Source organism: Nicotiana tabacum, chromosome 4 (assembly GCF_000715075.1).
Source record: "Nicotiana tabacum cultivar K326 chromosome 4, ASM71507v2, whole genome shotgun sequence".
Taxonomy (NCBI): domain Eukaryota; kingdom Viridiplantae; phylum Streptophyta; class Magnoliopsida; order Solanales; family Solanaceae; genus Nicotiana; species Nicotiana tabacum.
The window spans coordinates 68,445,579-68,517,667 of record NC_134083.1 but is presented as its reverse complement, the minus strand read 5'-3'; the positions used below and the strand labels follow the sequence as shown (position 1 = coordinate 68,517,667).

Here is a 72,089-nt window from a genome sequence, read left to right as displayed (position 1 = left end):
AGTACTTCTACCCGGAATATGAGCTGGATCCCCCTATGCGAAAAGTTTCTACCTGGGTTAAGCTACGTAAAGCAACCTGAGCGAATAGTACTTCTACCCGGAATATGAGCTGGATCTCCCTAGGCAAAAAGGTTCTACCTGGGTTAAGCTATGTAACACATCCTGAGCGAAGAGTACTTCTACCCGGAACTATGAGCTGGATCTCCTAGGCGAAACGGTTCTACCTGGGTTAAGCTACGAAAAATAGCCTAGGCGGAGAGTACTTCTACCCGGAACTATGAGCTGGATCCCTCTAGGCAAAAGGTTCTACCTCGGTTAAGCTATGAAAAACAGCCTGGGCTAAGAGTACTTCTACCCGGAACTATGAGTTGGATTCCCCTAGGCGAAAAGGTTCTACCTGGGTTAAGCTACGAAAAACAGCCTGGGCAAAGAGTACTTTTACCTGAAACTATGAACTAGTTCCCCCTAGGCGAAAAGGTTCAACCTGGGTTAAGCTACGAAAAATAGCATGGGCGAAGAGTACTTCTACCCGAAACAATTAGCTGGATCCCCCTAGGCGAAAAGGTTCTACCTGGGTTAAGCTTTGAAAAACAGCCTGGGCGAAGAGTACTTTTACCAGAAACTATGGGCTGGATCCCCCTAGGCGAAAAGGTTCTACCTGGGTTAAGCTACGAAAAATAGCCTGGGCAAAGAATACTTCTACCCGGAACTATGAGCTGGATTCCCATAGGCGAAAAGGTTCTACCTGAGTTAAGCTACGAAAAATAGCTTGGGCGAAGAGTACTTTTACCCGAAATTATGGGCTGGATCCCCCTAGGCGAAAAGGTTCTACCTGGGTTAAGCTACGAAAAATAAACCTGGGCAAAGAGTACTTCTACCCGAAAATATGATTTGGATCTCCCTAAGCGAATATGTTCTACCTGGGTTAAGCTACGAAAATAATCTATAATAGTGATGCATGCTGAAAATAAAAGAAAATAGAGATTTTGCAAAACTCACCTTTGGTGACATTCGCCCTTTAGGAATCGCCATTATGTACTGCTTTGTTCCTGCTGCAAACAAAGAAAAATTGCGAGTTTTAAAAGTGGTGGTCGGTTTGTGCCCTTGATGTCTTTGGCAACTTGGCTTTGTGTCCATCTTCTTTTGATGATGATTTCAACCTGCCACTAGATGTTTCATGAATACCACTTGAAACATTCAAAATACTGATTCATAGTACTTCTGAAGTAAGACATAAAATAATCTCCAATGAAAAAAAACTTGACTTACATACACCCATTGAAACATCTTTCAACACATATAAGTATCTATTTTCTTTTGGTATCTTCCATATTCAACACCAAAGTAAAATTTTCTAAACATAGAAGTAACTTAACTTCTACAAAAATATCTCAAATTAGTAGGAAATGGGTCATATTTTAGAAACAGGTCATAATTCAATAATTTCTTCACCCAAATGACTAAGAGACCCAAAGCAAAATAATATTTTAGAACCAAAAGTACAACATATTTTTTTATCTTCCAATATAAATTGGTGATAGGATAGTCTAACTGTTGTCTCACAAACTCTTCGAATTTTTTTATTATTGTGACAAAGTGAGTTTGTCAAAAAGAAAGTGTAGGTGACTAAATACATGCCTATCAGAATTGTATGACCTAAAAAATATATCTTGGTTTTATACAATTAGATTAGTTGAAAAATATGATTAATCATAGTCAATATTAATATTCAATGACAAACCTAGCACTTTGAGGCCCGTATTTACTATATACTATTATAGAAAATAATCGTGAGACCATAATGGAGCTGTAATGAACAGAAAATGTTAAGAAGAGCAATAAATAGTAATAAATGACTTTCGAGTAGTAAATGAGATAAAGACAACCCGACAAAGATGAGATTTTTGGATGTCTTTCTGACAATGATGGATGATGATGAGCATATATTCCAATCCTTCTTGGATTGGGGAGAGATAAAAAAAAAGGAAGTGTAAAGTTAAACTTTATTTCTATTCAATAAAGTGGGAATCCTGTACAGAGAATGTTGATGAAATTCTTCATAAAATGTCCAATTCCCTTTCTAATTTACATCTCTTCCTATTTGTAAGAGCACATGTGTCACTAAACCTTAGAGAGTGCAACATAAAGGAATATCCATTAGAATATTCTCTAGGGAATCTAAATCCTAAAACTGGTCGTCACTTCGTACCGAAGGCGGATGCTCGTCCTCGTCCTCGTCTTCTGTTAAACCATTTTGACATTCGACAATGATTCATCCTCTACATCTAACCTCGACCTTTTGGAGTCAGGTTGACATGTCACAACCTTCAGGGGCTCTATTGCCATTGACCGGATCAAACACATAAAATGAAGTTTTCGCCCATACAGTTAGTCCTTCCGCTTGTCGAGGTCATCCTCAGGGACGAGCTTGATAAGTGGATAATAACAGTCATGGTTGTCGTCAGAGGCGGATGATGTGGCGTTACGAGAGTGCATATTTCGAACTCTTGTCATCTTAATTTTCTCATGTGCCCTTTGAAGATTACCTGACATGGATGAGATGCGACGTCATTCATCATAATGACGTCTGTTCCCAATGCGCCCGTTTCGACTGTGGCTGCCATTATGACGAGTCGCTTCGAATCCCAAGGTTCTTCCTTTTAAAAAAGGGATGATCACTGTTATTTGAATCTTTCCTTTACTTTCGCCGCAAGAATTTTCTTCACTTTCTCTGAATTTTCCTTCCTTGCCCACCATTCTCGAAAGCTTCCTCCCATTTTCGCAACTCTTTCCTTCCCTAAACTACATACCTCTACAAACATGTCTAGCTCACCTTCTGGCATTCATGATGGAGGTTTTTCTAATGTGAATGAGAAGATTATGGTCACTCCATTGGTTGTTGCGGCCCCTGTCCGCGGGGGAGATGCCACCACCACCATTGAAGTAGAGGCCCTTCCTTCTGTGTCCTAATGTAAAATCGGACCTACGACGGTATCCGGAGGTGATGGCTAAGGTTTTCCGATCTTCTTTAACGGCCAAGCATTTGGCGGAGTTTAAGGCCAAATATGATGTTCCTAATCAAGTGGAGCTCGTACATGCGGACGATGGCGAGGTGTATATTCATCGGCCAGGATATTATGCCCTGTATGCCTACCCATTCACCGTCGGCTTTTCATTTCCTCTTCCCCCTTTGGTGGAGGAATTCTTCCACCATTATCGGGTCTGCCTGGCGCAACTTGCACCCTTGGTGTACAAAGTAATAAAAATGTTGTCCAAGTTCACCGAGTTGGCCAACGTAGATATCACTCTGTGGCATATCACACATCTATTCATGCCCAACTTTTATCTGGGTATGATGTTGAACATTCGCCACTGTGGAAGTAAATCCTTGGTCGTCAAGGCGGACGTAAGGTCATATCCTCGGGGGGCAAGGGGTGGGCCAGAGGATAGAGGTGGAGCAGGAGACAAGGGAGGTAAGGGGAACAATAGAGCCCAGAGGTTGAGAATTGGGTCATGGAATATAGGAACATTAACTGGTAAGTCTATAGAGTTGGAAAAGATGCTCCATAAGAGGAAGGTCAATATAGCGTGTGTCCAGGAGACAATGTGGGTAGGATCGAAGGTGGGGGATGCAGACTGGTATAAGCTTTGGTAATCTGTAGTTCGGAAGGGTAAGAATGGAGTAGGTATTCTGGTGGATAGGGAACTTAGAGAGTCTGTGGTAGAGGTTAGGTGAGTAAATGATAGATTAATGACTATTAAGTTTGTAGTTGGAGAGTGCACCCTAAATATCGTTAGCGCTTACGCGACACATGCGGGCATGAATGAGGAGGTTAAAAGGCACTTCTGGGAGGGGTTGTATGAGATTGTGCGTAATGTTCTGCCTGCTGAGAGGTTATTTATAGAAGGGGATTCCAATGGACATATTGGGTCGTCTACAAGTGGCTATAGCGAGGTGCATGAAGGCTTCAGTTTTGGGGATATGAACGGAGGAGGTACTTCACTGTTGGATTTCGTTAAGGCTTTTGAGTTGGTGATTGCAAACTTAAGTTTTCCGAAGAGGGAGGAGTACTTGGTTACTTTCCAAAGTGCGGTGGCGAAGACTCATATTGACTATCTCCTCCTCAGGAGATGTGACAGAGGGCTGTGTAAGGATTGCAAGGTTATCTCGGGTGAAATCCTCGCGACGCAGCATAGGCTCTTAGTGATAGACACTGGTATTATGTGGACAATCGAGGATCATGTGGGGAGCCTTGACTAAGGATAAAACTCAGGAGTTGGAAGGGAGGTTAGCGGCAATGGGAGCCTGGAGTAGTAGAGGGGACGCGAGCGTTATGTGGGCGAAGACGACAGACTGTATAAGGGAGGCTGCAAGAGAAGTGTTAGGGGTCTCGACGGGCTACTCTAGCAGACACAAAGGTGACTGGTGGTGGAATGAAGTGGTCCAAGGTAAAGTGGAAGCGTAGAAGGCGACATACCTAAAGTTAGTAGGGAGCACAAATGAGGAGAAGAGAAGAGCGAGCAGGGAGAGGTATAAGGTAGGAAGGAGGCTAAGACTGTAACTTTTGGTCGTCTCTAAGAGGAACTGGGGGACAAAGGCGGGGAGAAGAAGTTATTCCGGCTGGCCAAGGTGAGAGAGAGGAAGGCCCGGGATTTGGACCAAATAAGGTCCATCAAAGACGAGGATTATATAGTATTGATGTGTAACGATCCGGCCAGTCGTTTTGAGTATTACAACCCTGTTTCCCCATTTACTGCTCAAATTATACTTTACAGTTGTTGTGTGAATTGCCGGGGCAATTGGTTCGGGTTCGGTGAGGTTTTGGAATGAATTGGAATACTTAGTTCCAAGGTTTAAAGCTTAAGTTAAAATAGTGACCGGATGTTGACTTATGTGTAAATGACATCGGAATTTAATTCTGATGATTCCAATAGCTCTGTATGGTAATTTTGGACTTAGGAGCGTGTCCGAAAAATTATTTGGAGGTCCGTAGTAGGATTAGGCTTGAAATGCCGAAAGATAATTTTTGGGAAGTTTGACCGGGGGTTGACTTTTGATATCGAGGTTGAAATATGATTCTGAAAATTTGAATAGGTCCGTAATGTGAAATGTGACTTGTGTGCAAAATTTGAGGTCAATCACACGTGATTTAATAGGTTTCGGCGTCGTTTGTAGAATTTGAAAATTTAAAAATTTATTAGGCTTGAATCTGTGTGTAGTTCGTATTTTGAGGTTGTTAGGTATGATTTGAGGTCTCGAGTAGGTCCGTGTTATGTTATGGGACTTGTTTATATAGTTAGTTGAGGTCCCAGGGACCTCGGGTGAGTTTGAGATGGTTAACGGATTGAATTTTGGACTTACTACTGGAGTGATCGCACCTGTAAAGAGTTTGATCGCAGGTGCGAAGCCGCATGTGTGTGAAAAAAGCCGCAGAAGCGGCCAAGAGTGGGAATGGGCAGTGCTCGCAGGTGCGAGGAATTTGCCGCATCTGCGAAGCCGCAGGTGCGAAGGTATTGGCGCAGATGCGGACTGGGACTGGCTTGGGGCGAACGCAGGTGCGAAGGGTTTGCGCATCTGCGAGCCCGCAGATGCGAGAAGGGCGCCGCAGATGCGAGGTTTTGAAATATTGGCATGGTCCGCAGGCGCGCAATTTGTTCCGCAAATGCGGATGCGCAGGTGCAAGCCTAAGCACCGCAAGTGCGAAAATGCCTGGGCAGTGTTTAAAACGAGGGTTCCGAGATTTTTTCTCATTTTGGACATTTTGGAGCTCGGTTTGGGCGATTTTGGAGAGGAAATTTTTCACACAACTTGGGGTAAGTGTTCTTAACTCCCTTATGATTATATTCTATGAATTAATCTTCATTTTTGGTGTAAGATTATTGAATCTTCAAGAGAAATAGAAGGAAATTTCTATATTGTCACAAAACGAATTTTTCAAGTTTGAATACCGATTTGGAGTCGGATTTGAGTGAAATTAGTTCTGTTGAACTTGTAATTGGATGGGTTACAGTATTTTGTGAGTTTCGTCGGATTTCGAGACGTGGGCACCACGGATGATTTTGGGGGCGTAATTTTGGATTTTGTGAAAAATATTAGCATTTTGATAGGGAATTAATTCCTATAAATTGTGTGGACTGAATCAAATTAATTGTGACTAGATTCGAGCCGTTCGAAGGTTGATATGTGCAGAATGGAATTTCTGAAGCATTGTTTAACTTGCTCGACATTGGATTCGGCTTGTTCGAGGTAAGTAACTCTTCTAATCTTTGAGTTGAGGGTATGAACCCTAAATATATGTATTTTATGAATTGTTGGGAGGTGACGCACATGCTAGGTGATGGGCGTGTGGGCGTGCACTATAGAAATTGTGACATAATTATTTCTGTGAAATTTTATAGTTAAATAATCTTGGCATTTTCCATGCGGTTTTATGAGTTAAAGAAATTGAGCTGAAAAGCATATTAAAAATCATGTTGAGGCTATGTGCCAGTATTATTGGGACCCACAAAGGTCATATTGCTGTGAATTATTGGTTATATTGAAATTTCATACTCAGTCATATTCATTTCATTGCATATCATATCTCACACTCTATTGTTATTTATTGATACATCATATCATCATTTTTGGGCTATTCTCATGACATTGTGAGCCCATGAGAGAGAGACTGGAGAAATTGATGACTGAGGGAGGCCAAGGGCCTGATTATGAGGATATTTTTGGGATCGGGATGCACGCCGCAGCAGGCCATATTGGCTTTATATATATTATTACTATTATATGGATTGGGGCTGCCCGCCTGCAGCAGGCCGTGAGTTGGCCATGCAGCATGTAAGTTGGCCGTGCGGATCCTTATATTATTATTCTTATATTATTATTGCACGTGAGTTGGCCGTGCAGATTCTTATATTATTATTGCACGTGAGTTGGCCGTGCAGATCCTTATATTATTATTGCACGTGAGTTGGCCGTGCAGTACGTGAGTTGGCCGTGCGGATCCAGATATTTATATTATGGCACGTGAGTTGTCCGTGCAGCACGTGAGTTGTCCGTACTTATAGCGCTTGGGCTGTATGAGCCCCTCATGAGTCTGTACATACCCCTAGTGAGTGCAGTCGACTATAAACAGGAATCGGGCTGCACGCCGCAGCAGGTATTATAGTGCGCTGAGTGATTGAGTGTGCTGAGCACAGTGAGAGAGAATGCGAGACAATGAGAGTGAGTACTCTGAGAGAGTGTGAGTACATGAGTGCAATCTCTGAAATACATTGCATTGACATGCATACATGATATATATGCATAGAGATGTGTTTTTCTCATGTTGTACGGTATCACATTATTCATGATTTCTCACACATGTTGATAGATGGGCATAGTGATGCATTTGTTTTACACTGGTTATCTGGGAAGAAAATGAGATATTTTATTTATTATTGAAAGGATTTTGGAAAAATTACTGTTTTCAAACTTATTCATATTTTTGGTAATTTTGGTAAATGATTTGGGTTTTCATTGATGTACTTGAAAGGCAGAACTATTTTCAGAAGTCGTGATTTAGCTGAGCATTTATTCTTTGAGTTACTTCTGGTATTACTTATTTAATATTGTTATGAACTATTATTGGTTATGGAAGTTGGACTCCGACCTTGGTAGAAGCTCGTCACTACTTTCATCCTACGGCTAGGTTTGTTACTTACTCAGTACATGGGGTTGGTTGTACTGATATTACATTTCTGCACATTGTGTGCAGATGTTGGCTGTTGTTGCAGCTGTGCTCGATGGTTGCGCGATTTGTAGATGTACCTGCATTCCTGTTGTAGCTACCTTTTGTTCATGGTGACCTTAGATTTATAAAAGCTCTGTTTCTGTACTAATTCAAACAGACTATGTATTTATTTCATTTCCGCTTTGTATACTCTATTCTTAGAAGCTCTCGATTTGTACTACCAGTTCTTGGGGAAATGTATTGGTTTTAGTTATTCTCTTTTAAATAATTGCTATTGTAATTGGATAATTGAAAGTTGGCTTACCTAGCGGGTTGGGTTAGGTGCCATCATGACTAGTTAGATTTTAGGTCGTGACAGAGTGGTATCAGAGCTCTAGGTTTATAGGTTCTATAAGTCATGAGCAAGTATCTAGTAGAGTTTTGCGGATCGGTATGATGACGTCCATACTTATCTTCGAGAGGCTATAAGGCATTTAGGATATATACTTCCCATCTTTTTTTCTTTATCGTGCGGAATTGATTCAGCTTGAAATATAATTCTTTGAATTCCTTCCACGCTTTCGTATGTGCGCACATGAGCGCTCGGTATCAGCTGTGCATCGCCGACTTATGATTCCATAAATGAAGTTCGAGATGAGTATTCTATGTTTTGGTGATGGCCAGTCTGGAGGACTTGAGGCCAGGTTTAGACCGCAGCTTAAGCTCGGTAGCTTCAGTTGTAACTTGTACAATTGGACTCATATGTCCGGTGATGACCCTATAGTGAAATTTATGGCTCGATGAGCGGTGAAATGGCGGTATGATAGGTATGATGTGACCGCGGGATGTGTTAAGACGATTTGAACATAACGAGAAGTGTTTCCTTCATATGTAAAAGGAAGGCTATTGGATGCTTGATTTTTGATTTGATGTGACGTACAGTCTCGAGTGTGAATGTTTTGAAAGATCTTTCACGTGTTTAAATTGTGGGACAAATTAAAATCTCAGGTCTGCTTAACGAGTTTGGATTTAGAAAGATTTAGTGATTGCGTAGAAATTGTGGCTGCGAAAAGATATAATAAGATGCCAATTTGAGGCTAGAGAGGTGGGTTATCTCCTGGAGAGTAATCTATGTAGGTGTGTCCCTTGTAATATGGGTGAAGGGTTTCTTTTCTGCCAGTGGGGCATATGTGTGGAGATTTGAATTCGAATTTGGTTGAGAAAGTTGACTTGTGTGTTAAGAGGATGAATGCGAGCTTAGCGGATAATTGAGGTATTTTTATGGTTGGCGTTGCATGAGTTTGAGAAGAAGCTTTGTTGAACTGACTGTGGCATTATGACAGTAATAGAGTATTGGTATTGTGAGTTATGGAATGTTCTAATCTATGGCTTTGAGCCAAGTGGGGCAGCCTGCTATAGACAAATCAATTCATGGGTATGTGTCAAATTTTGTTTGGGTCTAAAGTATACTTGGGAATCAGTGATGAGTGGAGTTCGAAAATGACTCGAATAAGGAAAATTCCTGGTTACGGATTATATTGCACGGATGAGTATATAAAAAATTGTGGGATGAGTGAGTTGTTATTGGTGAATGATGTAGTGCGCACGGAGTATGAATTTGATATGTTGTGTTAAAGTAGAGTTACTTCTTTGAGTGTTGTGGTGCTAATGGAGCATGTGTCTTTTGGCCCATTTGGGCGGTGCAATTAAGATGTGAGCAAAGTGGGTGACTCCCGAGAAAATTCCAGTGGGTTTGAGAATTATATATAGCAATTGAGAATGTTTCTGGACTTATGTATGGATAAAATCTGAGATTTGCGTTTGATGGTGCATGGACTTGCGGAAATTTTATATGACTATGGATTCTACATTTTTGTGTAAGGAAGGTAAGAAGAACATTTTCAAATTCACATAAAGTATTCTCAGAGTGAGTGTTATAGTGTGGTATTTTTGAAGGTGCTTAAGAAGAATACAGTTGTTTATGGGTCATAGGGCGTTGTGGTTCAATGCTAAGGTTTGTAGGGTGAGTTATGGTTAAAGATCATGGTATGTTAGCAAGAAGAAGTATCAATCTGAAGACAAATTCGGAAGGGACTCAGAGAAAATAGGACAACTAGGTAGTAGGTTGGATCAGTATGGTAATGGATATGATCGGTTCTTTGGGTGCTTATGATGTGGGAGTTTTCTACAGGTGCTTTGTGGCAATACACCTGGACTTGGCGACCTGCGTGGCTTGGTCAAGTTAGAGGAATTTAGTTTTAAGGGCTTGATTATGTGCAAATGGATTCCAAAGTATTCTTGATGGTTTCTACCGGTTTGGAGAACGTGTTGTGTATTGTGATTTTTTCCTGGAAAGAAGCAAGAGAAAGGGGTTCTAACTAAAATGGTATGTAAAGTTGATAATAAGATTCTTATGCTTTTCACATAAGGGCAAGATAGATGCGGTGTATTGTGTGGGATTAAGGTTGGCGTGTACAAGGTCATGATTTGGCTTTGAAGGGGAGGTCATAAATTCTTAGAGGGCATGAACGGTTTTCGATGTTTAGATGAATGCTATAACTATTTGGTATTGCGTGAGTAGAGTGTACATTTCAGAAGGCGCAATATGTCTTGAATTATGGATATTTCATAGGTATTGCGGCATTTTCCTGGTTGATCGACTGCTGATGTCCAAATTTTTGCCTTGTGGCATAGAAGAATTTTAGAAATATTTCTCGTGGGATGATCGTGTATGAGAGGTGTGTTAGACATTCAGGCGGTGGAGATGGGACCAGAAATGGTGGTGCGTGTGTTCTATGGATTTGGAGACTAGGAGTTGTCAGGAGCAGATTGTTTCATGGCGGTGGACTGTGAGGTCGTGGCCGAAGCTAGCCAGATGATAGTATGTATTATGATTCAGTCATTATGGATTTTCGGAGGAAAGTTTTATCTATTTGTGGGTAACCCGAGTTGATTTGGGGGTCCATAGGTAGGCCCAATTAAGATGTGTATTCTACACTGAGCCGGAATGGTTGGCTCCATACTGCTATTATTAAGGGATGTGTCATCTGGTTGATGTTGAACTTATTCGTGTTCTTAAATGATCTGTGAGTTACTCCTTTATGCTACGAGGAGTTGTGATTCATTGGTTATGTGCACAGATGGTGCGGTTCTATTTGAGCTTTATAGCGAAATTTGAGTGTGATGAGTACTTGGGTATTGCATGATCGATAGCGTAATGGTTATGTCCTTTAAGGTTTTGTGTGGTATTTTTGTCATTTGCCTCTCTGTCATTATTAATTTGGAGCAGGGTGGCTCGGAGTATATAATATGAACCTCGTGTTAGAATCGGGTGATGCTTCTATGGTGTATGATGAATTTTTATCGTTTCGTTGTGGCAGTACTTGTTAATCTGGTGGGGCAATTCTCTCATTTGAGTCATTTTTTCATGACTGGGTACATTTGAATTGTTGCATATTGTGCACGGATGGCACGGGTTGAGGCTCCGAGTTATATTGGTGCGGTATGTCTGTGGAACAGTTATATTTAGTAATATAAGGTCATTGGACCTAGAATGGGTACTATCAGGTTTAATTTCGGTATATTCGAGAGTATAATATTGAAAGTTGGCTCAGAAAGTGATTATGGTTCCAGTAGGGGCGAGAGATCTCCGTATCTTGTTGATCTGGTAAGTGGTCATGAAATTTCGCGTGCTTCTTTTATTATCAACAGTGTACGAAGTTTTTGGGATGAGGTTTGGTTCGATATGGGTTTAATACTAGTATGCGGTTGGCTTTGGAGTAGTCACTGCGATCAGGAATGGTGCTACGAGCATGCGAGTTGTGTAATATGTTGGTTGGTTATATCCGTGGTTATAGTTATAGCTCGATGCAACTTGTTCGGACTTATACAGTGTGTAAATGTAAGATTTGTATCTTAAAAGAAATTCTAAAGGTTGGAAATTAAACTCAAAGGTTTATGAGCTAAGGTTAGATTAATGATTTTCAGTTGTATTGTGTAGTCAAGCCTATGTGGAATAGGGTGATGTGGGTTCACCCTCGGGTACATGTGTGGTAAGATGGAACAATGATTTTATGGCTTGGAAACAACTCTTGGCACGTTCGAGGACGAACATATGTTTAAGTGGGGGAGAATGTAATGACCCGGCCGGTCGTTTTGAGTATTACAACCCCGTTTCCACATTTACTGCTCAAATTATACTTTACAGTTGTTGTGTGAATTGCCGGGGCAATTGGTTAGGGTCCGGTGAGGTTTTGGAATGAATTGGAATACTTAGTTCCAAGGTTTAAAGCTTAAGTTAAAATAGTGAACGGATATTGACTAATGTGTAAACGACCTCGGAATTTAATTCTGATGATTCCAATAGCTTTGTATGGTGATTTTGGACTTAGGAGCGTGTCCGGAAAATTATTTGGAGGTCCGTAGTGGAATTAGGGTTGAAATACCGAAAGATAAATTTTTGGGAAGTTTGACCGAGAATTGTCTTTTGATATTGAGGTCGAAATCTAATTCTGAAAATTTGAATAGGTCCGCAATGTGAAATGTGACTTGTGTGCAAAATTTGAGGTCAATCGCACGTGATTAGATAGGTTTCGGCGTCATTTGTAGAATTTAGAAATTTGGAAATTTATTAGGCTTGAATCCGTGTGTAGTTTGTATTTTTGAGGTTGTTAGGTATGATTTGAGGTCTCAGGTAGGTTTGTATTATGTAATGGGACTTGTTGATATAGTTGGCTGAGGTCCCGGGGGCCTCGCGTGAGTTTCAGATGGTTAAAGGATTGATTTTTGGACTTAAGGAAATGCTGGAACTGCTGTCTACTGGTGTGATCGCACCTGCAGAGATTTTGATCGCAGGTGCGAAGACGCATGCGCGTGAAATAAGCCGCAGAAGCGGCCAAGAGTGGGACTGGGCAGTGCTCTCAGGTGCAAGGAATTTGCCGCATCTGCGAGGCCGTAGGTGCGAAAGTATTGGCGCAGATGCGGACTGGGGCTGGCCTAGGGCGAACGCAGGTGCGAAGGGTTTGCGCATCTGCGAGCCCGCAAATTCGAGAAGGGCACCGCAGATGCGAGAAGGGCACTGCAGATGAGAGGTTTTGAAAGGTTGGCATTGTCCGTAGGCGCGCAATTTGTTCTGCAAATGCGGATGCGCAGGTGCGAGCCCAGGCACCGCAGGTGCGAAAATGCCTGGGCAGTGTTTAAAACGAGGGTTCCGAGATTTTTTCTCATTTTGGATATTTTGGAGCTCGGTTTGGGCGATTTTGGAGAGAAAATTTTCCACACAACTTGGGGTAAGTGTTCTTAATACCCTTGTGATTATATTCCATGAATTAATCTTCATTTTTAGTGTAAGATTATTGAATCTTCAAGAGAAGTAGAAGGAAATTACTATAATGTCACAAAACGAATTTTTCAAGTTTGAATGCCGATTTGGAGTCGGATTTGAGTGAAATTAGTATGGTTGAACTTGTAATTGGATGGGTTGTCGTATTTTGTAAGTTTTGTCGGATTTCGAGACATGGGCACCACGGGTAATCTTTGGGGCGTAATTTCGGATTTTGTGGAAAATATTAGCATTTTGTATGGAATTAATTATTATAAGTTGTGTGGACTAAATCAAATTAATTGTGACTAGATTCGAGCCGTTCGAAGGTTGATATGTGCAGAATGGAATTTCTGAAGCATTGTTTAACTTGCTCGATATTGGATTCGACTTGTTTGAGGTAAGTAACTCTTCTAATCTTTGAGTTGAGGGTATGAACCCTAAATATATGTATTTTGTGAATTATTGGGAGGTGACGCACATGCTAGGTGACGGGCGTGTGGGCGTGCACTATAGAAATTGTGACATAATTATTTCTGTGGAATTTTGTAGTTAAATAATCTTGGCATTTTTCATGCGGTTTTATGAGTTAAAGAAATTGAGCTGAAAAGCATATTAAAAATCATGTTGAGGCTATGTGCCAGTATTATTGGGACCCACAAAGGTCATATTGCTGTGAATTATTGGTTATATTGAAACTTCATACTCAGTCATATTCATTTCATTGCATATCATATCTCAGTCTCTGTTGTTATTTATTGATACATCATATCATCATTTTTGGGCTATTCTCATGACATTGTGAGCCCATGAGAGAGAGACTGGAGAGATTGATGACTGAGGGAGGCCGAGGGCCTGATTGTGAGGATATTTTTGGGATCGGGCTGCACGCCGCAGCAAGCCATGTTGGATTTATATATATTATATTATTGCACGTATTATTACTATTATATGGATCGGGGCTGCCCGCCTGCAACAGGCCTTATTGGCTTATTATTGCACGTGAGTTGGCCGTGCGGATCCTTATATTATTATTGCATGTGAGTTGGCCGTGCAGATCCTTATATTATTATTGCACGCGAGTTGGTCATCTAACACGTGAGTTGGCCATGCGGATCCTTATATTATTATTGCACGTGAGTTGGTCATGCAGCACGTGAGTTGGCCGTACGGATCCAACTATTTATATTATGGCATGTGAGTTGTCCGTGCAGCATGTGAGTTATCCGTGCTTATAGCGCTTGAGCTGTAGGAGCCCCTCATGAGTCTGTACACACCCCTAGTGAGCGCAGTCGTCTATAAACAGGGATCGGGCTGCACGCCGCAGCAGGTATTGTATGGCGCTGATTGATTAAGTGTGCTGAGCACAGTGAGAGAGAATGCAAGACAATGAGATTGAGTACTCTAAGAGATGTGAGTACATGAGTGCAATCTCTGAGATACATTGCATTGACATGCACACTTGACATATATGCATAGAGATGTGTTTTCCTCATGCTATACGGTATCACATTATTCATGATTTCTCACACATGTTGATAGATGGGCATAGTGATGCATTTGTTTTACACTGGTTATCTGGGAAGAAAATGAGATATTTTATTTATTATTGAAAGGATTTTGGAAAAATTACTGTTTTTAAACTTATTCATATTTTTGGTAACTTCGGTAAACGATTTGGGTTTTCATTGATGTACTTGAAAGGCAGAACTATTTTCAGAAGTCATGATTTAGCTGAGCATTTATTCTTTGAGTTACTTCTGGTATTACTTGTTTAATATTGTTATGAACTATTATTGGTTATGGAAGTTGGACTTCGACCTTAGTAGAAGCTCGTCACTACTTTCAACCTACAGCTAGGTTTGTTACTTACTCAGTACATGGGGTCGGTTGTACTGATACTACACTTCTGCACATTGCGTGCAGATGTTGGCTGTTGTTGTTGCTGTGCTCGATGGTTGCGGGATTTGAAGATGTACCTGCGTTCCTGTTGTAGCTGCCTCTTATTCATGGTAGCCTTAGATTTATAAAAGCTCTGTTTATGTACTATTCAAACAGACTATGTATTTATTTCATTTCCGCTTTGTATACTCTATTCTTAGAAGCTCATGATTTATACTACTAGTTCTTGGGGAAATGTATTCGTTTTAGATATTCTCATTTAAATAATTGCTATTGTAATTGGATAATTGAAAGTTGGCTTACCTAGTGGGTTGGGTTAGGTGCCATTATGACTAGTTGGATTTTGGGTCGTGACATGATGGGTGAGGCCCAGATAAAGAGGATATGGCAGACTTATTTTCATAAACTTTTGAATGAAGAAGGGGATCGGGATGTTGTGCTATGTGATTTGGAGAATTCCGAGAGTCACTATGACTTTGGGTAATGTAGGCGCATTAAGGTTGAGGGGGGTGGGAGCTATGCGTAATATGAGTAGGGCCAGAGCGACCGGTCGAGACAAAATTCCGATAGAATTTTGGAGATGTGTGGGAAGAGCAGGCTTGGAGTGGTTCACTGGGCTATTTAATATTATTTTAGGACGAAGAGGATGCCAGATGAGTGGAGGTGGAGTACGGTGGTTCCGTTGTATAAGAACAAAGGTGGTATCCAGAGTTGTAACAACTATAGGGGTATCAAACTACTAAGTCATACCATAAAAGTTTGAGAGAGGGTGGTAGAAATGAGGGTAAGAAGGACAGTGTCCATATCCAACAACCAGTTCGGGTTCATGCCGGATCGTTCTACTACGGATGCTATCCACCTTATTAGTAGGTTGGTAGAGTAGTACAATGATAGGAAGAAGGATCTGCATATGGTGTTTATTGACCCGGAGAAAGCGTATGATAAGGTTCCTAGAGAAGTTCTCTGGAGATGCTTGGAGACAAAATGTGTGTCGGCTGCCAACATTAGGGCGATTAAGGACATGTATGATGGATCTAAGACTCGGGTTAGGAGAGTAGGAGGCGACTCAGAGCATTTTTCGGTTGTTATGGGGTTACACCAAGGATCTGCGCTCAGTCCATTCTTATTTTCCTTGGTGATGGACGCACTAACACACCGTATTTAAGAGGAGGTGCCATGGTGTATGTTATTCGCTGATGACATAGTTCTGATTGATGAGATGCGAGGTGGTGTTAAATAGAGGCTGGAGGTTTGGAGACAGGACCTTGAGTCTAAGTGTTTTAAGTTGAGCAGGACCAAGACAGAATACCTGGAGTGCAATTTCAGCGTCGAACCGAGGGAAGCGGGCATGGACGTGAGGCTTGAATCATAGGTCATTCCCAGTAGAGGCAGTTTCAAGTACCTTGGATCAGTTATCCAGGGGAATGGGGAGATCGAGGAGGATGTCACACACCGTATTGGGGTGGGTAGATGAAGTGGAGGTTAGCATCTGGAGTCTTGTGTGACAAGAAAGTGCCACTGTTACTCAAATATAAGTTTTATAGAACGGTGGTTAGACCGGCCATGGGATACAGGGCTGAGTGTTGGCCAGTAAAGAACTCGCATATCACAAAAATAAAAGTAGCATAAATGAGGATGTTGAGGTAGATGTGCGGGCACACACGGATGGATAATATTAGGAATGATGATATTTGGGAGAAGGTGGACGTGGCTCCCATTGATGACAAGATGCGGGAAAAGAGACTCAGATGGTTCGAGCATATTTTCAGAGAAAAAGCCCAGATGCACCGGTAAGGAGGTGTGAGCGGCTGGTTTCGGAAGGCACGAGAAGAGGTAGGGGCGGCCTAAGAAGTATTAGGGAGAGGTGATCATGCAGGGCATGTCGCGACTTCAGATTTTCGAGGATATGGCCCTTGATAGGAAGCTGTGGAGGTTGAGTATTAGGGTTGTAGGGCAGGGTCATAACTTTGTGGGGCTAGTCTGATAGGATTTTTGTCTTAGACTGCTAGTGGTTAATATTTTGTTCTCACTACTCTTTCGTTTTATAGTGCATGATTTATTTACTAGTTATTGTTATTGTTTTCATATATTTTCTGTGTTTTATGATGCTATTATTATTCCTTTGGTTTCTGTTGAGGGTACTGATATATTGTCTCTTTTCATCTTCTTGAGCTGAGGGTCTTTCGGAAACAATCTCTCTACTCCCTCGGGGTAGGGGTAAGGTCTGCATACACATTACCCTCCCCAGACCCCACTAGTGGAATTTTACTGGTTCATTGTTGTTGTTGTTATTGTTGTTGTTGTTATTGTTGTTGTTGTTGTATGTTTATAACACTCAGAAGGTCACTCAACCAAAATTGTCAAACTTCCGATGGCCAAAAATCTATTTTACACTCTAAATTATCAATCTTTGTCTCTCTTTTTTAATTTTTAATGTTATGAAATAAGTAAAAAAGTGAAAAAGAATTTTCAATCATATAAATTATTGTATTAATAAAATAATTAAGTCAAAAATTTCCTTAGAATCATTTATTTGTATCATAATTTTGACAATAATAATAAAAACTCAAAAAAATCATTTACACAATTGAGAATAAGAGAGAATAAAGTTTTTAAAACATATATTTCATGCATGTGATATAAAAATAATTATTTAAAATAAAATATACAATTATATATGGTTGAAAACGGTTCTCATTATTCCAAATTAATGGTTAACTATCGACACAAAAATACAATGATCTAAGTTTTGGGGTACAGAAAACTTTTGACAGGACTGTTATATGAGCTGTTACTGAGATCATATGGGTAAATCATCTGAAAAACAACTAAAAGTTTAACAAAAGAAATTATGCACAGGAAGAACCTATGCCCTTCTCAGTTTTTGGCACACAAAGATAAAAGGAGATAAAAAGAGTCCTTTTGGATGGAGGGGCTATGCCTCAGGTATTTAAATTCATAACTAGGTTTTGTACGTGTTTGAGTGTATAAATAAAATTTGGATCTGAACTCACACAAAATCACCATAAAATTTCAACTATTATTTGAATTTGACTCATTCCAAATCTTAAATATTCCCTCTCATATATATCCAAATATCTCCAGACAAAATCACTCTAAATACGTCAAATAACCTATCATATACATGCCCATCTAATTTTCATTTTTGGGTTGGGAGAGAAGAGATTTTAATTTTTGTAACCGCATTTTGATCAGAATATCTAATTAAACTCTGGTATTCAAGATGATTCGTACTACTCAACTGCCAGAAAACACAACACAATTCATAAGTATTAACAGGAGGGTAAATTCTTGAGAAACCAAAACCATTGAGATCTTAAAAGTAACAAGTCCTGTCAATGTGCATGGCTTCCATCGAACAAGTGGAGCGGTCAATATCCATTTTCTAAGGGTCATTAATTCATCTTTAATTTGTACAACTATTGTTAGCTAGATTTCAAGATAGAAAATGCTCTGATGATACTAGATTATATAGGATCGCAACCAGATCAAAGCTTGTTTATCGAGCAAATCAAACTCCAACATATTCAAATGGTTTAGGAAATTAGCTACAATGAATAGAGCTTAAATTCTTGGACAATGTATCTTGTTGAAGAGATGAGCTTGAGTTCCATATATTAAGTTAGAAAGCTCGCTGATCAGCCAGAGAGTATTAAGAGAGGTTAGCAGTTGGTCCCTGTATATGCAAATTGCCGTATCATTCGGTATAGGTGTTGCATATCAATCTTTCGCAAAGGCCAAATACCTAGAGCTAATTAAGTATGAATTTTGTAATGGCAAAATGTGTGGCTAAACACAAAAAAGCTGTGTATCAAAACTTAGTATAACAATTTTGTAATTACAAAATGTGTGGCTAAACACAAAAAAACTGTGTATCAAAACTTTGTATTAGGTTGTTCATGCAGAAGGGTCTTAATTTTCGTATACATTCATGTTTCATTCTTTCCTTAATAACTATAAATAGGAGCCTACGCTTCCTTCCTGGAACAACATACAATAACTCAGCTAATACTTTTCTTTTAAACAACCAGTTATTTAAAGAAGGAATATGGCAGCTATGAAGTTCATTGTTTCCCTTGTTCTGCTAGCAATTGTGCTTCAAAGCCGAGTGATTGAATGTCAGGGACAAATGACTTGCTCTGTATCACTTAATAACCTGAACGTGTGCGCGCCATTTGTGGTGCCAGGGACAACCAACCCGACCCCCAGTGCCGACTGTTGTTCGGCACTCCAGTCAGTGGACCATGAGTGCCTTTGCAACACTCTCCGCATCTCTGCCCGCCTTCCTGCTCAATGCAACCTTCCTCCCCTCTCTTGTGCTGGTCAGTAATATGAAAATGACGATATTAATTTTTTGAGTTTAATATTTATACACCGGCAGTGCGAAAGAAATTTTATACTATCATGCCACTGAAAAATACTACTATCCATTAAAAAGGATATCTTTACACTTTCATGTATATAAGGTAAATCCTAATTTCCTAGGGTGACTTCTGGTAAAGTAACATTCTTACTGCTTACAGTTACTGAATTTTTATTTTTTGTTGCAGCAAACTGAGTCGTCTGATGACGATGCCAATAACCACAGCTATTAGGCGAATAATGTCTAGAGTTCTACGGCAATAAATTATATGCGACCCTCGCTTTCTCTTTTGTTTGCTTTGTTCTTTAGGGAGATGTTTTATGTCCTCTGATCTGCAATTTAGTCATATGATGTAATGTAGGTCAGACAAGAGTACACTGTGTGTTATGTGAAATCAATAAGAGGAAGATGTTCCCATTCTCATACTACGTACAGACTCTTTAAGTTTGATATTTCGAGCTCGTTTCTAAATTTGCGGGGTTAGGAAGGGTTATCCCAATTTCTCATAAAATCTGATATGTCTAACTAATCACAACAAAATTATGCCTTCGCTTTCATATGTTAACTTAAACTAAACATGATTTTACATATGATAGCTTTGTCATGAGAGGCGGATCCACAATTTTAACTTCTAAATTTTAGAACGACGACTTCAAGTACTAATATATAACTGATTCTATATTTAACATTTGTACTAAAGTTTTTAACAAAAATACACTACTTAATCAAAAGCTACTGGATTCGACCGAACCTGCACTCCGGCTTCAAGCTCCTCCCCTGTTTGTCATTTAGAATAAGGAAAAGGGTAATAAAAGGAACCAGGACTCCCCTACTTCCTAGGGCTGCTTAGAGAGCGGATTGTTACGCTTAAAGGTTCGGCTTATCGGTTCTCGGTTTGTAAATGTACTAATTCGCTAGCCAAACCGATAACATATCGGGCAGATTGGTATAGGTTTAGCGATTATCGGGCGATTTACCGGCTAAATCAAATAGACAATGAGTGCACATACCACTTGACATTAAATCACTAAATTTAAATCTTGAATTCAACCCGTTTATATGACGATGTCATGCCCGAATATTCAAACCATTTCGAGAAGTCACTAACTAGAAATTTATGTTTTCTCCGTAGAAGATCTAGTCAGAATGCATATAGCCATATACTAAATTAGTGTTGCGTAGGGCTCTTTTCTTTCTGCTATTGCATTAAGCAATATAGCCATATGCAAGTGCATTTTCACTAACTGGCAGAAGTCACTCGAATTTGAAAGTGCATTTTCAATAGTCTATGATAGAAACTAAGGGTCTACCAAACTATATAGAGAACCAGGTTCTCTATTAGTTTCACATAATACACACACACACACACACATAGCAGTTAGTAAATAACACAATAGAGTTTTACGTGGAAAACTCCCAGCTCATGGGATTAAAAAACCATGACCTACACTCGTAGAATTTCAACTTCACTACTGAGAAAACTTTAGATTACAAACTATTGTAACCTAGGAATTAATTTTTTAATCCCTCACTAACTTGTAATAACTCATATAAGCCCCTTTGTAATAACTCTATTACAAAGCTTACAACTCGACTAACTCTAGCCAAGACACAACCACAAGGTTTATGATTTTACAAAAAATTTCCTACATAATGCTTCTAACTAAGCTAAGTAGGAATTACAAGTAAATCACTTTAACAAAGGTACAACACAACTAAGGATATATAATGACTCAATGCAGGAAACGAGTCCCTCGTTATGTTGTTCTTTGTTCTTGACGCCTTGAATGTCACTTACAAGTTGACAACATACTTGAGAGGAAGCTTGATGAATTCTGGAATGTGCAAGTGTGATGTTTTTCCTTTGCTTCATGTTAATATTACATAAGTGACATCACTTGAATGATGTAAACATGTTTGGTACACGGGCATTCCCCATAAAGTGACTGGTGCACTGTTTTCACTATTGCGTGTGTGCTGAGATACAGTTGCAGCCACTTTACAGCTGTGGGGAGTTGACTGGTACAGCCAGCAAGGGAACTGATATTCATCTGTTGTTTATTTGATTCTGAGTGTTGGAACATGTCCCAGACTTGAAACTTGTTGATCTTGAGCGCTTTGAGGAAGTGGAGCAGGTTCCCCATCTGGTTCTTAACATTAAGTTTATTAGATCATCAAAATATAACAGGACACATAACTTATCAATTTTCTCCTTTTTGATGACGACAAACTTGTAATAAAATTCCCCTTGAGAACCAGAATACCATAAATAGTACCAAAAAAAAGTTTTGTATTCCCCCTGAACCTTGTTTCCCCCCTCTGTTCCCCCTCAATTACTTTTTCCCCTTTTGGCATCATAAAAAGATTAGTAACAAGGAAGAAATAAAAATAAGTCTAGTAAGGTTAACTCATGCCGCATATGTGTACACAAACATGACTAAAAGTAGAGCAGAAGAGCAATGTATGCAAAGCAAAAGGACGGGACATTCATTAACTTTTGGAAATAAACAGGGAGCAGTACCATTTGTTACATAATCATCCACAAAAATAAAACAACAAAAAGAAGTACCAGCCACTAAACATATCCAAACAAAGGAGACCAAAAACAGAGGACAGACAACTTGAACTTGACACTGGGAAGGGAACGATTTTAAGGAGCACTGGAAGGGGGAGGCAGAGATGAAGAAGAAAGAGTTCTAAGGAGGATATCCATTCGAGCATTTATGGACCTTTGCTCAGTAAGTAATCTCTCATTTAGGTCCTCAACCTATTTCCTGAGATCAACATTCTCCTTGGTCAGACGGGCAACCTCTGTGCTTTGTGTGCTTCTGGAACCAGGTGCCTCCTGGGTCAGACTAAGCTGTCCCTTGAGAATAACATTTTGTGCCTTCAACTTCCTTATCTCTTCATTGGAAATATTCTGAGCTTCAATCATTTGAGAGATAGTGGAGTATGAGTCCAATGCTTCAATGAGGAACAAGTCTGCTCGTGATGTAATGGAATATCTTTCTGCACGAGGGAGCAAAACCTTGTTCACCATCTCGAATAAAAATTGGAACAATGGAAGGAGGGCCTTCTTGTGTACTCGTTCCCCCTCCTGTACTGCATCATCCTTCAAAATGATAGTTCTGAAGTTTGATGAACAAGTCCCCTCAATGGAGGATATTCCGTCAGTAGGCACTCCCAAGATGGTTCCCAACACAGCCTCATCCATCACAAAGTCAACACCATTCACCTTCATGCATATGTTGTCATCCTCGACTGTGAAAAAGTCGGCATAGAAACTACGCTCCTCTGCCTCATACACCATAGGACTCTTATTTGTGAACAAATGTGTCCCCTATTGAAAGTCACAGATATCAACCAGTTGGCGTATTCCTATTATGTCAAGAATATCAGGGGCAAATGTTCTGCCTCATAGCACCTTCTGGTTTCTCAGATTTTCCCTTTCTTCATTCTTGGCCACACCTACTTTGGCCTTCTTGGAGGAACCGGGTTCCTTGTTGGCTCCAGCCTTCCGTTTCACTAATTTTCTCACACTTTTCTCTTTCTCTGTAGATATCTCAGACACCTTCTCAGACACAGATTTCTCAAACACTTTCTCACCAGACTCCTCAGCCACTTTCTCTCCAGACTCTCCCACTTCAACATTGCTAACCTCCATCATTCTCGCAGATGACTCTTTCCCATGTTTTGAAACAGTAGGTTTCGTAGAGAACTTACGAATTAAGGGACTGGGTTCCTCCTCCACCTCATCATCAACGTCAATAACGAGTGTTGTAGGCACTACCTCTCAATGTACTAACTTTCCACCCTTCACCAACCTTCTCCTCTTCTTTTATTTCTTACTTTTCTTCAGAGCTGACTCAAGAGCTTCCTTCTTTTGCAGCCTAGTAGTAGGTCTTTTAAGAGTGGGCATTTTTGGAGTTGCCCTTCTACTCCTAGCACTAAAAAAGCTCGCAAGAGCCATATTGTCATAGTCTTCTTCACTACCTTCATTCTCTTCCTCAGACAGAGATCTCATCTCAGGTGTGACAATGGTCAATGGCTCAGCATAGAAATAAGGAGAGGGAGCGGGATCAATACTGACCCAGGGTTCTATTGACGAACAAGGGGTTTCATCCCAAGTAGGAACAGAGGGCTCCTCTTGGGCGGAGGGATCGGGTCCCTCATGTGGTTCCCCAATAGTATTTTCAGGTGCCAGATTTTCGACAGGAACCAGTTCCCTACCCTCTTCCTATAGGCCATCACCTTCCCCTTGAGACCCATTTGTTTCAGACACACCTTCATAACCACCAACCAAACATCCCTCAGTAGCTATTGACAACATATTCTCTAAGGCCTCTTGTTCTTTTAACCCCAAAATAAACTCAGAAGGCACATGAGGAATATTACCTGTATGATCTGCAACATTCAAATCGAGACCTGGGTAGTTATTGCTGATATCACCAGTACGAACCATACCTTGTTGTGCCTCAGAACTCTCTTCCAAACGCAGACTGGAAACTTCCTGATTTTCTTCTCCCTCTATTGTTTCTCTCTCAGCCATTTTTTCTGGCGAGGCAATGGGAGAGGTCATAGCCACAAACCTCTTGGGATTCGAAGTTTTGTGACTCCAATGAGAACCAAAACTTGATTGGGTTGGAGAAAAGGCAGTGGGTGGTTGGGAATCTTACTTAGGGTTTGGACTGGGTGGCGTAGGGTACTTAGACTCTGTTACTGGTGCTTCAAGAGATGAAGACACAGTGTGGACGATACTGGGACATTTTAGGCTTCGAGATTCTTAGACATTATGGAGTGTAGTGAGAGTTTATGAAAGAAGAGAGTGTTTGGTTGTTGAGAGAAAAGGGAAATTTTGGCTTTTGATGTGAACAGTGTGAGAGTGACAGAGTTTGGGTTTATTTAAAGGGGGTGAGGGACCGGTTAGGAACGGGTATTGATTTTCTGGGTAGACGGGTCATTTTATTACGGGTAGGACGCTTGGGTTCTAAAAAGGGAAAAAGGAGAAACTGATATTTTAATGACGTGGCACCTTTTTTAGCCGTTTAAGAAGTTGTGCATGAGAGTACAAAGGAACTACTAATCTGTGTCAAAGGAACCAGGTTCCTTGACAGATTTTATAAATGTAAGCCTCATCCTTTTATCAAAGTGCAATACCATTAACTCCTTGTTTGCTCTGTGATCGCCATGTGTGTCTACCTGTAACGGTATAGAAATGAGTTAGATCTTGCCAGAAAATACTTTTTAGCTGTTTTACCTGTTCATTTCTTTCATAGCCAATCATCAAGGGACTATGTTCTCAGCTTGATTTTATCAACCCAAGTGCCAAACGATTCTTTTCAAAGTGCTCTCTACTCAGTGCTTTGGTGAAGATGTCTGCAATTTGATCTTCTGAGCTGCAAAACTTCATGCAGATAAGCCCTTTTTCAACATTGTCTCTAAAAAAATGATGCCGCACATCAATGTGCTTTGTTCTCTTATGCTGAACTAAGTTCTTTGCCATGTTGAGAGCACTGGTGTTATCACAGAGTAATGGCACACAATCAGAAAATATGCCAAAATCCTCTAACTAGTGCTTGATCCACAACAATTGAGCACCGCAAGAGGCAGCTGCCATATACTCAGCTTCTGCAGTTAAAAGAGCCACTGAGTTTTGTTTTCTTGTACCCCATGAAATTAGACACGACCCAGAAAGTGTGCCATGCCAGAAGTGCTTTTCCTATCTACCAGATAACCAGCATAATCAGCGTCGGCATACGCGATCAAGTCGAAATTGTCTTCTGAGGGGTAGTAGAGAACCAGGTCCTGCGTTCCTTTTAGATATCTCAGGAATCTCTTTGCCAGCAGTTGCCGGATTAGCCTTCAGACTTTCCTTACCCGCCTTTATTGAGAAAGAAGAGATCTAAAGGTTGGACATCCATCGCTGGCAGCCTTCAGATGAGATTCATTTGGATTTGATTGAAACCTGGCACATAGTCCCACACTGAAAACGATATATGGTCTACTTGCTGTGAGATACAAGAGTGACCCAATGATACCTCTGTACATGGTCTCGTTCACAAGGGAACCAGGTTCATCCATGTCCAGACGAGTGGCAGTGTCAATAGGAGTATCAATGATTTTTGAGCTTTCCATTTCAAATCTTTTCAGAAGCTCTTTGATGTACTTCTGCTGACCTATCAATGCGCCCTTAGGAGTTTGCTTGACTTGCAGACCCAAGAGGAAATTCAATTCCCCCATCATGCTCATTTCAAACTCACTTTCCATGAGCTTTGCAAACTCCTCACACAAAGAATCATTTGTTACACCAAAGATGATGTCGTCAACATAAACTTGTACAATGAGCAGGTTCCTCCCCCGTTTCTTCAGAAATAAGGTGTTGTCAATTTTTCCTCTTGTAAGGCCATTTTCTAGGAGAAATTTGGACAACCTTTCATACCATGCATGAGGAGCCTGCTTCAGCCTATATAAGGCCTTGTCGAGTTTAAAACATGCTCAGGATGCGACATTCGAAGCCAGGTGGTTGCTTGACGAAGACTTTTTCTTTTAGAAAGCCATTCAGAAATGCACTTTTGACATCCATTTGGAACAATTTGAATTCCATATGAGATGCAAAGGTAATGAGGATTCTGATGGCCTCCATTCGAGCAACTGGAGCAAAAATTTCATCATAGTCAATTCCTTCTTCTTGATTATAGCCTTGAACTACTAGCCTTGCCTTGTTGTGTTCCCAAACTCATCAAGTTTGTTTCTAAATACCCACCTGGTTCCTATAACAGTTTTGTCAGCAGGTCGAGGAACCATGTGCCATACGCTTGAGACTTGTTGATCTTGAGTACTTTGAGAATATGGAACAGGTTCCCCATCTGGTTCTTAACATTAAGTTTGTTGGATCATCAAAACATAACAGGACACATAACTTATCAGTCTAATACCACTAAGTTAGTATCTGAGATAAAACAATAACAGTTAGTGTCTTAGTGAACCTTCTGATCGTGAATAATAACTGCTACTTTGAGAGCAACCAGAATATTCTGCTAAGTGCTAAGTGTTGACCGCTAAGGGAAATTAGAAATTAGGGATTTAGATTTTAGGTTTACAAACAGTGGAAGTGATATTTAATATAAATAGGGGTAAAAATGCAAATTCTTAATGGTTTAACGGTTTATCCGTAAAGAAAATTGAATAATCCGTCCAAAATCGATAAGCCGCTAATTGTAAAATTTCAATCCGTTCATCAACCGTTAATCCAATAACCTGATAGCAATAAGCTATTAAGTCAATTTTGTGGTTCGATTTTCGGTTACGGTTCAATTTTGAACTGCCCTACTACTTCCCAAAGCAAGGGGAAAAAAGTTTTTAACAAAAAAGAAAAGTGAATGGGTTGCCAACAATTATGAGAACCAAATATAATTAAAGAGTTACTTCTCTTCTGGAAGTTTGTCAGTTAAATCCCTCATATTTGTTCTACTGTATACTGTAGACCCAAAAGAAAAATTAAGAATCAAAATCAACAGAGAGCTTTAGAGTATACAATTTAGAACATCAACCAAATAAGCTAGTTCAAGACCAGGTTGTGATTTGGGGCCAACTTGCCTTCATGGCCCATTGACAACTACAAGACCGGGAGATGTCCAATATGTGAAGATCTTTATGATTGACAACTACAAGTAATTGCAAGTTTGCTTAGCGAAGTGGAACAAATAAGAGTATCATACTGCTAGTCATTTTTTTAATTAAAACTTCTAAAATAGATATTTCAAATCAACTTCGAATGTCACATTAGTTACCATAAATAAATGATAAAATAAACATTATAGTAATGTCAAACATCTTCAGGCATGTCAAAATAAATTGAGAACAAAAGAAATTGAAAATGTCGAATCCGACACGAACAAAACTTAAACATACCAAGGCTCAAAAATAACTACAATACTGAACTAATGACCAGTCCCTCAATTTTGTCTCCCTTATTAAGACCAGAAAAACAAAAAGGAATTATATGCCATCATTAAATTAAAAAAAACGTATGCCATACACGTGGAATTAAAAAAGAAAAACAAAAAGAGAGGAATCAAACAAGGATTCTTTCATTTAGACATTATGATGAGAAAAATATTGTATATTAACACAAAGGTATAGAGAAGGCTGAGATATTGTAATGTGAGGACGGAAGAGTGGGCGCCATTGGAGAAGCACAAGGACCCAATTCTTACCTGTCAAAAGTCGTCCTCTTTTACATTTATAGGGTCCCCAATTTCCAACCACCCTTATAAACCAAGCTCATAGCGCGTCTCGCCCCATACTTCTCTAACCTCGCGTGTTCTTCATTACCACTCTCTCACCAGCAAAATTGCTCTTTTCTCTTCTTGTAATTTATGCTTCTCTTGCAAATTAATTGCAAAATGAATTGCTTATGATACATGGGTAAAGCCAGCAGATGGTTACGTTCGCTTTTGGGCTCCAAGAAATCTCCGTCGTCGGAATCATCGCCGGCGGCGAGGGAGGGAAAGAATAAGAAGTGGGGTCTGGGGAAATCTTCCAATGGTAGTGGGAGAAGCATTGTCGGAGGTGGGGGAACAGAGATTGTTAATTATGGGAATGAAGACCCACCCCCGAGCCCTTACGCGGAAGCGTTGGACGCGAACAAGCACGCGATAGCGGTGGCAGCAGCCACTGCGGCGGTTGCTGAGGCTGCTTTAGCGGCGGCTCAGGCGGCGGCTGAAGTCGTTAGGCTGACAAGCGGTAGTAGGTCCGCAAAGGCTTACGTCAGTAGTAACAGTGACCGCCGCCGTGAATGGGCTGCCGTTAAAATTCAGTCTGAATTTCGAGCTTACCTGGTTAGTAGTTTTCACTTAAATTTTTACTGCATTTATTTTTCTTAGGAATTAATAATTTTAAAATTCTGAATTTAGGAAAATTAGTTGATATTAAGGTTTGATGGTTGGGGACGAGAATGGAGCGAAGACAACTGACAAGTTGCATAGTGACTTCACAATCGCAATGAAATGATAGCATGTGTGGTTTCAAAATTATCCATTCCTTCTTGTCTGTCACGTCACTGTCATTCTTCTTTTAAATCTTCCATTATTCAATTGCTACTCTCTTTTTTTTTTTTGGCTAAACATTTTTGAGTTTCAAAAAAGTATAGAAATTTTCTTCTTTTTAACAGTATCAACACAGAAATAATGCTGTTTATTTTAATGTTTAGAAAAGAAGTTTGATTTGTTTAATTTCTTAAGACTTCTTCATTTTCCTACCTACCTTGACACAATCTATCTACAATAAATAAGACGGGGTACGGACATAACACACCGAAAGGAACGGTGTAGGAAAAGGCAAAACGTGTTTGTTCACTTCCTGAAGTAGGATGCTTAGTGATGCTAGAAATAGCCTTATTTTAATTGTTTTTGTACGTTAACGATATTTTGAAAATATGGGGTGGCCTCATTGAAAAAGATAGTACTAGTAATTACTCTAGAGAATACTGTGGTATGTGCGTTTTGAAATTTTGTTGGCTCCAATCATCTTATGTAGTACTACCAAATATAGGACCTTATTGAACCATTTATTAGAGTTTTCAGATCTGTCTTTTGATTTGTTTTTCTCTAGTGAATTGATTCTTCTAATGTCTTGGTCAACCATAGTACTGGACTAGCTAAATACTAAGGTGACTCATCTTCCTATCCCTTTCTGAAGCGGATATCAGTGTCTTTCACTGCTATAATATTTTTGTCTTCTTCAGGTGTGTTATGAGGTGGTTAAGTGGTGCCAAGATTGACGAAAAGGACTTCCCAACAACTACCCTATTTCTCCCGTGAAGAAAATGAGATGCAGCACTAGGCCGACGCTTTTAGTGGGGCGTGGGTGTTAAAATTAACAAATTACTGATCACTGATGTCCATGGACATATTAGAATCCGACGAGGAATATACTGATGAGTCTTTTGATAATCTTGTTTCTGGAGAGATTTCTATTTAGACAAATCCTACAATTTAGATCAATGGTGCAGTGTACCACTGCACAACTACACTATGTGACTATAGGTGCAGGTTTAATATACATTTTTTTTTTATATTTGAAAATTTTCAGTTATATATGTAGAGTCCGAGAGGTGGAGGACGAATTCAGCTTCAGCTACTGCTGACAATAGACAGCCGCATTGGTGCTAAATGAAAACTTAACATAAAGCCGCCTTTAGACCTGTCTTAAGTGAATTTCATTTTAAATGGTGTCTGTTCTCACTGGATAATACCTACTAGATGAAATTAATATGACAGATGCAGCAAGGTTTAAGAAAAAGATTGATAACCTTTCCGCTGTTTTTCTGTTTGCTCCACATCATTTATCGGCATAGTAGTTTGTATTCAACTATAACTAATCATTTTTGTATCTAGTGCTCAAGTATCATATCAATTTTTGACTCAGGCAACCCATCTGAGATGTGGGATTAAATGAGACTGCAATATCTCTTAGGTGATATAGAATTTAGATTCATGCATGATAGCTAAGATGAATCAACCTTTAACGTTCTGTGGGGCATGTTGCAGGCTAGAAGGGCATTGAGGGCACTGAAAGGACTAGTGAAACTGCAAGCATTAGTCAGAGGTCGTATTGTGAGGAAACAAAGTGCAGATATGCTCCGACGTATGCAAGCCATGGCTCGAATCCAGGCTCGAGCTTCTGCCAACCGGACTATAACTTCAGATCCTCCTTATTCCAGCATCAAAGCTTCACGATTCGAGCATCCTGTAAGTATTATATTTTAGAGATGAGCTCAGTAAAAGCTAGGTTCTTTTGAATGTTTCTTTTGACAAATTAATCTTGTTAATCTCCTTCAATTGATAGGATCTTGAAGTTTACATGGTAGCATGCAGGAATATTCTTAGATTAATACTTTACGTCAAATATTTTGTTCAAAGCAACTATTGACATGGATTAATTTTGAACTTGTACATTGATTGTATTGTATGGTAATCATTTTATCTTCTTCCGCAAATCATTTGCAGGGCATTGCAACTCCGAGAAAATATGATCCCCAACAGTATTCATTCAATTGCAAATATCATGGGCCAAACCTGAAGGTACCACTCTCCAGATTTATATTTTATTTTGTCTTCCTAAGCTTCACACATGGTTGGACCTCGAAAGCATATTCATTCCCAGAGATGTCTGAAGCTCCTAGAAGTAAAAGGGACCTTATACTAACCATTTACGCTGAACTGCTATGCCTACGTTCTCAGTGTGCCATTCTAACAACCAGAGTAGTGGATGTCTTTGCTTATAACTGAACTAAACACAACATGAAAACTCATTTCAGTTAGATGTCCGCCAATTTCAGTCATGCATGCATTGATGCATCCTGAATTTTTTCGTTATTAAATGCAGAAATCTGGTTCTAAATTGAATGCACATGAGAGCTTCGGTCAGGATAGATCGCATTTGGCTTCACAGTGGATACATAACTGGATGGAGGAATGTGCAACAAATGGCTACGGAGACATTTCCCTGCAAAAAGGTGTTGGAGATCAAGATGAGAGCACTGACAAGATACTTGAGATAGACACATGGAAACCTCGTCTAAACCCCAAACCAAGTGAGAAAAACTCTCACAATTCACATTATTTTTCATCTTGGAACGATAATGCACAGGGAACGAGAACTGTCAACTCTATATCAAGGCATTTGGCAAACCATATGAAACCAAATCCTAGTATATCTTCAGGGGAAGTTTCATCTTTAAGGTCACTGGCATTTTGTCAAGAAACTGATCAGTCAGCGGCTTGGACTGTTGAGCGCAGCCCTGGCGTGCACTCCACATTGTCCAGGCCAGGGAGTAGCTGTAGAAGAGGCCCTTCTCCTTCGAGGAGCGAGTGCTCACGAAGCTTGTTCGGGGAGTACCCAGGTCACCCCAACTATATGTCTAATACAGAATCATACCTTGCGAAACTTAGGTCGCATAGCGCACCCAGGCAAAGATTGCAGTTTGAGAAAGTTGGTTCGAGAAAGCAAGTTGATGGACTTGTGGATGCAGATACAAATTCAGAGAAGAGTTGGAGATCACTTGGTAAATTTAGGAGCAAAGCAAAACCAGGATCAGGTCGCTCAGGGACACCTGATCATCAACGTGCTGTCCGTTTCAGCCCCCCCTTCGGCTCGAGACAGTAGAGATGCTTCCTTTGACAATTGCGAAGCAATTTAGTCATGCTGTACAAATTGTAATAGTAAAAATCAGGCTTGGTCTCAATGTAACCAGAGGTAAGTACTTGCCAAGTTGATGCAAGACTTGTGTCTGTAGAGTGAAAAATAACGGGTTTGCAGTTAATTATCTTGTTTGATGCTTGTCTTGGTATGTCTTCTGTTAATTTGTTAATGTTGCTTGTTACAACATTTGATAAAATGTAACATTTTACCGTCACTTGAAAGTTAAGGACTTGTAAAAATGTATGTTAGTTTTACACTATCAATGTGACAGGAGTAACTGTTAAGCATATGAAGCAACAAAAGAATGTTGTTGCTGAGGCACTTTTGACTTCACCGGCGTGACTGGTTTTCCTTCTCAACTCCATATGCATTTTAGTGGAACATATATTACTTTCGAGCTGGAATTCTTTTGTCATATGATGATTTATTGTTAACTCTTAACAAATATCCAGTCAGTTTCAATTTTAAAATCCTAACAGTTACTATAAGACGGCTAGCAATTGATGGTCATAGTAATTTAAGAGATTTTTCTTGTTTTTTTCTTTCTTCCCTTTTTTTTTTTTGCCTATTTATCTGTGTAACGCAGAGAAAAGAAATGTATGGAAAGTCACATTCAGTTTTTGTTTTGCTGTCATTTTTTACATGAACTATGCATTCACGGAGGTATTACCTTTTATGTCTACGCTAAAGTTCTTTACTTTTAAGCTGCCTTTTATTAGGTGACTTTAGACCCCAAATGGTTGCACAATCATTAGTAAAAGTGAAATATTTCTTCCCATATATTTTGGGTCCCATGAGACTGCTCTAAGCCTCAATTAAAGAGGATAGTCCGGTACACAAGCAGGATCCAGGAAAGGTATCCTTAGGAGTGTTATGTAAACAACAAAGATTAGGGCTGCTTATCGGGCGAATTGGGCGGTTAATTACTCTTAACGGTTATCGGTTTTTAAATGTATTAATCCGCTAGTCACCCGATAAGATATCGGGCGGATTGGTATCGGTTTAACTCTTATCGGGCGGTTATTGGGCGGTTTATCGGCCTAATTCAATCTATATTGCGTGTATTAATTGTTTGCTGACCGCCTAACATACAAATTCAAAATAGAAAATTATACATTGAGTCCAGACATACATGTCTTTTAACGCCTACATAAGAATGATGTAGTGTCATGTGTTGTAGAGTGAAAAAAGATGTGGCACAACACTGTTGTTCTTCTATTAAACATAGACAACATGCATTAGTTTTAAAAAACAAAAGCAGAGGTGAACCATAGACATCAACTTAAACAATCTTGTTGTAGGGTGGGAGAATAAGCTAAGCTAAGCCAAGCCTGGGATCTTCTGATGCATAGTACGTAAGGATTCTGATTATTTAGGAATTAGGCGTTAGAACTTAGAGATAGAGTACTGGAAGAAGTGGAAGGGTTTTTGATCTTTAATATATATATATATATATATATATATATATATATATATATATATATATATATATATATATATATTCTTAACGGGTTAACGGATTATCCGTTAAGAAAATTGAATAATCCGCCCCCAAACCGATAAGTCGTTAATACAAAAATTTCAATCCGTTCCCCGTCCGTTAAACCGTTAAACCGATACCAATAAGCCATTAAGCTTCGGTTTCGGTTCGGTTTTCGATTTCGGTTTGGTTTTGAACACCCCTAGCAAAGATCCCGCATTTATGTAGGATCCAGGAAAAATCGTATCATAATATAAATATTAGTGACTATTTTCATAATTTGAACCTGTGATTTATAGATCATACAGAGAAAATTTTACCATTACTCAAAATACTCCCTCCTGTTTGCGCCTCAATTGAAGAATAAAATGCCAAAAATACTAGTCTTTCACATGCTCTTGAATGGGTATTGGCTAAAAAAGGCACTCCTTTGGAACCCAGCAGCCCCACATGAAGCTGATCCCAAAGTTATACAGCTGCACTTTTTACTTTTCTCTTATGTTTTCTTGTGGATTTACCCAAGATGGTGACGTGCTAACAAACAAAATGGAACCCATGGATACTTTGATCGAGGTAAGTAAGGAGTAGCGAAAAAGTTAAACTAGTGGGTTGCTGCCTTTTTACTTTCTCCGTGGGTAAGAGACGAGACAAATTTTTATTCTAAAGAGCAAGTAGATTACTAATTTTTGTCATTTTTCTTTCTTTTGTTTTCAGTTTCATGTAAGGTTTTCTCCTTTTTCTATTTTTTAGTTTTTGTAGAATTTCTTCTCTATAATGCATTGCATAGCCTACTGTGAGTCAATGTTGAGCAATCTACATATTATTTATTTATTCACATCATACTACTCCGCAAAGAAAGTGAACTAATCTTTGTTTAGTTTCCCTTGTAATACAATAGGGGGAGGAAGACATGATAGGTGCTTTAACTCAGCTCGTGTGAAGGTTCATTTCTAGGTAGCAACAATGAGAAAGCAAAGGTAAAGTCCTTTAATAGTATGTGTTACGTGCTACTATCTCCTCCATGGAAAAAAAAGAAAAGAACAACATTTTCAGTACATTAAAAACAAAATACAAACTGTTATATATAGTAAGGTTGCTCTTCTTGATTAGAGTGAAGGTAAGTGTAATTCATTCTTCAGCATCACTTTCCAGAGACCATATTGTTATGAGACACTGCAAAGAGAAAAGAAAAGATTGATCAGACATTGTGATAAAACTATGAAATATTAACCACCAAGGTGTGTGGTGGATGGTTAGAATACCTCCACCTCTTAAGACAAAGTTTTCGGGTTTTCACCCCGGGAGTAGAGAACTTCTTTAACCAGAGCAAATCACGATTAATAGGACCAGTGGACCTTGAATATCGGATGGCTAAACCAACAAACAAAGTATGAAATATTAGGTGATAAGAAACTTATGGTTGTCTTACTTACTATTCACAGTCAGTGTTAGGGTCAATGGTGAAACCAAGAGAAACACCACAGAAACCAGGCAGAGTGGCAATGGCAGTAGCATTTGGGTTGTAAGTAGTAATAAGGTCCATCACGCATCTACAGACGGCCTGGCGCATCTCGGTGGAGCTAGCTATGTTGCTTAGGGTCGTCATAGCGACGCAGCATGGTGCACCTGGAGTTGGATCTGGTGTGCCATAGTTCACAAAGCTGGAGCATGCTGCTACCAGTGCTGTCACTGTGCTACATTCTTCAGCAGCTCCAGTGCCCTGAATTATTATGGCAACCCCCAAAACCATCACCATACACATTACAGATTTCTCTCTTGCCATTTCCTCCAATTTTCTTTACTTTTACCTTCTGAATTTTCCAAGTTACATGGTAACATTTCTTCTACTGGTGTCCCAAATAAATATTAGTCTGGTTGTTGTATAATGGAGAGCGTGTGACCATTTCATCCAGGTTGCATGACTCACTAGTCAGGTCTAACATGCATCCAACACTGGACTCTCAAGGGTTGTTCCATATGTAAGTAAACGTTTAGTCCTGGGCCTAATTAGTACTTCATTTTTCTTCTCTTTGTTCTGTTTATTTCCTTCTTTTCATTTCAAGCCGTAGAATCAACCGCTGATGCTTGTATCAGGGTAGGCTGCCTACGTCACACACCCTTGGGATACGACCTTTCTCCAGACCCTGCGTGAAAGAGTAGCCTTGTGTGTAAGCACAGCAATGAAAAGCGGAATGTTTCGCGCACCAGACTGTCCCTTATTTCCTTCTTTTTATCTCAGCATTACAAAAAAATATAGAAGTAAAGGCAAAAAGTGTTGAAATTGTCAAAAGTCCCACATCGGTGGATGACAATTTTGAATGGGAATTTCACCCTATAAAAGGAGGCCTAATGTTTAGGATTTAAGTACACCTCTCATTTGCCTTTTTTATCTTCTTAAGGCATTTGTATCTTCTCTCTTTAGTATTATTTCACTTGTAATTTTGGAGTGGAATAAAATATTAATTGTGTCCGAGGAAGTAGGCAAAATTGGCCGAATGTCGTAAATTCTGGTATTCTTTTATTGTTGTCTTATTGTCTTGTTTATTATTTAGTGGTTGTCATAATTTTTGGTATAATAGTTGTGACTCATTCACACTATATACATTTGGCTTCCGCAACAATTGGTATCAGAGTCAAGGTACTGTCTAAGTATGCTCTGTGGTTGCAGCATAGTCTGATCTTCCACATCAGAAAAGATCTATCTTGGTAACTGAGTCAAGGTTCTGTCTGAGTATGCTCTGTGGTTGCAGCTTAGTCTGATCTTCCACAACAGAAAGGAAATAATCTTGATTTGTGTCGTCAGCTACTAAATAATATTTGTGTCAAAATGGAAGACAATAAACAAGAAGAATCTACATCAAGTGTCAATAATACGTCATCGTTGGCATCTTCGCTTATGACAAGAATTGTGTCAAATGCGAAATTTGCGGTAGAAATTTTTGATGGATCAGGACATTTTGGGATGTGGCAAGGCGAGGTTCTAGATGTTCTTTTTTAACAAGGGCTAGATCTTGCCATTGAAGAAAAGAAGCTAGGTGTTATTGGAGAAGAAGATTGGAAAATTATCAATCGTGTTGCTTGCGGTACCATTCGATCCTACCTTGCTAGAGAGCAGAAATATCCATACACAAAGAAAACTTCTGCAAGTAAATTATGAAAAGCACTGGAGGATAAATTTTTGAAGAAAAACAGTCAAAATAAATTGTACATGAAGAAGAGACTATTTCGCTTCACCTATGTTCCTGGTACCACAATGAATGAACATATCACCAGTTTCAATAAGTTGGTCACAGATTTGCAAAATATGGATGCAACTTTTGATGATGGTGACTTGGCCTTGATGTTGTTGGGGTCACTTCCTAATGAGTACGAGCACCTTGAAACTACTCTACTCCATGGAAATGACAAAATTTCTCTCAGAGAAGTTTGTTCGGCTTTGTACAGCTATGAACAAAGAAAGGGAGAAAAACAGAAGGGCGGAGAAGGAGAAACACTAATTCTGAGGGGTCGTCCTCAAAATCAAACGAGGACTAAGAAGGGAAGATCCAAATCGAGATCTAGACCCAGCAAAGATGAATGTGCCTTTTGTCGAGAAAAGGGGTACTGGAAGAAAGACTGTCCGAAGTTGAAGAATAAGGCCAGACATAACAGTGGAAAGGCCATTATGGATTCAAATGTAGCTGATTGTGATGATTCAGACTTCTCATTAGTTACAACAGAGTTATCAACATCATCAGACATATGGTTGATGGACTCGGCTTGTAGCTATCATATGTGTCCCAACAAGGACTGGTTCGTGAATTTTCAAGAAGGAGAATATGGAGTCATCCACACAGCGGATAACAGTCCTCTTACCTCATATGGCATTGGTTCAATAAGATTAAGAAGCCATGATGGAATGATCAGAACATTAACAGATGTTCGATATGTACCGGGTTTGAAGAAGAATCTCATCTCTGTGGGAGCCCTAGAATCAAAAGGGTTCAAAATCATTGCAGAAAATAGAGTGATGAGAATATGCTCTGGTGCACTAGTGGTAATGAAGGCCAATCGAAAGAACAATAACATGTACCGCTATCGTGGTAGTACAGTTATTGGGACAACGACAGTGACATCCAGTGATGACAAAGAGGCAGAAGCAACCAGGCTACAGCACATGCGCTTGGGATATGCTGGAGGGAAATCCTTGAAAGCTCTATCTGATCAAGGATTGTTAAAAGGCGTAAAGACTTGCAACTTGGAGTTTTGCGAGCATTGTGTCAAAGGGAAACAGACAAGGGTTAAATTTGGTACAACGATCCATAATACTAAAAGCATTTTGGATTATGTACACTCTGATATTTGGGGTTCTTCCAATACACCTTCATTGGGTGGGAAGCACTATTTTGTAATCTTTGTTGATGATTTTTCCCGAAGAGTGTGGGTGTATACAATAAAGAGGAAAGATGAAGTGTTGGGAATTTTTCTTAAATGGAAGACGATGGTGGAGAATCAAACAGGCAGGAGGATCAAGTTGTATTCGCACAGACAATGGAGGTGAATAAAAAATTGATCATTTCAATAAGGTCTGTGAAAATGATGGCATAGTCCGACACTTCACTGTCAGACATACACCACAACAGAATGGAGTGGCAGAACGTATGAACCGGACTTTACTGGAGAAGGTACGGTGTATGTTGTCCAATGCTGGCTTGGGCAAAAAATTTTGGGCTGAGACAATTACATATGCATGCCACCTCATTAATCGTCTACCATCTGCTGCTATTGATGGCAAGACACCATTTGAAAAATGGTATGAAAAACCTGCTGTAGATTATGACTCTTTGCATGTGTTTGGCTCAATTGCATACTATCATGTGAAAGAGTCAAAATTGGATCCGAGAGCAAAGAAGGCTATATTTATGGGGATTACTTCTGGAGTCAAAGGATGCCGCTTATGGTGTCCAGAGACAAGGAATATTATATTCAGCAGAGATGTTACCTTTGATGAATCTGCCATAACAGATAAGGTGGCAGTTGAAGATGTCAAACAAACTGGTGGTGCATCAAAGCAGGTGGAGTTTGAGGGAAAATTTATTTTTCCTACACAAGAAGTAGAGGAGGAAACTCATGAAGATTACCCTCTGGAAGAAGAGCCAGTAAAGAGGAAGATTCCAACTCAGGAACCTCGACAACAACTTGAATCAATAGCAACCAGCAGGCCAAAAAGGACAATAACGAAACCTGTTCGTCTCATAGAGACGGTTGCTTGTGCAACCTCAATTGTAGCTGATGGTGTTCCTACCACTTATAAAGATACAATCCAAAGTTCAGAAGAAGATAAGTGGAGGATTGCCATGAATGAAGAAATGCAGTCCCTTCATCATAATCATACATGGAAATTGGCCAATCTCCCGAAGGGAAAGAAAATAATTGGGTGCAAATGGGTATTTGCAAAGAAAGAAGGATTTCCTAACCAAGAAGATGTTCGCTACAAAGCAAGATTGGTGGCCAAAGGATATGCTCAGAAGGAGGGAATTGATTACAATGAAGTATTTTCTCCAGTTGTAAAATATTCCTCCATTAGAATTATGTTGGCTTTGGTAGCACAGTTGGATTTGGAACTAGTTCAGATGGATGTAAAAACTGTATTTTTACATGGAAACTTGGAGGAGAAAATCTACATGAATCAGCCAGAAGGATTCAAAGTTATTGGAAAAGAAAATATGGTATGCAAACTTGAAAAATTGTTGTACGGATTGAAACAATCTTCTAGATAATGGTACAAGCGATTTGACAAGTTTATGTTGCGGCAAGGGTACAAGAGAAGCAAATACGATCATTGTATGTATTTGCGCAAACTTAATGATGGTTCCTTTGTATATCTTCTCCTATATGTTGATGATATGTTGATAACTTCCAAGAATTCGGAAGAAATTGATAAGTTGAAGATTCAACTGAAGGAGGAGTTCGAGATGAAGGATCTGGGTGAGGCAAAGAAAATTCTTGGCATGGAGATAATAAGAGATAGACGTTCAAAGAAACTCTGTTTATCTCAGAAAGAATATTTGAAGAGAGTACTACAGCGTTTTGGCATAGATAAGAAGACTAAGCCAATTAGTACGCCACTTGCTCCCCATTTTAAGCTAAGTACTACTATGTCGCCAAAGGATGAAACTGAACAGGAGTATATGTCAAGGGTACCATACGCAAATGTTGTTGGTAGCTTGATGTATGCAATGGTTTGTACGAGACCTGACATTTTATAAGCTGTTGGAGTTATTAGCAGATATATGCATAATCCAGGAAAGGAGCATTGGCAAGCTGTGAAATGGATTCTACGGTATATTCATAGTACTGTAGATGTTGGGTTAATTTTTGAGCAGGAAGGCAATCGGTCTGTAGTTGGATATTGTGACTCAGATTTTGCGGGTGATCTGGACAAACGAAGGTCAACTACTGGTTATGTGTTTACTTTTGCAAATGCACCAGTTAGTTGGGAGTCTACTTTGCAGTCAACAGTTGCTTTGTCTACAACAGAGGCAGAGTACATGGCTATTACAGAGGCTGTGAAGGAGGCAATTTGGCTTCAGGGGTTGCTAAATGAGCTTGATATTGAACAAAAAAATATTATAATTTTTTGTGATAGTCAAAGTGCTATTCAATTAGCGAAGAACCAAGTTTATCATGCAAGGACGAAGCACATTGATGTTCGGTATCATTTCGTACGAGAAATCATAGAAGAAGGTGGAGTCACGGTGAAGAAAATTCATACTACGGAGAACCCTGCTGATATGCTGACAAAAGTGGTAACTGCGGTCAAGTTTCAACATTGTTTGGATTTGATCAACATTGTTGAACACTAAAGATTGAAGATGAAGACACAACCAAAATTTGTTATTGAGAGAAAATTGAAGATGTGGAATTTTGCCAAGGTGGAGATTTGTTGAAATTGTCAAAAGTCCCATATCGGTGGATGACAATTTTGAATGGGAATTTCACCCTATAAAAGGAGGCCTAATGTTTACGATTTAAGTACACCTCTCATTTGCCTTTTTTATCTTCTTAAGGCATTTGTATCTTCTCTCTTTAGTATTATTTCACTTGTAATTTTGGAGTGGAATAAAATATTGATTGTGTCCGAGGAAGTAGGCAAAATTGGACGAACCTCGTAAATTCTGGTGTTCTTTTATTGTTGTCTTATTGTCTTGTTTATTATTTAGTGGTTGTCATAATTTTTGGTATAATAGTTGTGACTCATTCACACTATATACATTTGGCTTCCGCAACAAAAAGAAGGCAAATATGCTTCAAAAGCCGTCTAATTTTATCCAAGGCAAAATTATCAACAAGAATTATCTAATGAGAATCTGTCTATTTAGTAGGGGGGAAACCGTAATAATGACACGAACTAAATCTAGATATCTAGTGCTAAAAACTAAAAAGAGGAAAACATGCTAAAAGAAATAATGATCTAATGACTGCTTCACAGGCCAAAGTGGAAAATTCTTCAAGCCAAACTTTGCAACCATCTCTAATTTCCGTCACACTTCCATTTAGAGGTGGGAACACAGCTTAGGTAGTGACACCAGTGACAATGATCATATCCATTAGCCCCTCGGAATAGCATCACAAGCCCGACAATAAACCTGCATTTTGAAGCACAAACAGATAATCTGATCAGGGGCATCCGATATTTCTTTCAGATGAAAAAGAAGTATGACAAATAGTAACTGTATATACTCATAATACTACTTGTAGAGCCAAAGTAGAATGTTAAGACTAACCCTGCTACCAGCAGCATCAGAGAAAGCAGCCCCAATACGTATTGGTAACCCTTGTATTTGGAATTCACACGAACACCAGCTGGACGATTCTGACGTTCCATCCACCCTAGTTGAGGATGTGGAAGCAGAATAAAACCAAGGAGAAATCCAGTCAAGAATCCACCAATGTGAGCAAAATTATCCACATGAGGCAAGATTCCAACTGCTAGGTTGATCACAACTATCACCAAAAGCGTCAACAGTGCACAAACCTATGGAAACATCAAAAGGACGATAAGCAGAAATGGTGCAACGTTCTTATTCCACCCTATAGTTTCTAATAGGGACATTATCTGAACCTTTTTTCAAATTAAATTGGCTTAGAAAATGATTCCTGTAACCATTGTTTTGGAAACCAATGACTAGAATTACAAACCTTGTTCGTGTAAATTGACCAGTTCGTGATAAGCTCCGAAAGCATAGCGCCAAGTAGGCCAAAGAGTGCCCCTGAAGCACCAACAGAGATGCTCCTCTGAATAAACAAGGAAGAAAGTATGCTCCCACCAACACCTGAAAATAAGTATATAATTCCAATGCGCACTGCAAAAGAAAAGACCAGTTTTAACTGAGTATATAATTGCATTCAGGAGGCAAGTGAAAGAATTCAGTATAAAAACGAAAAATATGAGAGGGAAAATCCAAAACTGAGAAGAGCATAACATATAACATACCAAAGCCACATTGTTGTTCAAGGCGTATGCCAATAATTACAAGACTCAACATATTTGCAATCAGATGAATAACACCAGCATGTAACCAGATACATGTGATAAGCCTCCATCCTTGATGCTGATGGACCACTTTCTTCCACTCAAGAGCGCCCAGCCTCTGTAACCTTCAGCAAGAACAAAACATATATTTTACCAAAGGCATTTCTCCATCCTAATATAGCAATTTATATTTTGGGTAGAAACACTTTAAACTCTGTATATCCGATAATTTCTTAAACACAAAGGAGAAAAAGAATCACTTCCAAAAGCACCAACTCAAGAAACCAGAATTAACATAGATGTAGAAAGTAAAACCTTAAATAGCTAGAAACACTGATGCCTTGTCAAAGTTTGCTCTATTCAATAAGGGAGAAGTCTTTGCATGCACCAACTTGAGGCATGCAAATAAAGAGTAGGGATAACTCCCTCCAGGTGCACTCAAATTGGAGGAAGGACCCCATAATAAGTTTCTTCAAGAATTGCTGGATGTTAGTTAACTCTCTGATTCCGCTATGTGCAAAGCACATGAGTAGGTTGACAATCAGTGTAAAAATTCTCAAACTGTGATCAGGGGAGGATTTAGGGGGACGGAAGGGGTTCACCCGAAATCCCCTTCGCCAAAAAATTACACTCTATATATAAAGCAAAATCTATTTTTTACCTTTATATATTATGTTTTGAATTCCTTTGACACAACCCAAAAGCATAGCTTAGTGGTCAAGGGGGTTCAAAACCTTGATGAGATAATTGGTTCAATTCCCACTAGCTACAATCTCTTTTAATTTTTTAACTTTTTTTTTAACCCCCTTAATGGAAATCTTGCCTCCGTCATGATTCCAATCCTCTGTATCTATTAGCTGACCAGTTTAGGATAAATGTATAGCTGACTTAATATATCAGTCCATCTTTGGGCTGATTGAACTCAAAGTCGTAACAAGTGGAAATAACTAAATGAAAGTATTACCACAATGAAAAACATATTCGCCCCATTAGCATGCATATAACGGAGCAACCAGCCCCCTTCAACATCTCTCATAATGTGTTCTACGCTCTTAATCAATCAAACCAAAGTCCATAAAAATAACAAATAAATTTCCTGGTCCATGAAGATGTAATTAAATTTATATGGGCCATGTAGAGGAACTGGTGCATGTGACATGGCCAATGTTAAACAGCAGGAATCTGCTCACTAGTCACGTCAAACAGCAAAGAAACACAAATTTCACATGCCTAATTCAAAGCCAGAAAAGTCCCACACAGCAGGTACTTCAACCAGGTAATGGGAAGCTTAAACAAAAACTGCACAAATATTCAAGAAATAATTCATATTGAAGCCAACCCTTAAGCAATCCTGTAAATTCTAGGGTCGAAAACACAAGAAACAGTTACTGAAAAGAAAATCCTATAAACAGACCAAATACAGCTAGGAATTGTATCTCCACCTGCTTAATCCTATAGTAAACAAGTTAAAGACACAAACTTTAACCAAAAAAAAGTCTCAAATTATCTCAAGAATACATAAATTTACAGAAATTGCAACATGGGGTATTAAAAGAAAATTAAAATTGATGCTTACGTTGAAGAAGAAGGACCAAAGAGAGGATTTTCTCTTAACGGCTGGAAAGAGAACCTTCCAAGAAACCTAGCGACACAGCCCGAATTATCATGCTTAGGGCAATTGTTAAAATACATGACAACAACGAACATAACAACGTTAGCCACCACAAACAAAGGGATCAACCAAGAAATCCATGTTGTATCTCTGTGATCTTCAACTGCATACGCGGAAGCATAATTCCTTTCCCTGTCTTTTTCTCCCCTACTTTCTATATCTCCTCCTCTCATCTCTCTGTCGTTTTCTTGTTTTCTTTTCCGAACTTTTAACTCAAAACTACTGTTATATATTTAAATACCTAACAAAAGGATATGTTAGCGTTAGAATTTGATGGAGTAAGTAATGGGGTTTAATGGGGGGAAGAACGTGGGTTGTGTAAAGAGAGAGAGAGAAACAGGGGAGTAGTTGTTAATATTGTTGTTTCTGCTGATGAAGTGAAGATCGTGGGAAAAAGCAAGAGAGTGACCCACGGATAATGGGATTATGACTTGATTTTAGTCAGTTTAGTGCGTTTCAGTTTTGTGGTTTTGTTAATATATCTTGCTTAATAGAGTGTTATTAAGCAAATTAATAATGGGTGGACCATTAGAATTTATAGGAGATTAGAGAACAAAAAGAGTTTTTGTTTAACCCAAAAAGCTACGGAGACTACTTTGGGAAGATTTCTGAAACCGGTAATATATGGGTTTTGGGCTTTTGATTAGACTTGCTTTTATTGGAAATATTCGCATTTTTGTAACTTTTTATATTATTAATATGTGAAAATAGCATCCGTTTTTGGACTAATAATTAAAAAATAATCAGTGTTTGTAAAATTATTGAAACAAAATCAATATTTTGCTGTAACACGAAAAGTTCCAACATAATATACTGGAGATTGGTACACCCTGTGTATGAACTTCCAATATATTATACTGGAAGTTCACATGTAAAAAATTTGAACTCCAATATATTATGTTAGAATATTTTCTGAATTTTGAACATTGTTTTCGTTCAGATTTATCTTTACATGAAAAGTGACTAAATTTCGATTAATTTTGAAATTGTGGCTATTTTTAAATTTCACTATTAATCGTGGTTACTAAAAATAATTGTCTCAAACTATTTTTCTCTTTAGATGTTCAAGACAAAGTTATATATCTTTTTCTCTTTTTATCCTTAGTAATAATTATTCTTGGGGACTATAAACTCCTAACTTTATTCAAATACCAATGAACAAAGATTAAATATTAATATATAAATAAGGATAAAGTAGTTAAAATCTCATTCTAATTAATTTTTTATAAGGAAAATGTATAAGAGAATCAATGACAGATAATATTAGACGGATGGAGTAAAACCTTATTTTTTTTTTAAGTAACTAGATAAGCCGTTATCAAAATTGAGAAGGACAACTGGCGAGGAAATTCAGGAAACATAGTAACAAAATACATGGTGCATGACGTGATTGTTTATCGGGATATTGGTCACGGTAATCATTCGCAGCTCAAAACAAGTTTTAATTGGCCTGGTATGATTCTTTTTTCTTCTTCTTTTTAATAATTTAATTTAGTCATAATAAAAAGAAAGGTTCTTGTAATAATTCAAAATTTGTAAGTACAAGCATGGAAGAGCGAAGCGTTATAGTTTTATTCATAATAATTGATTTATGTTTTAATATTTCTAGCTTAATAAAGATTTACATTTGAAAACACATTCAAAACTCTAACCGCGGAGGCATTCTTCCCCTTGCCTTGGCCTACAAATAAAAAAATGTGCATTATAGCCTATGCATGCGAGCAGCTTCACCACTTGAAATATTTATTGCACGGTCTCTGTAAGTTAGACCAGTTAGGCTGCAACACTAAGCCACAAGAAAATCTTCCAAGTCTTGTCATGTCAAATAGAAGATGGAGATGAATAGAAGAGACAAAAAAAGGAAGCTTGTAGATGCCCAAAGAAAGAAGCATATCCTTATACTATAAGATATAGGAGTATCATATTTTATTTATCATCCGTGGCTTCCAGGATAGCATTTCAAGTTACGTGTCCCAATTGCAAGGAAACAGTGAGAGGGGGTTAAGCACAACTTACAGCTATTTGTAACACGTGAACGCCTTAAAACAAACTAACTTGATTCCTTTTGCACCTTTGTTAGTTGTTATTAGAGTTTTTTGGCAAAAATAACCTTGAATTATAGCCCAAACCTAAAGTACATCCCTGTGATGTTTTAGTGAAAAAAAATATCCTTAAACTATTTAAACTATTGCAAGAATCATTCTTTCCTTAATTTTTGTCAAGAAAACTAAGGGATAAGCAAAAGAGCATGCCAAACACGTGAGTTTTCCCCTAAAATTTTCAAGAATGCCCCTCCTGTCCATCGTCTTCCACCTTCACAAAAAAAGATCAAGGCATCAAAAAATAAAGTTTCTTTCCATATGAACTTCAGAGAATTATCTAGGGCATATTCCCGAGCAAAAAGAGAAGCAAGGGCTATTGTTTCACGCCTCACAAACAAGGTAAAGAATCAATAGTCAAAAAGTTAGAGATTTTTCAATTCTATTGAGATTTTTGCTATATCTCAAACTGAATTAGTTGGTTAATGTATTTGCTTTTTACCGTACGTCTTCTCACTTTAATTTGACAAAGATTACTGCATGTGTAAAGGACAATTAGAAGTAACCAAGTCCCTTACTTGTTTGTTGAAATGTCAGAAAGATATACTAAATTTTTTTTCCTCGTTCTGGTTTGAATAAACCCAATGTTGCACTCATTTTGCCCCCAAAAGAAAATATTGGAGAAGAGGATATTAGTTTAGAAGTTCTTCATCTAGAATTAGAATTGTTAGTTTCAGAAGTCTACATTCGATAACTACATTTTCTGCCGCAAAAGAAAATATTTTTCTAGTTACAAGTTTACATCAAAGACCATTTCATTCGGAAAGATATTTAAATTTTTTCTCTTTGTTGCAGCAACGGTGGAATAGCATAATGTAAGATCCTTCATGTGATTCAAAATCTCTCAGGAAAAGTGGTTGATCGCGAAGTATAATTTAAAGATCGTTGCAACAATGAGAAGCAAATTGGAGAAATTGGATGTCGCGGTTAAACAAGAGCAACGAATAGTCTTAAAATTCGAGAGAAAAATTGAGAAATGAAAGAGAAAAAATTGAGGCAAAATCTGATTGTAATACTCGTTTATTTGCAGTTTTATATTAAATTTGTTATGTATGTACAAGTTCAATAAAAAGTAGTCTCGTTGCCTAAGAGTATCATTTTGTTTCTTCTGACAAGTGCACTAATACCACTAATTCTGTTATAAGAAAAATCAAATTATGATGGATGTCTATCTTCCTCCATGATCTTTCTCTCAAATGCTTAATGACATATTGAATGACACATTTCTTCAGTTTTCATGCCTATATAAAGGCATTGTAATAGATGGAAAGAACATACAATTTAAAAAGAAATAAATTCTCTTCCTTCCCTCTATCTCCATTTCTTGTTCATATTTTACTAAATTGCTTTTATTTCATAACATGTTATCAATACGAGACTCTACCGTCTCAATAAGCTCTTTGAGAAGACTAAGGTATAATTTTTCTCCTCTTTTAATTATGACTGATATTATGAAAAGAAAGTTCGTTGCCCTTGAAATTTCGGGCAAGAACTATATGACATGGGTGTTGGATACTGAAATCTATTTAGATGCAATGGGTCTTTGAGACGCCATTAAAGATAGAAATAAAGTATTTATCAGTTAACTTTTCATTTTCGTTAATAGTTAAAACCAATGAAAAACTAGCAACAAGGGACACCTTTACACCCTTTACTACTTGATACCTTTAGACCATCACACTAGCACCAGCAAGAGGCAATAATGAGAGGGGAAAAACAACAAACAACAGCAAAAAAAAAACAACAAAAATTTTCAGCAAAAAGATTCAGCTGAAGGATCAATATTTTTGGAGAATAATATATCATTTTCGTCCAAGGTATAATCAGAATCTTCAAAATTATCATCATGAGAATCATCACTGTTTGCTCTCCTACATCAATTGTTGGCAAATAATTCATTTCTGTTTCCTCGTAATATTGATTTTCATCATCATAGAAATTCAAATGTTCAAAATATATCTCAACTACTCTATCCTTTGGAATGCAACTAGCAACTCTAGCAGCTTCACTGTTGCTCTCGACTAACCGAATCTTATAAAGGTTTAAACTATACTTGTGCCAAAACACCACTGACTCCTTGTCATAGCCACATTGCTCGGCCATATTCTTAAAATCTGATAGTTGTATCGTTTTCCCATTTACATAGTCAAAGTATTTCACTTTTTTACCTATGTAGCCTCTTGTTGGTGTATGCACAAACGATCCACCATGGTGTACTTTGATTGTAAAAAGTGAGGCCTCAGAGATAGGATCTGCACATAAATATGAATATATAAATCCAACAAAGAAAAATTAAAATACCAGAATTCTATATCAAACAAAAAAGTTATTAGAACTTTGCAAAATCTATAGTAATTGCATAAATTATTGTGAAAGTTATTGTGTATAATACTAGATAATCATCACTAGCAGATAATATGTTCAATAACATAGACTTAGGTCTTGAATATTAACAATATAATAGTTGGGTGTGGATGATCGGCCACTTAGACATCGAGCCAACATTCTTTCTATTGTTTCTTTTACTTCAACTCACAATATCTGATGCTTTAAAGAGTGAAGAAATTCCGTTTGAGAAATAGCAAAAATCGTTATAGAATTGGAACAGCTCTAACTTTTTTGACTATTGATTCTTTACCTTATTTGTGAGGCGTGAAACAATAGCCCTTGCTTCTCTTTTTGCTCAGGAGTTTGCCCTAGATAATTTTTTGCATTTCATAGGGAAATAAACTTTTATTTTTGAAGCCTTAATCTTTTTTTGTGAAGGTGGAATATGATTGGGCGGGAGGAGCACTCTTGGAAATTTTAGGAGTAAACCCACGTGCTTGATATGCTCTTTTGCTTAGCCGTTAGTTTTTTTCTCTTTTGCTTAGCCGTTAGTTTTTAACGGAATGATGATTCTTGCAATAGCTTAAATAGTACAAGGATATTTTTTGTTCACTAAAGTATTACAAGGATGTATCTTAGGTTTGGGCCATAGTTCAAGGATGTTTTTTGCCAAAAACTCTTGTTATTGCTACCATTTTCTTAGTTCTTTTTGTGGAGAAGCTGATCGATGACTATCAAATACGCCACCTCCTTAATTTTCTTAATTAAAAAAAACGAGTGCCTCGGAGGGAGTTTGTTCTGGCAGCAGAATCACTGCTGGAAAATGTCAATATTTCGACCACTATTTCCGTCGAAAATCGGTCGGAAATTAATTATTTCTGATGGATTTTCGACGAAAATGAAGTGGTCGGAATATAGATGGTTGCAAAAAAATTTCGACCAAAACGATCGGAAATTTGCAACCGAAACAATCGCAAAGAAGAAAAACTGAGTGACCGTAATAAATTCAACTTTTGCGACTGATTTGACGGTAACTTTATGAACGAATCTGTCGCAGATTTAAATTGAATATTAATATTTTTAATTGTTTCCAACCGATTTGGTCGGTACATTTAATAATTAATTTAAATAATTTCATCATTTCTGACCAAATAGGTCGGAAAGATTAAAATTAAATTAATAAATATTTAAATTTTCCGACCAATTCAGTCGTAAATCTGAAAATTCCCAGTTAAGTTTTCCGACCAAAGTAGTCGTAAAATCTGAAAATTTTCAGCAGAATACTGCTGCATTTTAAGCTACACCACCTGCAATTCAAAATCAATCATTCAACGTAACATGTGTCACAATTGCTCAAGCAATTGAACACAAAACATCAAATACCAAACTACGAAACTATACAACACTTTCAAACAAGTGTAAACACATCTATTAAAATATATTAAAATATAAAAACTTCAACCGAATGATATTCAAGTCTAAAACACATAATCCAAATGTAAAACGAACCAAGCCAAAATAAATAAAGTCTAAATATCATATTACATTCAAAATTACTACCGATCCTTATCTATTTCAGTCTCCTCATTGTTAGATTCTTCCATTGTACATTATTTTCCATGGTTTGCCATGAATGTCCTCATCATACTTATTGTTTCTTGAGCATTATTCTATTATTGAGATAATTCATTGATTTGTGTTCGCATTGTCACAATTACTTCGGGTGAAGCAGAAGCACCACTAAATAATGAGACTGGACGATTGGACGACGACTGCACTCCAAGTTCGTAGACTCTACCTTTATTTATTTTCATGAGAAATTGTCACGACCCAATTTTCTTTATAGGCCGTGAGGGCGCCAAACGTCGCCGCTAGGTAACCCAACGTTGAACTAAACCATATTATTTCTCTTTTAATATATTTTTCAAGTAATTAATTTTTATTTAATAATAAATTAAGGAGTGAGAAATTTAATAATTGAAATGAATACAACTGAATAGCAATCATGATGATATAAGTACTCCAAAATCATAACGTCTACTAGTGTGTGTGCCAAGACCTGGTGTCACAAGTGTATGAGCAACTAATAGAATATACAAAACTCTAACTATTGTCCGAAATAAAGTAGACAGAATATAAATACAAAAGAGAGACTCTAGGGGCTGCAGAATGGCTCAGGAAGCAGCTCACCACTAGACCTCGGGATATCTGGGATGCGCGCCGGTGAGACTGCCAGATGCACCTGCCTCAGATCCTGCACGGTTAGTGCAGAAGTGTAGCGTGAGTACATAAATAATATGTACCTAGTAAGTATCAAGTATAACCTCGAAGAAGTAGTGACGAGGGGTCGACGTCGACACTTACTAAGGGCTAATAGTAAAGAAATACAGAATTCTAAATAAGCACGGGTTATGTAAATAATGACAATAACTCAATAACAAACAGAAAGTAAATAATCTTTTCACACATGGTAAGTTACAAATAAATTTCCATCTTATATAATTTTTCCTCTCAAGGCGGGGAAGGATATCAAATATATGATTACACTTCGAGTGTTATCACGCACGATTATGCCGAGATCGTACGGCTCGATCCAGAATAATGTGTACATTGACGTTGTCGAGCGGCACGAACCATAGATGCATCTATCTACTGTCGAGGCGTTCGGCCCTCTCCACAAAAAGAGAGGATACTTTATAAACAACAGGTTTAAGAGCTAATACAAGGCTAATGTACAACGAAACATAATTTTTATTAACAGTCAAGTAACCCGCCAGAACTCAAATGAGTGATATCCGGTCCTTTATAATACCTCTAACAAGTTCCAATATAATTAGGCACTTTAATTAATAAGTAGGGTGCAAATATTACAAATATTTCATGATTCGGGTCCTAAACTACCCGGACATAAGCATGATTAATAGCTACACACGGGCTCTCGTCACCTCATACGTACGTAGCCCCAATAATTAGAAGCAAATATCAATTTAAAGCACCTATGTGGTAAATTACCTCTTACAAGGTTAGGCAAGAGACTTACCTTGTCTCAAAGCTCGCTTTCCGACCTCAAATTGGAAGATTCTAAATATTCACCCTAGGGCCCACGTGCCCGGATTCTGAAAAGTTTTGAAGAAAGTTGTTACCCATAACCTCATGAGCTAAAATATATAATTTTCACTCAATTCCATAACCATTTTCGTGGATAAATCCCATTTTTATCAAAACCTAGGATTATTCATCTAAACCCATAATTTTCACAAATGTTTATGTTAAAATCTACCCATTATCTATGTATTTAACTCACATTGGATAGAAATTACTTACCTCAGGTAGCTAGGTGGAAACCCCTCTCCAAAAGCCCCAAAATCGCCCAAGAAAATGAAAGAAATGAGTCAAAACAATGGTCTAAGCCCGTCTTAAACGACCTCACTGCCTTCAGTGATTTTGCTTCTGCGGACGGTCAACCGCATCTGCAAAATCGCTTCTGCGGAAGCCACGTCGCATCAGCGGTCAGGCTTGGCCAGCCTTCAAGCGCATCTGCGATCGCTTCCTCACAGAAGCGTGTCCGCTTCTGCGGAAATGTCACCGCTTTTGCTATCTACAGGCCCATGTCCCAGGCCGCTTCTGCGGTAGAAATCTCGCACCTGCGACTCCGTAAATGCGGCTCTTTCCTCGCATCTGCGACCACGAGTCAGCCCACTCCCTTGCGCTTCTGCGGCCCTAGGCTCGCTTCTACGAGCTCGCATCTGTAGCCAAAAGCTCACAGATGCGGGCACACCAGAACTGGTGCACCAGCAGCCCTTTTGGGCTCTAAATCGATCCGAGCATCATCCAGATTGCACCCGAGGGCCCCGAGGCCTCCTCCAAACATACCAACAAGCTCGTAAACATAAAACGGACTCATTCGCACCCTCAAAATGCGGAAAACAACATTAGAACTAATAATCGCAACCCAAAAGCAATAGAATCAACTTATGAACTTCAAGTTCTTCTAACTCGCTCCGAACGCGTCGAATCATACCTAAACTACTCGGAATGACACCAAATTTTGCGTGCAAGTCTTAGATCACCATACGGAACTAGTCCCTTATCGAAATCCCAAACAAACCTTGATAATACCAAAACCTACTTCAAACCTAATTTAAAGAACTTTTAAACCTTCAATAAGAAAACTTTCAACCTTAAGCGTTGAAACGCTCCCGGGTCATGCAAAACCCAATCCGAACATACGCCCAAGTCCAAAATCATCATACAAACCTATTGGAACCGCCAAATCTTGGTTCCGAGGTTGTTTACTCAAAATGTTGACCAAAGTCAAACTTAGCCTTTTAAAAGCCAACTAAGGAACTAAGCATTCCGATTTCACCCCGAACCCTTCCAAATCCCGAACTAACCATACCCGCAAGTCATAAAGCAGTTAAAGCACATACGAGGAGTCTTATTTAGGGGAACGATGATCTAGAAAGAAAAATGACTGGTCGGATCGTTACATTCTCCACCTCTTAAACAAACGCTCGACCTTGAACGAGTCTAGAATCATACCTAGAGTGCTGAATAAGTGTGGATATCTGCTTTGCATGTCCTCCTCGGCCTCCCAAGTTGCCTCCTCGACTGGTTGGCCCCTCCACTGAACTTTTACCGCAGAAATCTTCTTGGACCTCAACTGGCAAACCTTTCTATCAATAATGGCAACTGGCTCCTCCTCATAACCCATGCTCTCATCTAACTGAGCCGTGTTATAGTCTTAACACATGCGACCTGTCGGCATGATACCTCCGGAGCATAGACACGTGAAAAAACGGATGAATTCCGGATAGATTAGGAGGTAAAGCAAGCTCATAAGCAACCCCCCCAACTCGCCTCAACACCTCAAATGTACCTATAAACCTTGGGCTCAACTTGCCCTTCTTTCTGAATCTCAAGATCCCCTTCATCGGCGAGACCTTCAAGAGAACTTTCTCGCCTACCATAAATGATAAATCACGCGCCTTCTGATCCGTGTAACTCTTCTGTCTGGACTGTGCTGTGCGAAGTCGCTCCTGAATCAACTTTACCTTTTCCAAGGCATCCTTCACCAAATCAGTACCATATAACTTAGCCTCGCCGGGCTCAAACCATATGATGGGAGAACGACATCGCCGATCATATAAAGCCTCAAATGGAGCCATCTCAATGATGGACTGATAACTTTTGTTGTAAGCAAACTCGGCCAAAGGCAAGAATCGATCCCACTGCCCTATGAAGTCAATCACACATGCTCTGAGCATATCCTCCAAGATCTGAACTATCCGCTCCGACTACCCGTCGGTCTGCGGATGAAAGGCTGTGCTGAGCTCTACCCAGGTGCCCAACTCACTCTGTACCGCTCTCCAGAAATGTGAAGTAAATTGAGGGCCTCTATCTGATATAATGGAGACAGGCAGACCATGCAACCGAACAATCTCCTGAATATAAATCTGGGCCAAAATCTCTAAAGAATATGTGGTCACAACCAGAATAAAGTGTGCCGACTTGATCAACCTGTCGACAATGACCCAAACTGCATCAAAATTCCGTGTGGTCTACGGCAACCCAACTACGAAGTCCATAGTAATGCGCTCATATTTCCACTCGGGTCTAGTCATCTCCTAAAGTAGACCACCTGGCCTCTGATGCTCATACTTAACTTGCTGGCAATTATGGCACCTCGCTACATACTCAACTATATCCTTCTTCATCCACCGCCACCAATAATGCTGCCCCAGGTCGCGATACATCTTTGTAGCACCTGGATGAATAGAATACCGAGAACTCTGTGCCTATTCTAGGATCTTCTCCATCAAGCCATCAATATTAGGAACACATAGGCGACCCTGGAGTCGCAGAACACCATCCTCACCGAGAGTAACCTCCTAGGCACTACCCTGTAGTACCGTCTCTCTAAGAACCAACAAGTGCAAATCATCAAACTGGCGAGCCTTGATCTGCTTGAATAGTGAAGACTGAGCGACGACGCATGCAAGAACTTGGCTGGGCTCTGAGATATCCAACCTCACAAGTCTGTTAGCCAAGGACTGAATAGCTAAAGCCAATGGCCTCTCCTCCGCTGAAATGAATGCCAAACTACCCATACTCTCCGCCTTTCTGCTCAAGGCATCTGCAACTACATTCGTCTTGCCCGGATGATAAAGGATGGTAATATCTTAATCTTTTAGTAACTCGAGCCACCTGCGCTGCCTCAAATTGAGATCCCTCTACTTGAACAAATCCTGCAAGCTGCGATGATCGGTGTAAAACTCACAGGACACCCCATAAAGATAGTGCATCCAGATCTTAAGTGCATGAACAATCACAACCAACTCCAAATCGTGTACATGGTAATTCTTCTCATGGGGCTTCAGCTGACGCGAAGCATATGCAATAACTCGCCCCTCCTGCATCAATACACAATCCAAACCAATACGCAAAACATCACAATACACAATATACAACCCTGAACCGGAAGGCAACACTAACACCGGTGCTGAAGTCAATGCGGTCTTGAGCTTCAGAAAGCTCACCTCACAATCATCGGATCATCGGAACGGAGCACCCTTCTGGATCAATCTAGTCAAAGGTGATGTAATAAATGAGAAGCCCTCCACAAACCGAAAATAATAACCTGCTAACCCCAAGAAGCTCCTGATCTCAGTCGCTGTGGTAGGACGAGGCCAACTCTGAACTGCCTCGATCTTCTTGGGGTCTACCTTAATACCCTCGGCTGATACAATATGCCCTATGAATGCCACAGAATCCAACCAAAACTCACACTTGGAGAACTTAGCATATAGCTTCTGTTCCTGCAAGGTCTGAAGCACCACTCTCAAATACTGCTTGTGCTCTTCCATGCTACGTGAGTAGATCAAAATGTCATCAATGAAGACAATGACAAACGAATCAATATAAGGCCTGAACACTCGGTTTATCAAATCCATAAACGCCGCCGGGGTGTTAGTCAAGCCAAAGGACATCACTAGAAACTCATAATGGCTATATCTAGTCCGGAAAGCCGTCTTCGGGACATCGGAATCCCGAATCTTCAGCTGATGGTACCCTGATCTCAAGTCAATCTTAGAGAACACCCTAGCACCCTGCAACTGCTCAAACAAATTATCAATACATGGCAACAGGTACTTGTTCTTAATGGTAACTTTGTTCAACTAGCCCGTAATCAATGCACATCCGCATAGTCCTATCTTTATTCTTCATAAATAACACCGGTGCACCCCAAGGCGACAAACTCGGTCTGACAAATCCCTTTGCTAGCAACTCCTTATGCTGTTCCTTCAACTCTTTCGGAGCCATGCGGTATGGTGGAATAGATATAGGCTGGGTACCTAGAGCTAAATCAATACAGAAATCAATATCACAATCTAGTGGCATGCCTGGGAGATCAGAAGGGAACACATCGGAGAACTCTCTGACTACGGGAACTGAATCGGTCACCGGAGTCTCTGTAGTAGTATCCCGAACATAAGCTAGATAAGCCAAACAACCCTTCTCGACCATGTGTCAAGCCTTTAGAAAAGAAATAACCCGACTAGATGCACTGCCAGACGAACCCCTCCACTCCAGTCTAGGCAACTCTGGCATTGCTAAGGTAACAGTCTTGGCATGGCAATCAAGGATGGCGTGATATGGAGACAACCAATCCATACCCATGATGACCTCAAAGTCGGTCATATCAAGCAACAAAAGATCTGCTTTAGTCTCATAACCACAGAATATAACAATGCAGGACCGATAGATCCGATCCACAATAATAGAAATGCCCACTGGTGTGGATACATAAACATGAGTACCCAAGGACTCACAAGGAACACCCAAGTAATGAGCAAACAAAGATGTAACATATGAATATGTATACCCTGGATCAAATAGTACCGAAACATCCCTACCGCAAACAGAAATAGTACATGTAATCATGTCATCTGAGGCCACTGCATCTGGTCTGGCTGGAAAGGCATATAATCTGGCTAGAGCACCTCCTAGCTGGCCTCCACCTCTAGGACGGCCCCTACCCACCTGCCCTCCGCCTCTGGGTGGCCGGATGACTGGTGGGGAAACTTGTGCTGGAATCATAGGCTGTTGACCCTGCTGCACTGCCTTGCCCCCGAAGCCTGGGGAAGAACCTCCACACGTGACTAAGGTCCCCGCACTCAAAACAAGCTCTCGGTACGGTGGACTACTGACCTAAAGTATGACCTTGATGACCGGGATATCCACTAGAGGATCCCTGAATTGCTGGCGGGCGGTAAGAACTCTATGGCATGGCGCTAAAATAAGGTTGCACTGGAACACCCAGAGGAGGCGGTGGTGCTAAATATGTGGGCCTGCTGGACTGACTCCTCACGAACTGACCCCTGCCCCCAGCCGGGGCACTACTGGACTCTCCAGAATATCGAAACTGCTTATCCCTCATCGCCTGCTCTCGGCTCCACTGACGGACACGCTCGATCCTTCGAGCTATCTCCATAACTAGCCCTTAAGAAGTCCCCATCTCCACCTCCCGAGCCATGTTGGCCTGGATACCAGAGTGCAACCCGGCAACAAACCTCTGCACTCTCTCTGTATCGGTCAGAAGTATCATAAGTGCATGGCGGGATAACTCAAAGAATCTCGCCTCATAGTCGGTCACCGATATCTGGCCCTGCTGGAGCTGCTCGAACTGAAATCGCAACTCTTCCCTATAAGAGGGTGGAATATATCTGTCCAAGAAGAGGCGCGTAAACTGATCCCAAGTCATGGGAGGAGAACCGACTGGTCTGCAAGAAGATAAGACTGCCACCATCTACGGGCCCTGCCCTCTAGCTGAAAGGTAGTAAAATCCACCCCATGGGACTCCAATATCCTCATGTTGTGCAGTATGTCCTTACACTGATCAATAAAGTCCTGGGGTCCTCATACCGCTCACCCCCAAAGATAGGAGAATATAGCCTAGTCCATCTGTCCAATAGCTTCTGCAGATCGCCGTCCATTGTTGGTCTCAGCTCATGTATAGCTGCTGCAACTGGCTGAGCTCTACCCATGAGTAGTGCGCCCGGGGTTTGATACACGACAACTACATGCCCTGAAGCCTAAGCGGCAGGAGTCTGTGCTCCCCCTCCCACCTGAGATGTGGCTGAGTTTGGTGGAAATAAACCAGCCTGGGTCATAGAATCCATGAACCGCAGCATACGGCCCATGACCTCCCGGAATCCCGGTGCGGACATGAAATCCACCGGGCTGGCTCTTCTACAGGTATCTCGCCCTGCTCCTTAATAATAGGATCCTCTACTGGATCCACTGGTGGCATAGCTGGAGCAACTCTGGGATGTCCTCGTCCCCTACCATGGGCTGGAGCCCTCTCTTGGCCTCTGCCTTGGCCTCTAGTAACATGGGGATCAGCTCCTCTATGGTCTGGAACATCCGCGTTCTCAATATCTGTGAGAGAATAAATGAAAGACACTTAGTACCACATCAACTGCACGATAGGAGATTAAGAAAGAGTAGTTTCCTAACACAGTATAGCCTCTCAAAGATAAGTATGGATGTCTCCGCACTGATTCGCAAGACTCTATTAGGCATGCTCTTAACTTGTGAGACCTACGTGAACCTAGTGCTCTAATACCATGTTATCACGACCCAATTTCCTTTATAGGCCGTGATGGCACCCAACGTCGTCGCTAGGCAAGCCAACAATGAACTAAACCATGTTATTTCTCATTTAATAAGTTTTTCAAGTAATTAAATTCTATCTAATAATAAATTAAGGAGTGAAAAATTTAATAACTGAAATGAAGACAACTGAATGGCAATCATGATGACATAAATACATCAAAATCATAAAGTCTACTAGTGTGTGTGCCAAGACTCGGTGTCACAAGTGTATGAGCAACTAGTAGAACATACAAAACTCTAACTACTGTCACAAGATATAACTACTCTAGCAAAAATGAGAATGGCGGTCCACGTCAAAGTTACGCGGTCGCAGAAGTCTCTCACGCAGATGCGGTGGAAATTACGCGGTCTGCGAAACAAGGTTCAACCCAGGTCCAGATGTGAATAAACGCGGACCGCGATCAGAATTATGCTGCCGCGAAAGCAATTGTGCGGCCGCGGTCAGAATTACGCGGTCGTGAAACTTCTGCAGGGGTATTTTTGTCCCGAAGTTTCAGCTTAGTATAAATAGATCTTGTTGTCAATTTTAGGTTATGTTATGTTTTTCCTGAGTACGTGAGACGGCTAGGTTTTCCTTTTTGGGAAATTTTGTGCAAGATTTACCTTATAACATTAGATTTTCATCTTTTAATTTAGTATTATGGATTATATCTTCTCTTTATCTTTGATTTCTGCTATTATTATGAGTATCTAGACCCATAGCTAGGGTTGTGACTCAACCCTAGTGTGGGTATATAATGGGTACTGAATTTTAGGGCTTGAATATTTATGGGTTAGTGATATTTAGCCTAGTTCTTGCTAGAATTATAGAATTAGTGGTTGCAAACACTGATTCATGCCTCTATGATTTGGTCTCTTCTTGAGAAAGAGGGATTAAGTCTGGGAAAACTAGGCTAACAAGGAATTGGGGTGAACTCAAGAAATTGATTGCCCCAATTAAAGGGTTAAACCTAGAGATAGTAATATCCGACTTGAGCTAATATCACATAACTTGCATGAATACCCATTTGGACTTGAGAAAGCCAACTTGGGGGCAAAATCACTCAAACTATCGAGAGGTATAGAGTGAGTACTTGGGTGTGATAGCTATATTACGATCCCAAATTAATCAAGCTTGCCCTAGATTCTTACTACCCGTTAGATATTCACCTAGGCAAAAGTCACTATCCTAGTCCTTTTAAACACTTGAAAACCAACATTAAAAATATTTTACTTAGCTTTAATCTTAGCATACAATAGAAATAAAAATAGAAGTAGAATCAACACCTTCATGTTTGGAAGTGCAATTAGGAACAAAACACGCATCTAGACTTAGATATAAACCTAATTCCAAATCAATTAACTCCCTGTGGATTCGATCCTGACCTTGTTGGTTAAAACTGCATCGACCATCCTCGCTATTCAATAGTAGTGCAAGCTTGGACCCGATCAATATTTGGTGCCGATGACGGGGAGTTAGACGGTCTTAGCTATATATCTAACTATTTGTGTGTTTTGTTTTTCTTTCCTTCCGTTTTTCTAATTTTTGTGTGTCAATTGCTTTTACGTACCAAATGGCTCTCAACGAGGTCCTCAGATATATTCCTCAGGGGGAAGAGGTAGATGAAAATGAAGTGGATGAGGTACATCTTGAATCTCAAGTACAAAGAAGAGGCCGCCCGTCTCATAACAATGGTCCAAACCCCCCCACCTCCTCCAAGGGTAGCATACCGAGTGTTGCCTAATGAAGGTTACATAAGTACAATTGTCCCGCCCCGGATTCGGGCGGGCAATTTTCAAATAACCAATGTCATGCTTACTCTATTGGAACAAAGGGGTTTCTTCACCGGAGCTCCACATCAGAACGCATATAAGCATCTCAAAGGTTTTGTAGACACATGCTGGGGGAGCAAGCAGACAAATGTATCTGAAGACGCTTTGAGGTTGAGGCTTTTCCCTTTCTCACTTAGAGGGAAGGCGTTGGATTGGCCATAGAGGCTACCCAACCATTCTTTCACCACTTGGGATGAGTTGGCCGAGAAGTTCATAGCAAAGTTCTTTTCTCCGAGACATATGGCAGCATTGAGAGATGAAATCCTTGCTTTTAAACAAGAACCAAATAAACCGTTACATGAGATTTGGGAACGGTACCAGACAATGATCAAAGAATTCCCAAAAAACGATATGACTGAAGCAATGATCTAGCAAACCTTTTATAGGGGTATCAACACAACTAACCAGTGTGTGGTGAATCAGCTCGCATGGGGTAACTTCATGAACACTCCATATTCAGAAGCATGCGAAATATTAGATGAGATGGCGGACACCTCTTCAGCTTGGGAAAGTCGGGCCAACGTTCCTCAGGGTGACCCTAATGTTATCCACCTTCACAAGGAACTCCATGATCACGGACAAGCCATAGCAGAGTTGACAACTACCATGAATCAGTTAGCTAAGGCACAACTTCAGCAGGTTCAGGGGCCAAAGCAATTAAATGCCATGGAAGGAATGAGTAATGGTTAACAAGAGGAGACAAAGAGGTCAACAAGTTCAACACAATCAGGATCAATTTGAGCAAAGTGGTAGTGGGTACAACCAAGATGACTCTTATGACGATCAAAGAAAAGAGGTTCAATATGTGAACAATTACCAAGGTCAACAGAGCAATGCTCCAAATCAACAACAGTGGAGATCACACGGAAACAATCAAAATTGGGGCAACCAAGGCCAAGAGAATTGGAATAGTGACAACCTTCTTAAGGGATCGAGTCCGTTTTCTTTTTGTTTTGGTGTATATAGTAGTAGTAATGAATAAAAGTGTTTCAAGCAGGCTTCAATTGGTACTAACACATTTACCTTCGACCTCATGGTTAGAGACAAGTTGATTGGCAAAGATTGGCTCTAAATGTGACCTTTAGACTCTTGCATTGGCTAAAACAATCATCGAGTGGTTTCCTTGAGCCATTTGTGATTTTTAATCTTAGCTATGGTTGTTGTGGGCCCTCGTCTCTATTCTCTTTAACAATCTAGCGGCTTGAGAGGTGAGGCATTGAATTGCAAGTCCAAATCCCGTGCCAGTAAGTCTAGAACTTGCCCTGAATGTTTGTCTAGGCAAAATTCTAAGTGTAGCTCGACTTGAGAAATAATTGTAGGCTCTCCTTGGTCCAAGTTGAACTTTGAAAGCTTCCGTAGCCTACCAATATGCTATCCCTAGTCAACTCCTTTGAGCCTAAGCCTTTTTTATTCAATAGCCACATTACAAGCCTTTATCCGTTCTATAATGACCCTCTCTTGGTACCCAATTTTTCCTTAGCATTCATGATGAACAATTGGCAAAAGCATAAGTTTGGGGGAGAGACGAGTAATTTGAAAGTGATAAAAGGTTCAAAGAAGAAAAAGAATTGTTGAAAATGAAAGGCAAAGAAAAGGAAGAAAAGCCAAAAAGAAATTCGTCAAAAAGAAAGAGAAGGTTGAAGGGATTCAAAGAACATAATGATGAAAGGCAAGGAATGATGAGAAAAGGAGAAAAATGATTGTCATAAGTAAGAAAGAGTGACGGTTTGTCTCTCTAGTTCCCCTAAGGAAGAAGAAAAATGACTCAAAGAGTCAAGAAAGTATGATCCGAAATGAGAAAATGGAGTGCTTAAGGAAAGATGAAACCATCATAGTTCATTATGTCCTACCTTAATCCAAAAGCCTTCATTACATCCCTGCTAAAGACCTATATGATTTCACGTTGAGTGAGCTTACATTAGTGGTGATTTACATAAGGGGCAAGCTTATGGTACTTAGAGCCGGACTTGTGGCATTCTTTTGAGAGTGATGAGCGCACTTCTTCACAATCCTTGTTTTGAGGGTTACATTCTAAAAAGCGAGATTTGCTCATGGAGAGTAGAGGAAGAGGAGTTTGGGATCCATAATGACCTATGTGATAGAGAGAGCTTCCTTGATGAATTGACTCAACTCTTGATGCTCTAGTGTCACATTAGAACTATGAAACTCAAAAGGGCATAACACGACGTTGTTGATAATTCATTTGTGTTGAGAGTAATTGTTAGTCCCAACTGATGCTTGATGAAGTCACCTTAGGCCTCCTGAAATATCCTTTTCTTTTTCTTGTGGAGGTGGGAATTACCATATTTGCTTGAGGACAAGCAAAAGCTTAAGTTTGGGGGAGTTGATAAGTAGGGATTTTAGCCTATTAATTACTCTCTTTTACTTGTGTTTTGTGCCAAAAATGCATGAAGGTATTCCCGAAAACTAACTTAATATGCTTGCTTGTAGGGATTGTTCAAAATGAGCCAAAGGAGCGATAATCAACTCATAAAGTAGTCAAAACTTGAACAAAAACCAAGACTGGGACAAGAGGTGTGGAACGCGGACCGCGACAAAAAAGTGCGGCCGCAAAAGTATCAACGCGGATGCGGCCATTATTTTGCGGTCTGTGATATGAAGAATCAAAGAGATGTTTTTTTGGGCACAAACATGAACGCGAACCGTGACAAGAAGATGCGTCCGTGAAAGTACCAACACGACCGCGATGGAAATTCCGCAGACCGCGGTTGCTAAGGTTCAAAGAGTGCACAATTCAAGCAAAAATGAGAATGGCGGTCCGCGTCAAAGTTACACGGTCGCGGAAGTCTCTCACACGGACGTAGTGGAAATTACGCGGTCCGCAAAACAAGGTTCAACCCAGGTCCAGATGTGAAGAAACTCGGACCGCTATCAGAATTACGCGACCGCGAAAGCAATTGTGCGGCCGCGGTCAGAATTATGCTGCCGCGAAACTTTCGCAGGGGTATTTTTGTCCGGAAATTTCAGCTTAGTATAAATAGATCTTGTTGTCAATTTTAGGTTATGTTATGTTTTTGCTGAGTAAGTGAGACGGCTAGGTTTTCCTTTTTGGGAAATTTTGTACAAGATTTACCTTATAACATTAGATTTTCATCTTTTAATTTAGTATTATGGATTATATCTTCTCTTTATCTTTGATTTCTACTATTATTATGAGTAGCTAGACCCATAGCTAGGGTTGTGACTCAACCCTAGTGTGGGTATTTAATGGGTCTTGAATTTTAGGGCTTGAATGTTTATGGGTTAGTGATATTTAGCCTAGTTCTTGCTAGAATTATAGAATTAGTGGTTGCAAACACTGATTCAAGCCTTTATGATTTGGTCTCTTCTTGAGAAAGAGGGATTAAGTCTAGGAAAACTAGGCTACCAAGGAATTGGGGTGAACTCAAGAAATTAATAGCCCCAATTAAAGGGTTAAACCTAGAGATAGTAATACCCGATTTGAGCTAATATCACATGACTTGCATGAATACCCATTTAGACTTGAGAAAGCCAACTTGGGCAAAATCACTCAAACTATCGAGAGGTATAGAGTGAGTACTTGGGTGTGATAGCTATATTACGATCCCAAATTAATCAAGCTTGCCCTAGATTCTTACTACCCGTTAGATGTCCACCTAGGCGAAAGTCACTACCCTAGTCCTTTTAAACACTTGAAAACCAACATTAAAAATATTGTACTTAGCTTTAATCTTAGCATACAATAGAAATAAAAATAGAAGTAGAATCGACACCTTCATGTTTGGAAGTGCAATTAGGAACAAAACACGCATCTAGACTTAGATATAAACCTAATTCCAAAACAATTAACTCCCTTTGGATTCGATCCCGACCTTGTTGGGAAAAACTGCATCGACCATCCTCGCTATTCAATAGTAGTGCAGGCTTGGACCCGATCAGAGGGGTCGACATCGACACTTACTATGGGATAATAGTAAAGAAATACAGAATTCTAAATGAGCACGGGTTATGTAAATAATGACAATAACTCAATAACAAGCATAAAGTAAATAATCCTTTCACACATGGTAAGTTCCAAATAAATTTCCATCCTATAGAATTTTGCCTCTCAAGCCGGGGAAGGATATCAAATATATGATTACACTTCGAGTGTTGTCAAGCACGACTATGCCAAGGTCGTACGACCCGATCCAGAATAATGTGTACAATGCCGAGGGTCGAGCGACACGAACCATAGATGCATCTATCTACTGCCGAAGCATTCAGCCCGCTCCATAAGAAGAGAGGATACTTTATAAATAACCGGTTTAAGAGCTAATACAAGGCTAATGTACAACGAAACACAATTTTCATTAACGGTCAAGTAACCCTCCAGAACTCAAGTGAGTGAAATTCGGTTTTTTAAAATTCCTCTAACAAGTTCCAATATAATTTAGGCTCTTTAATTAACAAGTAGGGTGCAAACATTACAAATATTTCATGATTCGGGTCCTAAACTACCCGGACATAAGCATGATTAGTAGCTACGCACGGACTCTCATCACCTCATGCATACGTAGCCCCCATAATTAGAAGCAAATAGAAATTTAAAGCACCTATGGGGTAAATTCCCTCTTACAAGGTTAGGCAAGAGACCTACCTTGTCTCAAAGCTCGCTTTCCGGCCTCAAATTCGCTCTAAAGCCCCAACTCGGAGCCGAAAAATCCGGAACTAATCAAATGTTATTTAAATTAATCAATATATGCTCCATAGTTCATAATTTAACTATTAGAGTAATTATCCAAGCTAAATTGGAAGATTCTAAAAATTCACCCCGGACCCATGTGCCCGGATTCCGAAATATTTTCAAAGAAAGTTGTTACCCATAACCTCACGAGCTCAATTATATAATTTTCACTCAATTCCATAACCATTTTCGTGGGTAAATCCCATTTTTATCAAAACCTAGGGTTATTCATCTAAACCCATAATTTTCACAAATTTTCATGTTAAAATCTATCCATTATCTATGTATTTAACTCACATTAGATAGAAATTACTTACCTCAGGTGGCTAGGTGGAAACCCCTCTCCAAAAGCCCCAAAATTTCCCAAGAAAATGAAAGAAATGAGTCAAAACAATGGTCTAAGCCCGTCTTAAACGACCTCATTGCCTTCAGTGAATTCGCTTCTGCGGACGGTCAACCGCATCTGCGGTACCGCTTCTACAAAAGCCAGGTCACATATGCGGTCAGGCCTGGCTAGCCTTTAAGTGCACCTGCAGTCACTTCCTCGCAGAAGCGTGTCCGTTTCTGTGGAAATGTCACAGCTTCTGCGATCTACATGCCCATGTCCCAGGTTGCTTATGTAGAAGAAATCTCGCACCTGCGACTCCGCAGATGCGGCCCTTTCCTCGCATCTGTGACCATGAGTCAGCCCCCCTCCCTTGCACTTCTACGGCCCTGGGCTCGCTTCTGCGAGCTCTCATCTGCGGCCAAAAGCTCGCAGATGCGGGCACACTAGAACTGGTGCACCAACAGCCATTTTGGGCTCTAAATCGATCCGAGCATCGTATGGATTGCACCCGAGGCCTCGTCCAAACATACCAACATGCTCGTAAACACAAAACGGACTCGCTCGCACCATCGAAATACAGAAAACAATATTAGAACTAAGAATGGCAACCCAAAACCAATAGGATCAACATATGAACTTCAAGTTTTTCCAACTCGCTCCGAACGCTCTGAATCATACCTAAACCACTCGGAATGACACCAAATTTTGCGTGCAAGTCTTAAATCACCATACGAAACTATTTCCCGGCTCGAAATCCCAAACGGACCTTGATAACACAAAAACCTACTCCAAACCAAATTTAAAGAACTTTTAAACCTTCAATAAGTAAACTTTCAACCTTAAGCGTCGAAACGCTCCCGGGTCATCCAAAACCCGATCAGAACATACGCCCAAGTCCAAAATCATCATACAAACCTATTGAAACCATCATATCTAGGTTCCGAGATCGTTTACTCAAAATATTGACCAAAGTCAAACTTAGCCTTTTAAAAGCCAACTAAGGAACTAAGTGTTCCGATTTCAACCTGAACCCTTCTAAATCCCGAACTAATCATCCCCGCAAGTCATAAAATAGTAAAAACACATACGGGGAGTCTTATTTAGGGGAATGAGGATCTCGAAAGTAAAACGACCGGTCGGGTCGTTACAAAAATAAATAAAAAATGAGCAAGAAAAGAAACATACAACTTGTGCAAAATAATATTAAATCAAAGTCATATCTAAAAAATTACTAAAATATTTTATACTTTATTTACTCCACCGGATGCCTGTGTCCATATCGAAGTCATATCTTCGGGCGTCGGCTGCGAATCGGGCTGAGTTGGTTGCCACTCCTCCATTCTTCTGTGATACCCTTCGTGAAATGTTGTTGACAAACATTATATAAACGAATTAATCTTAACCAGAATAAAGGTAGTATTGTTAGAATCTTACATATGTCTCCGATGCACGCGGTTCGACCCATGCTTCTCTTGTACCATCCTTCTTCTTCTTCTTCTTCTTCTTCTTATGTGTCTCCTCAAAGACAGTAGCATGAGACACGTCTCCCCCATGTGCCTTTTCCTTTCAAAATAAAAATATGAGTTTATTACTTGAATCTCATATAAGTAAATCTAAGTAAAATATTATAAATAAATTACCAATCACAATCGATGGGCCGTAAAACTGATTGAACCTCCGGTGTGCAACGAGCCACCCTTACTGGAGGCTCTGTTTGCCTTCGCCTTTTCACTCCCCTGCTTCCATTCTTCGGTATTTGACGAGCGCAAAACACAATACGAAATTAATGCACGCTAGCCAAATAGTATAGAAATATTATCATCTCCACAGGGATTGAATTTAAACAATGTTCAAATAACTTATGGTTTTCTGCTATTCAGGATGATCAACACTTGAGTTGGAGTGATTACTACAACAATTAACTACTAAATTAAGACTAATAATAATTAGACCTGATCACAGAGAATGAGAGTTGAACTAAAACGGTTTGTAAACAATATGAGAAATAAGGGCCATGACATGATAGGTGTAAGATAGTTATTCGGGATTTAACTCTGTTTAAATTCACTTCTAATATTCTAATAATTCTCACGAATTCACTCGATAATTATCTTAAACGTAAGGTCAAGATTCCTCTCTCGACTAAATCTGAACTCTACAAAATAAACTAATATGAAGTACTGTGAAGATATGCAAGAACACGTTAATGGACTAGTCTTTAGGAAAACGTCTCTCAAATATTATCCTAACTTGGTTTAATCAATAATTCAAAAAACTCTGTCGATTACTTAAAAGAATCACTAAATTAAACCAAACCAAATAATGCAAAGATAATCACTAAAATATTCCTCTTTCGATTAAATAAACCGTTGAATAATTTCACAATCAATTCAAGCTCCATAAACGAATTCATATAATTAAACAATAGTTAAAATCCACAAACAACACTCAAAACACCATATCCCTCAAAACCCTAGGGAAGAACTACTCCATAGATATGGAGAAAGTCATCAAAAATAAGTTTAAGAACAAAGAAAATATCAAAGATAACTTTACAATACAAACTCTCATTTTGCACCGATTGTTGGCAAGAGAATTGATGAAATCTTATGTCTTCAAGCCATGGTAGCTCTCTAAAACTCTCCTAGGTCGAAGCCCCCTTCAAAAACATGTTTCCAATATATTTATATCAGGTAGGAACGATCCGGGATGAAACTACCCTCTCTGAACCAAACTGGTATAACTGGGCAAAAACAAGCCACTAGCGCCTGGCGCCCCGCGCCGCCTCATGTGACGCGTACGTGGGGAAGTTCAGAATCTTGGTTCAATTAATTTATGCTGCTGTTTTTATTACCGCGTCGCATTGTGAGGCGTTAGATCAATTGTAATTCTTCTTCTGCCTCTCTCGTTTGTCTCATATGATAAAACTACTTCATTGGATAATTTGGCAGGCATAAACAAGGCATTTAATTGCATTTTCTTTCCAAAGGCATGATCTGCCTAACGTCATCTTTAGGCCATTGGCCTTTGAACATTTTGCTTCATTTTTTCCCACACATAATCGTTCCTCGATCCTCGAACTCGATTTCGGCTTAACTTTGAAACCTCTACTCAGACTTCAATGTTCTATTTTATCCATTTTTACTCCGAAGGTGTGTCCTAGCTCGAATCTCAACCTACACAATAAACATACATAATCCATAGTTTAGCTCAAATACAATTAAAGTGTAGCAAATAATAGGTATAAAGTAGCCAAAAACTTGTATTTCTAGCCTACCATCAACACCTCACACTTAAACCATTACTCGTCCTCGAGCAATCAAACTACACTTCAAATAGAGATGACATTTTCAAGTAACTCTCCTAACTCATCATGTCAAAAATATTTGCAAATTAAGTACCATGCCGTAACATCCGAGCCTCAAGACTCGACTCAAAAGAACTACTATTTTTTTAAACTTGCACAATTACTCTTACACATATGCCAAAGATATTACGTTTTCTTCGCAAGTCATGTGCCCTCACACAAATAATAGAGAGTAATTTCACACATAATAAAATTCAAGAACAATTAGGAACTCAATATAGGAAGAATTCGCTCACTCTCAGAGTAAAATTCATGTGCTACAAAAGACGTACCATAGTCTTGCCCATAGTGTAATACTCTAATACGTGAGCTCATTCAGTCAAAGATCAAGTAGGACTTTATTTTGGTTGTAATGTAGGCTGCGGGATGGATATGATACATTTGGATATAGTGACTACACCTCCCTGAGCACTTTAATACATACAAATTCATCGATTCAAACCCTACACTTATATTGAACAAAATTATCCCAACCTTCACATCATATTAGCACCAAGCTCCCAATTTCTTTAAGCACAAACAACGCAAGATTTTCCACTAGCAAGAAATAATTTTCTTTATAATATATACAACACCAACTTTTTTCTTTCTCTTTTTTTCCTTAGTTCTAAATTTCTTTTCTCTTTTTTTTTCAATTCCCTATAAGCGACTTTCACAATTCTTTTCAATTAGTGCACCTTTCTCCTTTTCTATAGATCTACTCAAAAATCCAACCATACCTCCACTTAGCTTTTAACAAACTTATAAATATTTTAAATGCTCATGAGAGGTAAAAGGTTCAAATAAATGGTCAATTCAACAAACGGGTCAGACTTGTAGTGTGGTTGCCAAAGAAAATAGGATTACAGGCTCAAAAGGGCTAACTTGGATACACAACAATTAGGATGATCACAGACATATAATTGGCTCAACAAAGAAATGCCTATATCACTTCCTAGACTGAACAAGACTACCATTTCGCTTTGCAAATACATAGGACAAGTTCTAGACATCAGCTGACATGCACAGAATATCAACAAAATCCTCACTCACACATTGGCACATAACTCACTTAGAATCGGATCTATCCCGACTCTCTAGTCAAAGCAGTTAAGCATAATCGAGATCAAATAAATTAAGGTACTTATTCATGAGTCAAGAACTGAGCCTAGGCATCACAACTAAGGCACTCACCACTCTCAAGGTATATGCAGTCAAGGAAAGTTATCTCCAATTAGCATAGTGACACATGATTCTTTATTTCTAAGAAAAAAAAATTAACTTCACCCGGTTCAAGTAAAAACCCTTGAAAAAGAACCGCGGCACAAAGAAAAACCAAAGAGGAATTATTACACTATCTAAGAAACTAAAATAGAAATAAAAGACAAATTTTTGAATTTTTTTTTAAAAATATTTCTGATTTTTGTTCCCGACTTTAATCCCCCAAGAAGACAGTCGACGAAATCCGTCGCCGAGAAAAGTTAATTTTTTTAAATAACGATAAAAACACATATATAGATAAGGAAAAGAGAAACAAACACACATGTACATATTTACATCCCCCACCCCACACTTTAAATTGTGGCATGTCCCCATGACACACAAATAAAACTCAAAAGGTAAAGAAAACTCCCCTGAATTATTTTGGTTTTCGAGAACTTATGAACTCCGCCCCTAATTCTGAATTTATTCCTAGTTTCTGCTCCTCAGAATTCTTCATAGAGCTCATTAGGCCAAATTCATCTGAGGATATTTGTAAGACCCGCTCTTTTCTTTCTTTCTTGGTTTCATTTTGAGCGATGAATTGTTCTTGTAGGATCATCCTCAACTTATTCCTGCATTCTTTTACAGGATCAATCAAGGCATCTTCTTGCAAATCTCCAAAAATAAAATCCACATGATTAAGGTTAGAATAAGAAAACAAAGAAGAAAGGTCGTCTGAATATTCCTTTGGTATGTCCAAGACCAATTCTTTTTCATTCTCTTCGACTAAAGGTTGTAAATGTGGAAAGGTGGATGGAGGTTTTAACTCTTCATTTATTGCATCACAATCAACCAAATCCTCATCTCCTGTGATCTCAATTGAATCAGAGTGTTCTTGCATAGTGGCAAGTTCTCTCTGTGGATGCTCACCCTCTTGGGTAGGCTCATTCTCACAGGGTATCTCCTCCATATGTTCACCATCACAACACAATAAGCTTTCTGACAGTATACTTACTATTTGACCAACTTGCGTTGTTAGGTTCTTAATGGCTTCATCATTTTGTACAAATCTCTCTTTAACACTATTGATGAACTGTAACGACCCGATCGGTCGTTTCAAGAGTTATAGCCCCGTTTTCCCCATTTATGCTTCCTTTTGTGCTTTTCAGCTATATTATGATATATCAGATTAATTGGTTCGGGTCCGGGGTGGTTTCAGAGTGGATTGAGACACTTAGTCTCTATATTAGAAACTTAAGTTGGAAAAGTTAACAGGACGTTGACTTATACGTAAACGACCTTGGATTTGAATTTTGATGGTTCTGTTAGCTCCGTTAGGTGATTTTGGACTTAGGAGCGCGTCCGAAATGTGATTTGGAGGTCCGTGGTAGAATTAGGCTTGAATTGGCGAAAGCTAGAATTTTGGCCGGAAGTGGAAATTTTGATATCGGGGTCGGATTGGATTTCCGGAAGTTGGAGTAGGTTCGTGGTGTCATTTCAGACCTGTGTGCAAAATTTGAGGTCATTCGGACTTGATTTAGTAGGTTTCGGCATCGTTGGTGGAATTCGGAAGTTTAGAAGTCCTTAGGCATGAATCCGAGTGTAATTTAGTATTTTGATGTTGTTTTGAGTGATTCGAAGGTTCGACTAAGTTCGTATGGTATTTTAGGATTGGTTGGTATGTTTGGTTGAGGTCTCGGGAGGCCTCGGGCGTGTTTCGGATGCTCAACGGGTCATTTTTGGACTTAGGGAGTTGGCAGATTTTCTGGTGTTATTGCAAACATTTTTCTTCATCGCGTTCGCGAGGGAGATCTCGCGATCGCGTAGGTCATCTGAGAGGTAAGCTAAAATTGCTCTTCGCGTTCGCGAAGATAAATACGTGATCGCATAAGGTTATCAGGCAGTGCACCGTGAACGCGTGGGCTAGGCCGCGTTCGCGAAGAAGAAGTGAGGCAGCAGTGGAGTTTGAGTGTTACTCTTCACGATCGCGTTGCGATCATGTAGTTGTGAGCAGCTAGTGCATTGCGTACGCGTGAGGTGTTACGCGTTCACGTAGAGTAAATTTCTGAGCGAGCGAAGTTGTTCTTTGCGATCGCGAGGCCTTTTCCGCGATCGCGATTAAGGGAAATCTGGGCAGCAGTGTTAAATTTCAAAATCGAGGGTTTGAGCCCATTTTTCATATTTTGAGCTAGAGACCACGAATTTAGACGATTTTTGAAGGGACTTTTAGGGAGTTGATTGGGTTAAGTGTTTCTCACTTGGTTTTTGGTTAAATTCCATGATTATATCTTGATTTTTATCATCTAAATTGTGATTTGGGGTGAACAATTGGGGAAAGAGTAGAAGAGTTCTTGAGATGGATTTTTGAGGTTTTGAAGGGGATTTTGTTGTTGAATTTTGGTAAATTTGGTATGACTAGACTCGTGAGTGAGTGGGCTTTCGGGTTTTGTGACTTTTGTCGGATTTCGAGACGTGGGCCCGGGAGCCGGGTTTGGGCCTATTTCGGATTTTGGCTATAATTTGATATTTTTCTTGTGGAATTGATCCCTTTATCCTATTTTGATCGTATTGTATTGCTTGTGGCTAGATTCGGGACGCTCGGAGGCCGATTCGAGAGGCAAGGGCATTGCAGAGTAGAGATTTGCTCGGATTGAGGTAAGTAATGATTGTAAATCTGGTCCTGAAGGTATGAAACCCAAGAATTTTTTATCATTTTACTATTTGGAGGAGGCGCACATGCTAGGTGACGGGCGTGTGGGCGTTCACCATTGGGGATTGTGACTTGGTCCGTCCCGTATCAACTGTAAAGTTGAATATTTTGTTGAAACTATATGATTCTTATGTGTTTTAGAAAGAATTTTTGTAAGTCAGGCTGGATGCCATGTTTAGGCCTTATGCCAGTGTTGTTTGGACCCTTAGAGGTCTTTTCTTGCTATCCTCTCATTGTTTTTGATTAAAAATCTATACTCAGTCATTTTTATACATATTTACAGCATAACTCAGTCTCCATTACTCTATTTTGATGCATCATATAAATGTTGTTTGGGCTGAATACTTTGTTTTCTGAGAGCCTGAGAGGCTGGAGAGGTTTATGACTGAGTGAGGCCGAGGGCCTGATTTGTGAGGATATTAATGGGATCGGGCTGCACGCCGCAACATGTTTGATATATGCCGAGGGCCTCATTGATTTATGCCATGATTGGCTTGATATAGCGCTTGGGCTGAAGAAGCCCCTTTGGAGTCTGTACACACCCCCAGTGAGCGCAGGTACCTACTGAGTGCGAGTGCCGAGTGCTGAGTGACTGGGAGGCATGAGTGATGGTGAGGTCTGCCCGAGGGGCTGTATACGAGTGATTGTGAGGTTTGCCCGGGGGGCTGTATATGAGTGATGTTGCCCGAGGGGC

At 39.6% G+C, this 72,089-nt stretch overlaps 4 protein-coding genes and 1 long non-coding RNA gene across 5 annotated transcripts; 3 read left to right on the top strand and 2 right to left on the bottom strand.

Annotated features, from left to right (window-relative positions):
• The first annotated feature begins 3,751 nt into the window (after window positions 1-3,751).
• On the top strand, window positions 3,752-4,261 carry LOC107814215 (uncharacterized). The gene has a single exon (XM_016639582.1). It carries the CDS (start codon window positions 3,752-3,754, stop codon window positions 4,259-4,261), a length of 510 nt encoding a protein of 169 aa, XP_016495068.1.
• A 23,142-nt stretch (window positions 4,262-27,403) lies between these two features.
• Window positions 27,404-31,755, top strand: LOC107814228 (protein IQ-DOMAIN 24-like). The gene is made up of 4 exons (XM_016639603.2): window positions 27,404-28,152; window positions 29,863-30,063; window positions 30,322-30,396; window positions 30,701-31,755. Exons 1-4 carry the CDS (start codon window positions 27,736-27,738, stop codon window positions 31,478-31,480), a joined length of 1,473 nt encoding a protein of 490 aa, XP_016495089.2. The 5' UTR covers window positions 27,404-27,735; the 3' UTR covers window positions 31,481-31,755.
• A 2,130-nt stretch (window positions 31,756-33,885) lies between these two features.
• LOC107815778 (putative non-specific lipid-transfer protein 14) lies at window positions 33,886-34,970 on the bottom strand. The gene is made up of 2 exons (XM_075251158.1): window positions 34,430-34,970; window positions 33,886-34,169 (listed from the first exon to the last, which is right to left on the bottom strand). The coding sequence occupies exons 1-2, from the start codon at window positions 34,777-34,779 to the stop codon at window positions 34,160-34,162; spliced, it is 360 nt and encodes a 119-aa protein (XP_075107259.1). The 5' UTR covers window positions 34,780-34,970; the 3' UTR covers window positions 33,886-34,159.
• Window positions 34,971-40,281: 5,311 nt separating this feature from the next.
• Window positions 40,282-43,684, bottom strand: LOC107814237 (RHOMBOID-like protein 3). The gene is made up of 5 exons (XM_016639612.2): window positions 43,088-43,684; window positions 41,473-41,636; window positions 41,178-41,341; window positions 40,763-41,013; window positions 40,282-40,624 (listed from the first exon to the last, which is right to left on the bottom strand). Exons 1-5 carry the CDS (start codon window positions 43,354-43,356, stop codon window positions 40,510-40,512), a joined length of 963 nt encoding a protein of 320 aa, XP_016495098.1. The 5' UTR covers window positions 43,357-43,684; the 3' UTR covers window positions 40,282-40,509.
• Window positions 43,685-45,259: 1,575 nt separating this feature from the next.
• LOC142180209 (uncharacterized) lies at window positions 45,260-46,369 on the top strand. The gene is made up of 2 exons (XR_012708374.1): window positions 45,260-45,624; window positions 46,078-46,369. It is a non-coding gene; the product is annotated as an uncharacterized LOC142180209 (long non-coding RNA).
• The last annotated feature ends 25,720 nt before the right edge of the window (window positions 46,370-72,089 follow it).

Excerpts from the sequence above, each read along its gene's own strand:
- LOC107814228 (XM_016639603.2), top strand. The coding sequence starts at position 27,736 with ATGGGTAAAGCCAGCAGATGGTTACGTTCGCTTTTGGGCTCCAAGAAA. Across the intron at positions 30,064-30,321 it reads CTTCACGATTCGAGCATCCT|GGCATTGCAACTCCGAGAAA; the intron begins GTAAGTATTATA and ends AATCATTTGCAG. Across the intron at positions 30,397-30,700 it reads ATCATGGGCCAAACCTGAAG|AAATCTGGTTCTAAATTGAA; the intron begins GTACCACTCTCC and ends TATTAAATGCAG.
- LOC107814237 (XM_016639612.2), bottom strand. The coding sequence starts at position 43,356 with ATGAGAGGAGGAGATATAGAAAGTAGGGGAGAAAAAGACAGGGAAAGG. Across the intron at positions 41,014-41,177 it reads GGTCAATTTACACGAACAAG|GTTTGTGCACTGTTGACGCT; the intron begins GTTTGTAATTCT and ends ATGTTTCCATAG. Across the intron at positions 40,625-40,762 it reads CTGATGCTGCTGGTAGCAGG|GTTTATTGTCGGGCTTGTGA; the intron begins GTTAGTCTTAAC and ends TTCAAAATGCAG.
- LOC107814215 (XM_016639582.1), top strand. The coding sequence starts at position 3,752 with ATGACTATTAAGTTTGTAGTTGGAGAGTGCACCCTAAATATCGTTAGC.
- LOC107815778 (XM_075251158.1), bottom strand. The coding sequence starts at position 34,779 with ATGGCAAGAGAGAAATCTGTAATGTGTATGGTGATGGTTTTGGGGGTT.